The 61,598-nt window shown below is 42.6% G+C and overlaps 8 non-coding genes and 1 pseudogene across 8 annotated transcripts; 6 read left to right on the forward strand and 3 right to left on the reverse strand.

Annotated features, from left to right (window-relative positions):
• The first annotated feature begins 24,073 nt into the window (after positions 1-24,073).
• LOC140283576 (U2 spliceosomal RNA) lies at positions 24,074-24,263 on the forward strand. The gene has a single exon (XR_011910169.1). It is a non-coding gene; the product is annotated as a U2 spliceosomal RNA (small nuclear RNA).
• Positions 24,264-35,694: 11,431 nt separating this feature from the next.
• LOC140283505 (U5 spliceosomal RNA) lies at positions 35,695-35,808 on the forward strand. The gene has a single exon (XR_011910104.1). It is a non-coding gene; the product is annotated as a U5 spliceosomal RNA (small nuclear RNA).
• Positions 35,809-36,124: 316 nt separating this feature from the next.
• On the forward strand, positions 36,125-36,315 carry LOC140283517 (U2 spliceosomal RNA). Its single transcript, XR_011910116.1, has one exon. It is a non-coding gene; the product is annotated as a U2 spliceosomal RNA (small nuclear RNA).
• A 388-nt stretch (positions 36,316-36,703) lies between these two features.
• Positions 36,704-36,817, forward strand: LOC140283508 (U5 spliceosomal RNA). The gene has a single exon (XR_011910106.1). It is a non-coding gene; the product is annotated as a U5 spliceosomal RNA (small nuclear RNA).
• Positions 36,818-37,115: 298 nt separating this feature from the next.
• On the forward strand, positions 37,116-37,303 carry LOC140283348 (U2 spliceosomal RNA). The gene has a single exon (XR_011910052.1). It is a non-coding gene; the product is annotated as a U2 spliceosomal RNA (small nuclear RNA).
• A 10,920-nt stretch (positions 37,304-48,223) lies between these two features.
• LOC140283349 (U2 spliceosomal RNA) lies at positions 48,224-48,411 on the reverse strand. Its single transcript, XR_011910053.1, has one exon. It is a non-coding gene; the product is annotated as a U2 spliceosomal RNA (small nuclear RNA).
• A 298-nt stretch (positions 48,412-48,709) lies between these two features.
• On the reverse strand, positions 48,710-48,823 carry LOC140283528 (U5 spliceosomal RNA). The gene has a single exon (XR_011910126.1). It is a non-coding gene; the product is annotated as a U5 spliceosomal RNA (small nuclear RNA).
• A 411-nt stretch (positions 48,824-49,234) lies between these two features.
• On the reverse strand, positions 49,235-49,425 carry LOC140283566 (U2 spliceosomal RNA). Its single transcript, XR_011910160.1, has one exon. It is a non-coding gene; the product is annotated as a U2 spliceosomal RNA (small nuclear RNA).
• A 10,136-nt stretch (positions 49,426-59,561) lies between these two features.
• Positions 59,562-59,711, forward strand: LOC140283482 (U2 spliceosomal RNA; annotated as a pseudogene).
• Positions 59,712-61,598: the final 1,887 nt, after the last annotated feature.

Below are 61,598 nucleotides of genomic sequence, written 5' to 3' on the forward strand. Positions count from 1 at the left end.
CGTGTGGGAGAGGAGGTCGAAATGGGCCACGCCAGAGCTATGATCCGAATATTTGTTTTTACTGTGGCTGTGTCCACAGCTGAAAAGTGATGAAATTGGGCAAAAGGCTGACTGAGGGTGGGAGGCAGGTTCTGGACGTCACGCGGCAGCGGAGCCTCCACTAATGGGTGATAGCACAAACACACTCACACATTTTTCCTGCTCTGTGTAGTGAAGAAACGCTTGCCGACTGTGATTCACGTAGTAAAGTTTTGCATGCTAGTTCCGTCCTAGAGCAAAGATATTTCTCTCAGAATATAGGAACTTATGTTCATCAGTAGTGATGTCAGGGGAGGTTGATTGTCCTCCAAAGTTAAGTGGAAACCACGTTTACTCTATGTCTGCATCAGGCCAGGTTGTGAAGGAGAAAATGACATCGCCCATTGCGTGTGTCACTCCCGATGGGCTCTCCTTCAAACACTCATTTTTGTTATCAGAGTTGTGTCCCATTAACCTGATGGGCTGTGATCTCATGTGTAAATTAGGCATTATTTTAACTTCTACACCAGAGGGTGTTAACGTTATGTTACAGCCTGACAAAGTTTTTACAGCAGTGCAGTTTGATTCATCTGCACTTACATATGCTTATGAGTGGAAACTTCCCAGCTCTCCTTTTTCACAACAACTAGTGGAAGAAGCAAAAGCGTTAGTTTCACCCCTTTCTGATTTCATGCAACCTGCTGATTTGCACTGAACATCACACATTTCTTTGGGGCCTGACAATGACTATGAGAAGAAGTGAAAAAATATGTGCGCCTACTTTATTGGCTGTGTCGCTCACTCCAGAGCAATTCGATTTTTTTAATGTTTGTGGTACTCGCCCTCACATTTCCTTGGCCAAACCTACACACTGGCATTGACAAGGTGTGGGAGAGTTTGTTGCTACATGTCAGAAAGAAACGGATTGGACCGTTTCACCTGCTGATCCAAATTTGATGTTTTCTGAACGATTGTCAGCATACAAAAAAACATTTTTGAGTACAATGCATTGTCAAAGAACTGTGGAATTAATTCCTACCACAGAATCACATTTTGAAGCATGTTTTTAATCTGAAAAAGATTTGTCTTCGATACCCATGTTGGCTGAAGTGCCCAATGATCTTTGGGCGAAGAGCAAATATGATGTGGGGTTGTTTATTGTTGAAACTAGATTAGAAATAGATAAATATGAAGGACAAAGCAGTTTGAACTTGGTTTGAGAGAAGGAATTAATTTTATTGCAAAATCCGAATTCATGCATAACTCGTCAAATAGATAGTGAAGTGTCGTTCGTGAGCGATTCGTTCGATATGAACAAATTTTTTATATGACTCGGGAGTAACGAGTTGTCTCAGTGAGTGATTCGTTCATTTTCATGCAGTACCCTTCCTCACCACATGGCAGGCGGCAGCTTCATAAGCTCAGTCAGCAGGACAGGAAACAGTATTGATTCGTTCATGACTCAACTCCTCGACTGACGGGTCCTCGCACAGGAAACAGTATTGATTAGTTTACGACTCAACTCCTTGGGTCTTCGTTCATTTGTCACGTTTTAAATTCTACGTTTCATTTGACAGGCTGAAGAGCAGTAGGCACAACAGTTCGTTCACAAACCGCATCGTTAATCTCATAGACTATTCTACCATCAACAACTTGGAAACCACAATCGACTCTCTAGATGCAGAAAAAGCATTTAATGGAGGGAACTGGAAATTTTTATTCGCAGCATAAAACAAATTCGGATTTGGGTCACACTTCATCAACTGGATAAGGATATTATATAGCTCCCCAAATGCAAGTGTCAGGACAAATGATCAAACTTCTCCAAGCTTCAGTCTGCAGAGAGGTACAAGACAGGGTTGCTCACTTTCTCCCTCACTTTTTGCTATTTTCATCAAACCTTTAGCAGCTGCTATCAGACAAGATAGAAATATTAAAGGCATCCAACCCCAAAATATTGAGCATAAAATAAGTCTTTATGCTGATGATGTATTATTTTTCCTTCAGAACTCAGAGACGTCTCTCACTCACACGATCACACTCATAAATAAATTCTCGGCACTTTCTGACTACTCTATCAAATGGTCTAAGACCACAGTTCTGCCCATTAACTGTAGGGTCCAGAATATACCTGCGATCACTTTACAGTCAGGAAATATTAGATATTTAGGCATAAACATTTCCTCCAGGCTCTCAGAGCTAACAAAGCTAAATTATGTGCAATTATTAAAGAGAGTAGAGGACGATCTCTCTCGTTGGAAGTCCTTACCTATATCACTTATGGGGAGAGTTACAACCATTAAAATGATGATACTACCAAAAGTTAACTATTTGTTCTCAATGATCCCCATAAAACCATTTGCTACTTGGTTTAAGTCACTAGATTCATGCATCTCCAAATTTCTGTGGAAAAACAAACCACCACGTATTAGTTTAAAAACCCTACAGAAGACCAAGGACAGTGGTGGATTAGATTTACCTAATTTTCAGCACTATTCCTTAGCCAATAGGTTACAATATATATCAAAATGGTTTAAACCTTGTTGTTGTCACAGTTCCCAGAGACGTTGTAATCGTTGAGGATTCTATATTCACCCCCTCATTAGAGGCACGTGTTGCAGATTGATGACACTGAATCTTCTTCTCTGTTCATTGCTGGCATCATTCCCAGCATCGTAAGTGTTCGTGGCATTGTTAGCCTCTTCTTCTGGATCTTGATATCGAGCATCCTTTTGTATTTCTGGTTTGTAAGTCCTCTCTCTTCGTTCACCGGAGTCTTCGTCTCTTTGTCCTTGAGTTTGGTGATTTTTTCTTCTTTTGATGCCTTGACACAGTGTGACAGGTGATACCACGTGGGAGATCCTTTAACTTGGACTGCTGTCCCTGTGCTGCGAAATGGCTGTGCTGCTCAAATGGTCTCTCCTTCATCATATACACAGTTATTTATACATCACCTTCCACCATGAAGCGTTGTCCCTTTTTGTTTCTCTCTTTGTTCTTAAAATGCTGTTATGCATGTCTAAACCAATCCATTAAACTAGATCATTTTGGCAGTAAAGCGATCTACAATGTGCTTGGTCGCAAAGCTGCTCATCTGTGGTAAACAGCTCTTCAGAAAGGCATTCTTCAATTGATTTCACTAATTTTATGTAATAATTTTGTGATTTCCTACAAAACTACACTTCTTCTCCCATCTGTCTGAGTATTTAATATTGTCTGGGTCCCGTTAAAACATGTATTTTTCCCATCTAATTCCTTGTTTGCTTTAAAACAAGTATTCCCCATTTTCTATCCCTTCAGTAGCCAACCAGTTTGTATGGAGTACACTGGAGCAACTTGACTGATCAGTAAAACACTGCTTTTGTTGTCACCGCAAGGCTTCCCCCGTCGGTTGTTTCACTGAGACACTACTGAGTAACTACAACTCAACACAGTTTATACACATAACATTCATATACATACTAACAAACAAACAAACAATAATTTATCACAATTTTCTCATCTCTGTTTGAACGTACACCCAGGTAAATATTCCTGTAGTCTTCTCATACCGACTATGGACCCATTCATTGTTTAACTTAGCTGTTTTGCAAATCCTAATTGAATATTACACATTGACATTGAACTTTACTGGATAAGCAGGTCTTCATTGCATTCAGCAGCCTATATGTGAGCATCTATGTGTAAGCTGTTCTTCTTTGCATTTATCAGCAGCAAGCAATTCTTCACTGCACATGCATATGTAAATAGTAAAACAATTCCAATGTGTTAGCGAAACCTTCTATATCACAGTGGTTTCTAAGATCTATTTTAAGTTCTTTGCCATCAGTGAGATGACATAGTTTACAAAGTGTGTCAAATTATCACTGAAGATCTTTTCAGGAATTTCAAATCTAGAAATGAGTTATTTTACGCGTGATTTTGCTACTGAGAGTGCATCTGCTTGTGCACATGGAAATATTTCAGACCATTTGGTAAAAACCTCTGTTGTCACTGAGCAGAATCGTTTCCCTTAACATTAATTTAGTTCAATGAAATCTACACAATAATGAAATAATGAAATACAAACAAATATGTTGAAAAAGATAAACTGGCTTAGGGAATTATCTTCGTTTTGGTCTTAGATTGCCCTGTGGAATGTATTTTGCACATATTTGACCTGCTAGACAAAACTTTATTCATTTATTTATTCTAAAAAAAAAATTCAATAATTAGTAAAACCATATGCTGTAAAAACCTTGTTCATTATTGCTTCCATCCCTCCTGTTGAGACATGACATGGTCCGTGGCTCAATACTGCAGCATATTTAAACAAATTCTTTGGCAGTATGGTTTTCCTTCCGGTCATTCATACGAGTCTATTGTAGATGGCAATTGAATAACATCTAATAATGCTAAAATATTTGTAGTTTATACATTTAGCTGTGGATGTCAACATACCTGTTTTTCCAATGCTGTGTTAACACATGTACAGTTGAGAAGGCATACTGACTGTCAGTGTAAACGTTAACAACCTTTTTGTTATTTAATGTACAAGCTTCAGTTAAAGCTACCAATTCGACTGCTTGAACAGAGTAATTTTTTGGTAGTTGGTGTTTTAAGAAAACTTCAGTTTCTGTTACTACTGCAAATCCTGTAGCATTTGTGCCATCAGGGTTTTTTGCTTGACCTGTTGAATAAATATAGTTATTTCTGCATTTTCATAACGTATATCAGTTAAGTCTGGCCTGGGTAAAACACTGATGGTTATTTCTGACATGCAATCATGAGGCTTTCCATCTGTGGGGTAGGTAGCAGTGTGGATGGATTAAGTGTAGCACATCTCTCGACAACAAGGTGTGGCTGTGAAAGAAGAACTGTTATGTAGGAGAGATGTCTGGTAAAGATATTTTGTTAAGTAACCATATCACAGCCACTGCATGAGGTACCTTAAGTGTTAATGGGTGAAATAACACCATTATTGTTGATGCCTGCACTGCCAATGGCTTCTGGCCATTGATTCAAAAGTACGATCTCGTCCCTGTTTCCCCCTTTCAGTGGACACTGGCCCCTAATTACCGCAATTCAGCAGGGGGTCTTTCATTAGGAGTACTGGACTCCCCCGTGCATGGTTTCAGCTCCGACCCTGGAAAGCGGAAAAAACGTTGAGATCTGGTTTGAGGACCCAATTGTTGAGAAAAGTCTCTCAATGAGACTCAGAGTTGCTGGAGTCAGTTAATGCAAATGTTTAATCTTGCAGCAAGTTCAAGAATGTGTGTGTGAATGGGTGTATGTGTGCGAACGTGTGTGAGTTTGTGTATGTGAGAGTTTAATGAACCTGTTATCCACAGGCAGGTCTTAACTAGTATGGCACAGGTCCAGCCTGTCTCATCTTTTTTGGAAGGTCCAGCGCTCGGCCGTAACCCTTCTGTCTGTTTGGACTCTCACATACATTCGGTTAATCATAGAAAAACGAGAACAAAACTTTTTAGCCCCTTAAATTCATAAAACAGACATGGTGCAGTTATTTCCATTCTAGAAAATAAGAGTAATCACCACCATTCCTATAAATTCTGGATATTCTAACAATCTGAATCTTTTTTAAATGTTCGATGAAGCCCTTTGCTGTTCTGTTTAGAGACTCAGCTGATCATAAACCAAGTTTTGCTCTTGAACCAAGCTTCTAAACTCTTCACCTTTTTCATTTCTCAGTTAGTATTCACTTTAAAACTGATTAAAAGAAAAATTAAATGAATGCCTATCAACAAATGTGGGATCTAAACTCTAGTGCTTTCTCTAAAATAATTTCCTTTCTCAATTCAGAAATGTGTGTGTGTAAGTCACAACACCCGTGACACCAAAACGGCTTTCTTTTCTCTCTTTTCTCTACACTCTGCACTGTGAGCACACACACCAAATCAGAAAGGCTTTTTTCTCTCTTTTCTACATTATGGACTGTGGGGACACAAAACCGCTCTCTCTCTTTTTTTTTTTGATTGTGTGCCAGGGCGTTGTCTCACGTATTAGATTATGCTTAAGATACGAATGGGTTTATCAGTCACATCAGAATCCATACATACTGATCCTCCCGTAATAAAATGGTCGGATCTTATCAAACACACTTTGTTTCTTGTGACAAGTCAGCCAAACAGCGTATACACGTCAAGACACTGAATCAAGTTTGCCACAAGAACTCATAAGTTTGGCAGTATTGCTCTGCCGTCAGCAATCATACACCCATTTTATTTTCATGAGACATGTGCAGGCACCTGTTCATCTACTGTTCTATCACTATGAATTAGTTTATCTATTATCAATAAGGATACTTCTACAACTACTATCAAAGTATGTCCGGACTTCTTATGTTGTCAGTTGCTATATATGAATAAGTGGGTTGCTACTGAAAAGCATTAAGCATGTCACACAGCCCAAACATATAACATTTCAGGACACACCACACAGTTAACAACCACAGTGAAGCGTGTCAAAGCCCAAACATGTAACATTCAACAGGACACTTACACAACACATTCAAATCAAACAGTCAGACAACATACAAGAACATATACCCCAGCCGGGTAGGAAGGTCCAGCGCTCGGCCGTAACCCTTCTGTCTGTTTGGACTCTCACATACATTCGGTTAATCATAGAAAAACGAGAACAAAACTTTTTAGCCCCTTAAATTCATAAAACAGACATGATAGTCTGAGACGATAGGACTGCTTTTTAGTTTTTATTTGAATAAAAGAGGGTTTCCCGGTTGTGTCATTAGTGAGACAGAGATTTCATGGGTAAGTGAAACTTTTGAAGCAGTCCGAAGAAGTGTGAAGTACTCCGAAGAAGTGTGAGTACAGATTAAGGTCCTCATTGGAGACGTCCTTTGAGTGAAGGAATATATTTCCCCATTCCAAGTCTGAGAATGGGAAACAGTAGGTCTCAGACTTTTGACCCTACCGGGGGACCTAAGCATGATGAAATGAAAAAGACATATGGTCCAGAGGTTTTCCACCAGAAGGTTCTTTTAGTATGTTAGAAATAAGAAAATTAGAAGAAAAGTTTTGCAAATATGAGAAAGAGATGAAGCAAAAAAAAAGAAAATTAAGTTTAAATAAGAAGTAAGAAAGGTATAGAATTTTGGAAAAAATAAAGTGTATTAAGAGAAAGAAAGGAAAATGTTAAACAAATGCCATGACGGAATGATGATAATAATTTAGTATTAGCTGTGCCGGATCCAGACCTGGACTCCTGCCCTCCACAACGCCTGCAACAACAACAGCCAGCCCTGCCACAAGCCTCTGGCTCTCGGGAAGAAGGGACTTCTTCCATCCTCCCTCGGGAAGAAATTCCATCATTCTCACAACATCAGCTACATAGGTCTGATGATGAGGAAAAGGAAGACGTTTGGTTCTCCAGCGTACCTGCCCAAGAACTTTTAACGCAAGTGACAAAAATCCTTTACCCACAATCTGGACTTCAGAGATCTAAACGTGAGAAAAAACAAAACCAGATTCAAACCATGCCTATGGTTAAAGTTGCAGTTCCCACTGGACCATTACTGGTTTATCGACCCTGGACTGAGACTGACATCATGGAAGCATAACAATGCTTACCAGATCCAGAGATTTCTGGACCCCATTTTGCTGACGAGTTGCGAGATTTCTGCGCACAATTCTGCCCGACTGGGGTTGAATTGCGTCGCATATTGGCAAAAAAGTTCAAACCGTCCGACCTCTGCAAAATAGAGGCCAGTATGCTACAACTGGATTTGCGACCTACCAACAGTGAACGAGGACATAATGATAACGCTCAATATGAAGCAGCCAACCAAAGACTGTGTCAAGCCATCACCACTCAATTTCCAACCAAAATCAATATGTCCCACATTTACACCTGCAAACAGAAACCCGGTGAAGGGACTGATGATTTTGTACACCGCATCCTTGAGGAAGTCAGCAAGCACAGCGGTCATCAGAGACCAAGGGATTTGGGTAATGAATCAGGACCATGGGAGAGTATTGCATGCAATGCAATAATTAAAGGCCTCATGCCAGATGTCGCCACTGAAGTAAAGAACATTTACGTGGGATGGTGTGAGGGTCCTCGTTTGGCTGACGTTCGCCGATATGCTCGCCATGCTCATAACCAAGTTGAGACGCGTAAGACAACCAAAAGGGACAAGTGTGAAAAGGAGCTGCATTTGGCAGCCATGACCATGTATTACGCAGTTGGTGTAAACAGAGGACGAGGCCGAAGTCGAAGACGTGGACGTGTGGGATCAGAGCTATGATCCGAATATTTGTTTTTACTGTGGCCAGACTGGACACTGGAAGAAGGACTGTCCACAGCTGAAAAGTGATGAAATTGGGCAAAAGGCTGACTGAGGGTGGGAGGCAGGTTCTGGACGTCACGCGGCAGCGGAGCCTCCACTAATGGGTGATAGCACAAACACACTCACACATTTTTCCTGCTCTGTGTAGTGAAGAAACGCTTGCCGACTGTGATTCACGTAGTAAAGTTTTGCATGCTATTTCCGTCCTAGAGCAAAGATATTTCTCTCAGAATATGGGAACTTATGTTCATCAGTAGTGACGTCAGGGGAGTTTTATTGTCCTCCAAAGTTAAGTGGAAACCACGTTTACTCTATGTCTGCCTCAGGCCAGGTTGTGAAGGAGAAAATGACAATGCCCATTGCGTGTTGTCACTCCCGATGAGCTCTCCTTCAAACACTCATTTTTGTTATCAGAGTTGTGTCCCATTAACCTGATGGGCTGTGATCTCATGTGTAAATTAGGCATTATTTTAACTTCTACACCAGAGGGTGTTAAGGTTATGTTACAGCCTGACAAAGTTTTCACAGCAGTGCAGTTTGATTCATCGGCACTTACATATGCTTATGAGTGGAAACTTCCCAGCTCTCCTTTTTCACAACAACTAGTGGAAGAAGCAAAAGTGTTAGTTTCACCCCTTTCTGATTTCATGCAACCTACTGATTTGCACTGCACATCACACATTTCTTTGGGGCCTGACAATGACTATGAGAAGAAGTGAAAAAATATGTGCGCCTACTTTATTGGCTGTGTCGCTCACTCCAGAGCACTTCGATTTTTTTAATGTTTGTGGTACTCGCCCTCACATTTCCTTGGCCAAACGTACACACTGGCAGTGACAAGGTGTGGGAGAGTTTGTTGCTACATGTCAGAAAGAAATGGAGTGGACCGTTTCACCTGCTGATCCAAATTTGATGTTTTCTGAACGATTGTCAGCATACAAAAAAACATTTTTGAGTACAATGCATTGTCAAAGAACTGTGGACTTAATTCCTACCACAGAATCACATTTTGAAGCATGTTTTTTATCTGAAACAGATTTGTCTTCGATACCCATGTTGGCTGAAGTGCCCAATGATCTTTGGGCTAAGAGCAAATATGATGTGGGGTTGATAAAAGGCTGTGAACCAGTAATTGTCACCCCTAAATCAGACTTTTGTCCATGTAAAAAACAGTACCCTTTTAAGCCTGAAGCAATTAAAGGGATTAAACCTGTTTTTCAATCTTTTCAGAAAACAGGCGTTATTGTTCCTTTTGAAAATTCACCTGTGCTTACTCCATTGTTTCCTGTTAAAAAGATTAAAGATGCTGGCCAGCCAGATGAATGGCGTTTTGTACAGGACCTCCAAGCGGTGAATGCTGCAGTTCAGCCACATGCTCCTACTGTGCCCAACCCACACACTATTTTGTCTCAAATTACATCAGATGCACAATTTTTCTCAGTGGTTGACTTGTCGCCAGTGCACCCTGATAGCCCATTTTGGTTTGCTTTTTAGTTTGAAGGGAGATCTTGGACTTTTACCCGGTTATGCCAGGGGTACTGTGAAAGTCCCACTATTTACAATGCTGCCCTCAAAGCTAGTCTGGATTAACTTCAATCAACCACAGGCTCTGCTCTTTTGCAGTATGTGGATGACATCCTTTTATGTGGTCCATCTAAACAACAGTGTGAAAAAGACAGTGAATCTGTTGAAACATCTTCCTTCTTATGGCTATAAAGCCAGCCTTTCTAAGTTACAGTTTGTACAGGACGAAGTCACCTTTTTGGGTCATGTGATTTCTAAGGATGGGCGCTCACTTTCTCCTAAACGTGTTGCTGCAGTTCAGATCATTCCTAAACCGGTTACTAAAAAACAGCTTATGTCATTCTTAGGTATAACATCTTACTGCAGGAACTTTATTCCTAACTACTCTTTTCTCGAAGCTCTCTTAGGTGCTCTTATCCATGGTAAAGGCAGCTGCAGTTCTGACATGCAGCTCCAGTCAGCTGATCGTGTTCCATGGACTCCTGAGGCTGAATCAGCCTTTAGTCAGCTTAAGCTGGCTCTTCAAACAGCACCAACACTTGGCATTCCAGATCCTCATAAACCTTTCATACAGGCAGTTGATGAGAAGCATGGTTGTATGACATCTGTTCTTATGCAGGAACATGGGGCAGGCAAAGGCCAGTGGCTCATTTCTCAGCAAAACTGGACTCTGTGGCTGCAGGCCTGCCTGGTTGTCTTCGTGCTGTTGCAGCTGCAGAGAAAGCTGTCCTGGCCTCCCAAGATATTGTGGGCTACGCTAATTTGACTGTTTTGGTTCCTCATACTGTTGCCATTATTCTTCTCGAGCAGAAAACTTCACATCTTTCAACTGCTTGTTGGCTCAGATACACCTCTGTGCTCCGTGATATGCCAAATGTCACTGTTAAACGTTGTACTGTTCTGAATCCTGCTACTTTGCTTCCGACTCCTGAGGATGGGGAGCCTCATGACTGTGAAGCTGTTTTGGAACAAGTTTGTACACCCCGACCTGATCTTTTAGAGACTCCTCTTCCAAACTCTGACATGATTCTTTTTGTAGATGGATCAGCTTTGTGTGATCCAGCCACAGGTACTAACTGTGTTTGGTTTGCAGTATGTTCTTCACATGACACTTTGTTGTCTGGTTCTCTTCCTAAACATTTCTCCGCTCAAACTACTGAGCTTATTGCACTTACTGAAGCTTGTAAGTTGGCAGCTGGTAAGTCTGTCACTATTTACACAGATTCCAGATATGCTTTTGGTGTTGTTCATGACTTTGGTGCGCTGTGGAAACACAGGCATTTCCTTAAATCAGATGGTAAAACTATTCTGAACTCCAAGCAGGTTTCTGATCTTCTTGATGCGATCCTTTTGCCTACAGCAATCTCGGTCTGTAAGTGTGCGGCTCACACTAACTCAGACGATCCTGTTGCTTGTGGCAATGCCAGAGCTGATGCTGCAGCTAAGCAAGCAGCTAATTTTTTTCCTGTTTTCGCTTCCCTCTCTTTGCAGGCAGAAGACTCCCTCACAGATCTCCATGCTTTGCAAACTTTTGCCTCTGCAGATGAAATTTGGTCCTCTGGACGCATTTGGTCCTCTGTGGGTGCAACTCATACGGATGGTGTTTGGATGGGACCTGAGGGTAAACCCTGTCTACCTAAACATTTTTTTCCTCATTTTTCAAAATTGACACATGGGTTGAACCATGTGTCAAAAGGAGGGATGCTGAATGCACTCACTGCTCAGTGGTTCACAAAAGGGTTCAGTTCATATGCGCAAAAATACTGTCAGTCATGTATGGTTTGTGCCACACATAATGTAGGAAAGGCATTACACACATCGCAAGTTGCACACCCTCCACCAGAGAAACCTTTTGAACATTTGATGATGGATTTTGTTGAACTCACACCAGCTGAAGGAAAGAAATATGCACTAGTAATAGTGGACGTGTTTAGTAAATGGGTTGAAGTTTTCCCTGCAAAACATGCAAACAGTAATGCAGTGACTAAAGCACTGCTAAACAGAAATCATTCCTAGATGGGGCATTCCAGAGAAGATCAGCAGTGATAATGGCACACATTTTGTAAACACTGCATTGACTGAGGTTGGTAAATTCCTGGGAATAAGCTTGCGCACACATTGTGCTTATCATCCACAGAGTGGAGGTGCTGTGGAAAGAGAAAATGGTACATTAAAGTCCAAGTTAGCCAAATGTTGTGAAGAAACAGGTCTGCCATGGACAAAAGCATTACCTATTGTGCTTACCTACATGAGAATGAGAATCAGAGCTCAAGTGAATCTCAGCCCATTTGAAATTTTATTTGGCAGACCTCCTAACCTGGGATTGGGACCTGTAACCAGACCCCTCCCTTCCACAACTGTTTGTGATGATGCTATGTTTTCTTACTGTCGAAACCTTTCCACTGTTCTATCTCAAGTTTCACAGGCAGTAAAAGCAGCCCTTCCAGCCACAGAAAACACACCACTCCAACCAGATGACAGGTGGTGAAGGAACTTCGCAGGAAACATTGGAAGTCCAAACGTTGGCAAGGCCCGTTCCAGGTGCTACTGGTCACTCACACAGCTGTTAAAGTTGCAGAGAGAGCAACCTGGATTCATGCCAGTCACTGTAAGAAGGTACCAGAACCAGTAGATGACTTCCACCCTGACATACATCAGCCTAACCAACACGCCCGGAAGGACAAAGATAAGAGTCAGCAGTAAAAGCTGTACTCCACCGGTGTGTTAAGTGCTAGTAACCTCTGACACCGAAGATTGAAACATCCTTACTGAGACCAGCGATGAAGATGATAATACACATGCTGTGAACCATGGAAGAAACTGTTTGTTGTTTGTATTTTCTTATTTGTAACCAGCATGTGCACATTGTATCTTGATTTCACAGGAAGCAATAATACAGGGCTGCTGTATTTCCCCACGACCCGAGAGACCACCAGACGCCCGAAGCCACACAGCCCCCCCCAGCACACACCCAACCGCCCAGAGCGACGGGACAGCAACCCACCACCACCACTATGTGATCAAGCTAATCAGAAGGGACCAGAGAGAATTAAATTCAGCCAATTGATGTTTTGAGGAGGCAGACATTGTTTCCATGCTAATATAATCTAAAAGAAAATTTCTAAACTGGTTAATACACAGATTGTTCTTCGCTTTCCAGTTCATGAGAATAGTTTTCTTTGCTATACATAACACTGTGAGGATCATGTGTGCTAAGCTAAATTCCACATTGATGTTGTCTAAGTCACCCAGTATGCACAGTGTGGGGCATGCAGGAATGCTACACTTTAGTCATGTTGATAGGTCCGCACAGACTTCAAGCCAGAACTTCTGGACAGGCGCACAAAACCACAAAGCGTGTGCATAATCATCAGGTGTGTTATCTGTGCAATGTGAGCAGATGTTTGAGTGTGTTAAACCCATCCTGAACATCCTTTGTCCTGTATAGTGTGTTCTATGAAGAATTTTGTATTGTATGAGCTGTAAATTAGGATTTCGAGTCATTCTGAAGGTGTTCAAACATATATGTGGCCAGAAGCTATGACTAGAACTGATGGATAAATCTGCCTCCCATTTTGAGGACGGTAGAGACATTGTGTCATCTATCTTAGACAATAATTTATATATTTTTGATAGTAGTTTTGGGGTGCAGATGCTTAGAAATTCTACTACCCTAATCGGGAGTTGTAAGTCTGGTTGGTGGAGGATATATTTCTTTTTTATTATAGACTTAAGTTGTTGATATTCTAGGAATTTATTGCTGCCTATCTCATGTTGTGATATGAGCTCATCAAATAAAATAAAATGTCCATTTTGGATTATATGTTCCAGATGTTTGATTCCTTTGATCTTCCAGAGAGTAAAGTTTAGCATTTTTTTGTTTTGCAGGATGTCAGGATTGTTCCAGATGGGTGTAAGCTTACACGGGACAAGTGAAGACTATGTTATTTTAAGAAATTCCCACCAGGCTGTCAGAGAGGTGCTGATGTTAATGCTTTTGAAACATTTGTGATTTTTTACGTTTTGACTAATAAGTGGCAGGTCAGAGATTTCCAGATTATCACACAATGCTTGTTCTATATTTATCCATGGTTCATCTATTGGGCTAGGTTTAAACCATTTTGATATATACTGTAACCTATTGGCTAAGGAATAGTGCTGAAAATTAGGTAAATCTAATCCACCCTGTCCTTGGTCTTCTGTAGGGTTTTTAAACTAATACGTGGTGGTTTGTTTTTCCACAGAAATTTGGAGATGCATGAACCTAGTGACTTAAACCAAGTAGCAGATGGTTTTATGGGGATCATTGAGAACAAATAGTTAACTTTTGGTAGTATCATCATTTTAATGGTTGTAACTCTCCCCATAAGTGATATAGGTAAGGACTTCAAACGAGAGAGATCGTCCTCTACTGTCTTTAATAATTGCACATAATTTAGCTTTGTTAGCCCTGAGAGCCTGGAGGAAATGTTTATTCCTAAATATCTAATATTTCCTGACTGTAAAGTGATCGCAGGTATATTCTGGTCCCTATAGTTAATGGGCAGAACTGTGGTCTTAGACCAATTGATAGAGTAGTCAGAAAGTGCTGAGAATTTATTTATGAGTGTGATCGTGTGAGTGAGAGACGTTTGTGAGTTCTGAAGGAAAAGTAATACATCATCAGCATAAAGACTTATTTTATGCTCAATATTTTGGGGTTGGATGTCTTTAATATTTCTATCTTGTCTGATAGCAGCTGCTAAAGGTTCGATGAAAATAGCAAAAAGTGAGGGCGAAAGTGGGCAACCCTGTCTTGTACCTCTCTGCAGACTGAAGCTTGGAGAAGTTTGATCATTTGTCCTGACACTTGCACTTGGGGAGTCAGTTATTTTCTTTTGAGGAGATAAGAGGCTTTAATAATAATATCTTGCAAGAGAGAACAACACAGTACAGAATACAGAGTTGCTCTGACCACTGAAGCAAAAACACACAGTTATATTGCCCACTCATCACGTCATCTGTTTTTGGGTATAGTTGATTGTTCTTCTAACTTTCCTCCCCAACCATTAGTTGAGGTTACCCAGACACACTCGTAAATACCAGCCTAACCCTGTCCCCCCTAAAGTGTAGCTATCTCATAATAACAAGCCCACCATTGTAAAGAGGAATTTAAGAAAACAGGGCAGGGTGGTACCTTGCAGCTCAGTGTTTTGCAGGTTATACACAGTAACACTCAATGCAATGCATATAAGAATTATTTTCCATTACATTCCTCCCTTTTGATTATAATAATACCATTATATTAATCAACCCAAAAGAAACAAGGAAAATAATAACTTTATCTGTAAAACATCAGCCTGCATTTGCACACAACGTGAGTTTAAAATGCAGGCATCATAGTGATAAAGGGTCCAATGATAAACAATCAAAACATGAACAATTAAATATGATTATCTTCATCCCTCTCTAAGTCAGCGTCACTAGAGGAAAAATTTTGAAAGCAAAAAAGTTCTTTGAGTCATTTGAATCATTTGGTGAGATACATACAATGAGGCCTTTCACACAGGGAAAAATACAGCAGCCCTGTATTATTGCTTCCTGTGAAATCAAGATACAATGTGCACATGCTGGTTACAAATAAGAAAATACAAACAACAAACAGTTTCTTCCATGGTTCACAGCATGTGTATGATCATCTTCATCACAGGTCTCAGTAAGGATGTTTCAATCTTCGGTGTCAGAGGTTACTAGCACTTAACACACCGGTGGAGTACAGCTTTTACTGCTGACTCTTATCTTTGTCCTTCCGGGCGTGTTGGTTAGGCTGATGTATGTCAGGGTGGAAGTCATCTACTGGTTCTGGTACCTTCTTACAGTGACTGGCATGAATCCAGGTTGCTCTCTCTGCAACTTTAACAGCTGTATGAGTGACCAGTAGCACCTGGAACGGGCCTTGCCAACGTTTGGACTTCCAATGTTTCCTGCGAAGTTCCTTCACCACCTGTCATCTGGTTGGAGTGGTGTGTTTTCTGTGGCTGGAAGGGCTGCTTTTACTGTCTGTGAAACTTGAGATAGAACAGTGGAAAGGTTTCGACAGTAAGACAACATAGCATCATCACAAACAGTTGTGGAAGGGAGGGGTCTGGTTACAGGTCCCAATCCCAGGTTAGGAGGTCTGCCAAATAAAATTTCAAATGGGCTGAGATTCACTTGAGCTCTGATTCTCATTCTCATGTAGGTAAGCACAATAGGTAATGTTTTTGTCCATGGCAGACCTGTTTCTTCACAACATTTGGCTAACTTGGACTTTAATGTACCATTTTCTCTTTCCACAGCACCTCCACTCTGTGGATGATAAGCACAATGTGTGCGCAAGGTTATTCCCAGGAATTTACCAACCTCAGTCAATGCAGTGTTTACAAAATGTGTGCCATTATCACTGCTGATCTTCTCTGGAATGCCCCATCTAGGAATGATTTCTGTTTAGCAGTGCTTTAGTCACTGCATTACTGTTTGCATGTTTTGCAGGGAAAACTTCAACCCATTTACTAAACACGTCCACTATTACTAGTGCATATTTCTTTCCTTCAGCTGGTGTGAGTTCAACAAAATCCATCATCAAATGTTCAAAAGGTTTCTCTGATGGAGGGTGTGCAACTTGCGATGTGTGTAATGCCTTTCCTACATTATGTGTGGCACAAACCATACATGACTGACAGTATTTTTGCGCATATGAACTGAACCCTTTTGTGAACCACTGAGCAGTGAGTGCATTCAGCATCCCCCCTTTTGACACATGGTCCAACCCATGTGTCAATTTTGAAAAATGAGGAAAAAAATGTTTAGGTAGACAGGGTTTACCATCAGGTCCCATCCAAACACCATCCATATAAGTTGCACCCACAGAGGACCAAATGCGTCCAGAGGACCAAATTTCATCTGCAGAGGCAAAAGTTTGCAAAGCATGGAGATCTGTGAGGGAGTCTTCTGCCTGCAAAGAGAGGGAAGCGAAAACAGGAAAAGATTTAGCTGCTTGCTTAGCTGCAGCATCAGCTCTGGCATTGCCACAAGCAACAGGATTGTCTGAGTTAGTGTGAGCCGCACACTTACAGACCGAGATTGCTGTAGGCAAAAGGATCGCATCAAGAAGATCAGAAACCTGCTTGGAGTTCAGAATAGTTTTACCATCTGATTTAAGGAAATGCCTGTGTTTCCACAGCGCACCAAAGTCATGAACAACACCAAAAGCATATCTGGAATCTGTGTAAATAGTGACAGACTTACCAGCTGCCAACTTACAAGCTTCAGTAAGTGCAATAAGCTCAGTAGTTTGAGCAGAGAAATGTTTAGGAAGAGAACCAGACAACAAAGTGTCATGTGAAGAACATACTGCAAACCAAACACAGTTAGTACCTGTGGCTGGATCACGCAAAGCTGATCCATCTACAAAAAGAATCATGTCAGAGTTTGGAAGAGGAGTCTCTAAAAGATCAGGTCGGGGTGTACAAACTTGTTCCAAAACAGCTTCACAGTCATGAGGCTCCCCATCCTCAGGAGTCGGAAGCAAAGTAGCAGGATTCAGAACAGTACAACGTTTAACAGTGACATTTGGCATATCACAGAGGTGTATCTGAGCCAACGAGCAGTTGAAAGATGTGAAGTTTTCTGCTCGAGAAGAATAAAGGCAACAGCATGAGGAACCAAAACAGTCAAATTAGCGTAGCCCACAATATCTTGGGAGGCCAGGACAGCTTTCTCTGCAGCTGCAACAGCACGAAGACAACCAGGCAGGCCTACAGCCACAGAGTCCAGTTTTGCTGAGAAATGAGCCACTGGCCTTTGCCTGCCCCATGTTCCTGCATAAGAACAGATGTCATACAACCATGCTTCTCATCAACTGCCTGTATGAAAGGTTTATGAGGATCTGGAATGCCAAGTGTTGGTGCTGTTTGAAGAGCCAGCTTAAGCTGACTAAAGGCTGATTCAGCCTCAGGAGTCCATGGAACACGATCAGCTGACTGGAGCTGCATGTCAGAACTGCAGCTGCCTTTACCATGGATAAGAGCACCTAAGAGAGCTTCGAGAAAAGAGTAGTTAGGAATAAAGTTCCTGCAGTAAGATGTTATACCTAAGAATGACATAAGCTGTTTTTTAGTAACCGGTTTAGGAATGATCTGAACTGCAGCAACACGTTTAGGAGAAAGTGAGCGCCCATCCTTAGAAATCACATGACCCAAAAAGGTGACTTCGTCCTGTACAAACTGTAACTTAGAAAGGCTGGCTTTATGGCCATAAGAAGGAAGATGTTTCAACAGATTCACTGTCTTTTTCACACTGTTGTTTAGATGGACCACATAAAAGGATGTCATCCACATACTGCAAAAGAGCAGAGCCTGTGGTTGATTGAAGTTAATCCAGACTAGCTTTGAGGGCAGCATTGTAAATAGTGGGACTTTCACAGTACCCCTGGCATAACCGGGTAAAAGTCCAAGATCTCCCTTCAAACTAAAAAGCAAACCAAAATGGGCTATCAGGGTGCACTGGCGACAAGTCAACCACTGAGAAAAACTGTGCATCTGATGTAATTTGAGACAAAATAGTGTGTGGGTTGGGCACAGTAGGAGCATGTGGCTGAACTGCAGCATTCACCGCTTGGAGGTCCTGTACAAAACGCCATTCATCTGGCTGGCCAGCATCTTTAATCTTTTTAACAGGAAACAATGGAGTAAGCACAGGTGAATTTTCAAAAGGAACAATAACGCCTGTTTTCTGAAAAGATTGAAAAACAGGTTTAATCCCTTTAATTGCTTCAGGCTTAAAAGGGTATTGTTTTTTACATGGACAAAAGTCTGATTTAGGGGTGACAATTACTGGTTCACAGCCTTTTATCAACCCCACATCATATTTGCTCTTAGCCCAAAGATCATTGGGCACTTCAGCCAACATGGGTATCGAAGACAAATCTGTTTCAGATAAAAAACATGCTTCAAAATGTGATTCTGTGGTAGGAATTAAGTCCACAGTTCTTTGACAATGCATTGTACTCAAAAATGTTTTTTTGTATGCTGACAATCGTTCAGAAAACATCAAATTTGGATCAGCAGGTGAAACGGTCCACTCCATTTCTTTCTGACATGTAGCAACAAACTCTCCCACACCTTGTCACTGCCAGTGTGTACATTTGGCCAAGGAAATGTGAGGGCGAGTACCACAAACATTAAAAAAATCGAAGTGCTCTGGAGTGAGCGACACAGCCAATAAAGTAGGCGCACATATTTTTTCACTTCTTCTCATAGTCATTGTCAGGCCACGAAGAAATGTGTGATGTGCAGTGCAAATCAGTAGGTTGCATGAAATCAGAAAGGGGTGAAACTAACGCTTTTGCTTCTTCCACTAGTTGTTGTGAAAAAGGAGAGCTGGGAAGTTTCCACTCATAAGCATATGTAAGTGCCGATGAATCAAACTGCACTGCTGTGAAAACTTTGTCAGGCTGTAACATAACCTTAACACCCTCTGGTGTAGAAGTTAAAATAATGCCTAATTTACACATGAGATCACAGCCCATCAGGTTAATGGGACACAACTCTGATAACAAAAATGAGTGTTTGAAGGAGAGCTCATCGGGAGTGACAACACGCAATGGGCATTGTCATTTTCTCCTTCACAACCTGGCCTGATGCAGACATACAGTAAACGTGGTTTCCACTTAACTTTGGAGGACAATCAAACTCCCCTGACGTCACTACTGATGAACATAAGTTCCTATATTCTGAGAGAAATATCTTTGCTCTAGGACGGAAATAGCATGCAAAACTTTACTACGTGAATCACAGTCGGCAAGCGTTGCTTCACTACACAGAGCAGGAAAAATGTGTGAGTGTGTTTGTGCTATCACCCATTAGTGGAGGCTCCGCTGCCGCGTGACGTCCAGAACCTGCCTCCCACCCTCAGTCAGCCTTTTGCCCAATTTCATCACTTTTTAGCTGTGGACAGTCCTTCTTCCAGTGTCCAGTCTGGCCACAGTAAAAACAAATATTCGGATCATAGCTCTGGCGTGGCTCCTCTCCCACACGTCCACGTCTTCGACTTCGGCCTCGTCCTCTGTTTACACCAACTGCGTAATACATGGTCATGGTTGCCACATGCAGCTCCTTTTCACACTTGTCCCTTTTGGTTGTCTTACGCGTCTCAACTTGGTTCTGAGCATGGCGAGCATATCGGCGAACGTCAGCCAAACGAGGACCCTCACACCATCCCACGTAAATGTTCTTTACTTCAGTGGCGACATCTATATAATATTGTCTGGGTCCCGTTAAAACATGTATTTTTCCCATCTAATTCCTTGTTTGCTTTAAAACAAGTATTCCCCATTTTCTATCCCTTCAGTAGCCAACCAGTTTGTATGGAGTACACTGGAGCAACTTGACTGATCAGTAAAACACTGCTTTTGTTGTCACCGCAAGGCTTCCCCCGTCGGTTGTTTCACTGAGACACTACTGAGTAACTACAACTCAACACAGTTTATACACATAACATTCATATACATACTAACAAACAAACAAACAATAATTAATCGCAATTTCCTCATCTCTGTTTGAACGTACACCCAGGTAAATATTCCTGTAGTCTTCTCATACCGACTATGGACCCATTCATTGTTTAACTTCACTGTTTTGCAAATCCTAATTGAATATTACACATTGACATTGAACTTTACTGGATAAGCAGGTCTTCATTGCATTCAGCAGCCTATATGTGAGCATCTATGTGTAAGCTGTTCTTCTTTGCATTTATCAGCAGCAAGCAATTCTTCACTGCACATGCATATGTAAATAGTAAAACAATTCCAATGTGTTAGCGAAACCTTCTATATCACAGTGGTTTCTAAGGTCTATTTTAAGTTCTTTGCCATCAGTGAGATGACATTGTTTACAAAGTGTGTCAAATTATCACTGAAGATCTTTTCAGGAATTTCAAATCTAGAAATGAGTTATTTTACGCGTGATTTTGCTACTGAGAGTGCATCTGCTTGTGCACATGGAAATATTTCAGACCATTTGGTAAAAACCTCTGTTGTCACTGAGCAGAATCGTTTCCCTTAACATTAATTTAGTTCAATGAAATCTACACAATAATGAAATAATGAAATACAAACAAATATGTTGAAAAAGATACACTGGCTTAGGGAATTATCTTCGTTTTGGTCTTAGATTGCCCTGTGGAATGTATTTTGCACATATTTGACCTGCTAGACAAAACTTTATTCATTTATTTATTCTAAAAAAAAAATTCAATAATTAGTAAAACCATATGCTGTAAAAACCTTGTTCATTATTGCTTCCATCCCTCCTGTTGAGACATGACATGGTCCGTGGCTCAATACTGCAGCATATTTAAACAAATTCTTTGTCAGTATGGTTTTCCTTCCGGTCATTCATACGAGTCTATTGTAGATGGCAATTGAATAACATCTAATAATGCTAAAATATTTGTAGTTTATACATTTAGCTGTGGATGTCAACATACCTGTTTTTCCAATGCTGTGTTAACACATGTACAGTTGAGAAGGCATACTGACTGTCAGTGTAAACGTTAACAACCTTTTTGTTATTTAATTTACAAGCTTCAGTTAAAGCTACCAATTCGACTGCTTGAACAGAGTAATTTTTTGGTAGTTGGTGTTTTAAGAAAACTTCAGTTTCTGTTACTACTGCAAATCCTGTAGCATTTGTGCCATCAGGGTTTTTTGCTTGACCTGTTGAATAAATATAGTTATTTCTGCATTTTCATAACGTATATCAGTTAAGTCTGGCCTGGGTAAAACACTGATGGTTATTTCTGACATGCAATCATGAGGCTTTCCATCTGTGGGGTAGGTAGCAGTGTGGATGGATTAAGTGTAGCACATCTCTCGACAACAAGGTGTGGCTGTGAAAGAAGAACTGTTATGTAGGAGAGATGTCTGGTAAAGATATTTTGTTAAGTAACCATATCACAGCCACTGCATGAGGTACCTTAAGTGTTAATGGGTGAAATAACACCATTATTGTTGATGCCTGCACTGCCAATGGCTTCTGGCCATTGATTCAAAAGTACGATCTCGTCCCTGTTTCCCCCTTTCAGTGGACACTGGCCCCTAATTACCGCAATTCAGCAGGGGGTCTTTCATTAGGAGTACTGGACTCCCCCGTGCACGGTTTCAGCTCCGACCCTGGAAAGCGGAAAAAACGTTGAGATCTGGTTTGAGGACCCAATTGTTGAGAAAAGTCTCTCAATGAGACTCAGAGTTGCTGGAGTCAGTTAATGCAAATGTTTAATCTTGCAGCAAGTTCAAGAATGTGTGTGTGAATGGGTGTATGTGTGCGAACGTGTGTGAGTTTGTGTATGTGAGAGTTTAATGAACCTGTTATCCACAGGCAGGTCTTAACTAGTATGGCACAGGTCCAGCCTGTCTCATCTTTTTTGGAAGGTCCAGCGCTCGGCCGTAACCCTTCTGTCTGTTTGGACTCTCACATACATTCGGTTAATCATAGAAAAACGAGAACAAAACTTTTTAGCCCCTTAAATTCATAAAACAGACATGGTGCAGTTATTTCCATTCTAGAAAATAAGAGTAATCACCACCATTCCTATAAATTCTGGATATTCTAACAATCTGAATCTTTTTTAAATGTTCGATGAAGCCCTTTGCTGTTCTGTTTAGAGACTCAGCTGATCATAAACCAAGTTTTGCTCTTGAACCAAGCTTCTAAACTCTTCACCTTTTTCATTTCTCAGTTAGTATTCACTTTAAAACTGATTAAAAGAAAAATTAAATGAATGCCTATCAACAAATGTGGGATCTAAACTCTAGTGCTTTCTCTAAAATAATTTCCTTTCTCAATTCAGAAATGTGTGTGTGTAAGTCACAACACCCGTGACACCAAAACGGCTTTCTTTTCTCTCTTTTCTCTACACTCTGCACTGTGAGCACACACACCAAATCAGAAAGGCTTTTTTCTCTCTTTTCTACATTATGGACTGTGGGGACACAAAACCGCTCTCTCTCTTTTTTTTTTTGATTGTGTGCCAGGGCGTTATCTCACGTATTAGATTATGCTTAAGATACGAATGGGTTTATCAGTCACATCAGAATCCATACATACTGATCCTCCCGTAATAAAATGGTCGGATCTTATCAAACACACTTTGTTTCTTGTGACAAGTCAGCGAAACAGCGTATACACGTCAAGACACTGAATCAAGTTTGCCACAAGAACTCATAAGTTTGGCAGTATTGCTCTGCCGTCAGCAATCATACACCCATTTTATTTTCATGAGACATGTGCAGGCACCTGTTCATCTACTGTTCTATCACTATGAATTAGTTTATCTATTATCAATAAGGATACTTCTACAACTACTATCAAAGTATGTCCGGACTTCTTATGTTGTCAGTTGCTATATATGAATAAGTGGGTTGCTACTGACAAGCATTAAGCATGTCACACAGCCCAAACATATAACATTTCAGGACACTTACACAACACATTCAAATCAAACAGTCAGACAACATACAAGAACATATACCCCAGCCGGCATTGCTCCCTGCCTATTTTCCTACAACTCACTATGTGTGCGCACACCTTTATTTACAAACTCTTCAACTTATACTCTTTTACCGAAGCTGCTACAGTTCGATTGGCCAAATACCCTTAGATCCTATTTCGGTGAATTTGACATCTGCCTTGTATGTAACAGATTAGCGGTTTAGCAGTTTTAATTTAGTTTGAGTGAAGGAATTCATTTTATAGCAAAATCCGAAATCGTGAAGAACTCATGAAAGTAAGCTTATTCTCGGATTCCTGAAACTTTAGATTTGCTCTTTCTTTTACTGCAAAGTACAACGTTGAGCAGCACTAATGAGTTGTTTCTATTTTTGGCAGGCTTTACCTTTGCGGATGAAGCCCTTTCTGTCTGTGCAAAAGAAATCTTGTTACTGTGCAGAGTGACTTCTCTGAGTAGAGTCGCCTTACTTGTTGCGACTGTGCCGATGTTCGAAGCTGGAGTGCAAAGTTGTTGCTTGAATGGTGCTCGCTGGAGCGTGTGGTAGTGTAAAGTTATACCATTTAAAAGGGCTGAAGAGTGCTCAGTGCAGCGGGTGGGCGGAGGTGCAAAGTGACACTATGGCCATAAAAAGAACACCGCTACAAGTGCGCATTGTGCCAGGAAGGGCCCTCGGACGTGAACCAGTGGACAGTTATCGCTTCTCGGCCTTTTGGCTAAGATCAAGTGTAGTATCTGTTCTTATCAGTTTAATGTCTGATATGTCCTCTATGCGAGACTACATATTAAATGGATTTTTATCAATAGGAGTTGAAAAAGGAGCTTGCTCCGTTCACTCCAAGCATTGACCCGGTACTGCAGTGCCGCTGGGAATGGTGCGCTCTTCTCTACTCTTGTGAAAAAGCAAACAGCGGTGCAGGATGCAAGTTTCAGGGAGCCCAAGATGAAACTTTCTTTTAGTCTGCTGAGAAAAGAGAGTGAATGCGAAGTAGACTTTAACACGGCTCTGGGAGCGAGCCGAGTGCGGGCTAACCGGGAGAATTGCTTGAAAGAAACGCCATACCAAATGAGCGGTCAGAACAAAGCCTCAATACAGTGTTCCCGTTGTGTTTTTGTTGCTGCCGCTGTTTGCTTTTTCACAAGAGCGCACCTGTTGAGGGGGGTTCTGGGGGGGCCTGGGTGATGGTGGGTCTCAGGCCTGGGCTGCTGCGACTGGTGTGACCGGGTGGTTTGTTTGTTTGTTTTTTGTTGTTGTTTGTTTGTTTTTTGTAGAGGTCCTCCGGAGTGGGGTTGGGTTGAGTGGGGTGGGGCGGGATGGGTACCTTCTGGGGGTACAGTAGCTCCCAGAATATGGTCGCTGCAGGCCCCGAGCCTGGTGGACATCAGGCTTGCCCCTGTGCAATCGACAAGGCAGCAACAAAAACACCACGGGAACACCGTATTGAGGCTTTGTTCTGACCGCTCATTCGGTGTCGCGTTTCTTTCAAGCAATTCTCCCGGTTAGCCCACACTCGGCTCGCTCCCAGAGCCGTGTTAAAGTCTACTTCGCATTCACTCTCTTTTCTCAGCAGACTCTTGGGATTTTATCTATAAAATGAATTCCTTCACTCAAACTATGTTAAAACTGCTTTGTCCTTCATATTTATCATGTCTAGAAAGATTTAAACAAAAAAAAAACAACGTTGTACTTTGCAGTAAAAGAAAGAGCAAATCTAAAGTTTCAGGAATCCGAGAATAAGCTTACTTTCATGAGTTCTTCACGATTTCGGATTTTGCTATAAAATGAATTCCTTCACTCAAACTAAATTAAAACTGCTAAACCGCTAATCTGTTACACGTAAGGCAGATGTCAAATTCACCGAAATAGGATCTAAGGGTATTCGGCCAATCGAGCTGTAGCAGCTTTGGTAAAAGAGTATAAGTTGAAGAGTTTGTGAACAAAGGTGTGCGCACACATAGTGAGCTGTAGGAAAATAGGCAGGGAGCAATGCCGGCTGGGGTATATGTTCTTGTATGTTGTCTGACTGTTTGATTTGAATGTGTTGTGTAAGTGTCCTGTTGAATGTTACATGTTTGGGCTTTGACACTTCACTGTGGTTGTTAACTGTGTGGTGTGTCCTGAAATGTTATATGTTTGGGCTGTGTGACATGCTTAATGCTTGTCAGTAGCTACCCACTTATTCATATATAGCAACTGACAACATAAGAAGTCTGGACATACTTTGATAGTAGTTGTAGAAGTATCCTTATTGATAATAGATAAACTAATTCATAGTGATAGAACAGTAGATGAACAGGTGCCTGCACATGTCTCACGAAAATAAAATGGGTGTATGATTGCTGACGGCAGAGCAATACTGCCAAACTTATGAGTTCTTGTGGCAAACTTGACTCAGTGTCTTGACATGTATACGCTGTTTCGCTGACTTGATTGTCACAAGAAACAAAGTGTGTTTGATAAGATCCGACCATTTTATTACGGGAGGATCAGTATGTATGGATTCTGATGTGACTGATAAACCCATTCGTATCGTAAGCATAATCTAATACGTGAGACAACGCCCTGGCACACAATCAAAAAAAAAAAGAGAGAGCGGTTTTGTGTCCCCACAGTCCATAATGTAGAAAAGAGAGAAAAAAGCCTTTCTGATTTGGTGTGTGTGCTCACAGTGCAGAGTGTAGAGAAAAGAGAGAAAAGAAAGCCGTTTTGGTGTCACGGGTGTTGTGACTTACACACACACATTTCTGAATTGAGAAAGGAAATTATTTTAGAGGAAGCACTAGAGTTTAGATCCCACATTTGTTGATAGGCATTCATTTATTTCTTCACTTCTGATGAAGTTTCAACAATAAACAACAAACTTTGTATTATGAGAAAGAACCAGACTCATTCTTCAGGAATCCGAAAATAAGCTCTATTTTACGAGTTATGCACGAATTCGGATTCTCCTATAAAACGAATTCCTTAACTCTAACCAAGTTAAGACTGCTTTGTCCTTCATATTTATTCATGTCTAATCAAGTTTCAACGATAAACAACGTTGTACTTTGTACTTCTTCAGCAATAAGCATCTCTCGACATATGACGAAATACAGATTTTGCTATAAAATTAATTCCTTCTATCAGCCTGACTTAAAACTGTTTGTCCTCCTTATTTATCCACTTCAAATCAAGTTTCAACAATTAAAAAAATGTTGTAGTTTGAGAAAAAACAACTTCATCTTAAGCAATCAGTAGGGTAAGAAAGGGTAAGAAAAGGTGCAAATGCCAACCATACATCACTAAAAGGTGGAGCGGAAGTATTCGGCTGCAAGTAGGTGCGAATGCCTGACAATGTATGATCAAAAGAGGGAGCGGAGGTTTTCGGCTGCAAGGTCTGAATGTCCAACCATAATTTGTAAAAACCGGGGAAGAAAAGGCTCGAAAGCCCGACTATACACCATCAAAAGCGGGAGCGGAGGTGTTCGGCTGCAAGTAGGTGTGAATGTTCGACCATAATTTGTAAAAAGCGGGTAAGAAAAGGTTCGAATGCCCGACTATATATTAACCAAAGCAGGAGGAGAGGTCTTCGGATAAGAGTGGGTGAGAATTTACAACCATAATCTATAAAATGCGGTGAAAAAAAAGTTGTGAATACCCCATAGAACACTAAAAGGTAGAGCGGAAGTGTTCGGCTGCAAGAAGGTGTGAATGTCTGACCATAGTTTGTAAAAAGCGGGAAAGAAAAGGTTCAAATGCCCGAACATACACCATCAAAGGAGGGAGCGGAGGTGTTCCGCTGTAAGAAGGTGTGAATGTCCGACCATAGTTGGCAAAAAGCAGGTAAGAAAAGGTTAAAATACCCGATTGTACACAATCAATAGCGGGAGCAGAGTTGTTCCGCTACTAAAAGGTGTGAAAGTCCGACCATGGTTTGTAAAAAGCGGGTAAGAAAAGGTGCGAATGCCCGACAATGTATGATCAAAAGAGGGAGCGGAGTTTTTCGGCTGAAACAAGGTCTGAATGTCCATCCATATTTTGTAAAAACCGGGGAAGAAAAGGCTCGAAAGCCCGACTATACACCATCAACAGCTGGAGCGGAGGTGTTCAGCTGCAAGAAGGTCTGAATGTCCATCAATAATTGCTAGAAAACATGGAAGAGAATTTTCGAATATCAAACCGCACATGATCATAAGCGGGAGAGGAGGTGTTCAAATGCAAGAAGGTGTGAATGTCCACCCATAATTACTGCAAAATGGGTAAGAAAAGGTACGAATGCCCAACCCTACATGATCCTAACAGGGAGCGGAGTTGCTTGGCTGCGACAAGGTGTGTATGTCCACCCATAATTAATGAAAAGCGGGCAACAAGTAGGTTTGAATACCCATCATCAAAAGCAGGAGTGGATGTGTTCGGCTACAAGAAGGTTTGAATGTCTGACCATAGTTTGTAAAAAGCGGGTAAGAAAAGGTTCGAATGCCCGAACATACACCATCAAAGGAGGGAGCGGAAGTGTTCCGCTGTAAGAAGGTGTGAATGTCCAACCATAATTGGCAAAAAGCAGGTAAGAAAAGGTTAAAATACCATATTGTACACAATCAATAGCGGGAGCAGAGTTGTTCCACTACTAAAAGGTGTGAAAGTCCGACCATGAATTGTAAAAAGCAGGTAAGAAAAGGTGCGAATGCCCGACAATGTATGATCAAAAGAGGGAGCGGAGGTTTTCGGCTGAAAGAAGGTCTGAATGTCCATCCATAATTTGTAAAAATCGGGGAAGAAAAGGCTCAAAAGCCCGACTATACACCATCAACAGCTGGAGCGGAGGTGTTCAGCTGCAAGAAGGTCTGAATGTCCATCAATAATTGCTAGAAAACATGGAAGAGAATTTTCGAATATCAAACCGCACATGATCATAAGCGGGAGAGGAGGTGTTAAAATGCAAAAAGGTGTGAATGTCCACCCATAATTACTGCAAAATGGGTAAGAAAAGGTACGAATGCCCAACCATACATCATCAAAAGCAGGAGTGGATGTGTTCGGCTACAAGAAGGTTTTAATGTCCGACCATAGTTTGTAAAAAGCGGGTAAGAAAAGGTTCGAATGCCCGAACATACACCATCAAAAGAGGGAGCGGAGGTGTTCCACTGTAAGAAGGTGTGAATGTCTGACCATAGTTGGTAAAAAGCGGGTAAGAAAAGGTGAAAATACCCGACTGTACACAATCAATAGCGGGAGCGGAGTTGTTCGGCTACTAAAAGGTGTGAAAGTCCGACCCTGGTTTGTAAAAAGCGGGTAAGAGAAGGTGCGAATGCCCGACAATGTATGATCAAAAGAGGGAGCGGAGGTTTTCGGCTGCAAGAAGGTCTGAATGTCCAACAATAATTTTGTAAAAACCGGGGAAGAAAAGGCTCGAAAGCCAAACTATACATCATCAAAAGCGGGAGCGGAGGTGTTCAGCTGCAAGAAGGTCTGAATGTCCATCAATAATTGCTAGAAAACATGAAAGAAAATTTTCGAATATCAAACCACACATCATCATAAGCGGGAGAGGAGGTGTTAAAATGCAAAAAGGTGTGAATGTCCACCCATAATTACTGCAAAATGGGTAAGAAAAGGTACGAATGCCCAACCATACATCATCAAAAGCAGGAGTGGATGTGTCCGGCTACAAGAAGGTTTTAATGTCCGACCATAGTTTGTAAAAAGCGGGTAAGATAAGGTTCGAATGTCCGAACATACACCATCAAAAGAGGGAGCGGAGGTGTTCCACTGTAAGAAGGTGTGAATGTCTGACCATAGTTGGTAAAAAGCGGGTAAGAAAAGGTGAAAATACCCGACTGTACACAATCAATAGCGGGAGCGGAGTTGTTCGGCTACTAAAAGGTGTGAAAGTCCGACCCTGGTTTGTAAAAAGCGGGTAAGAGAAGGTGCGAATGCCCGACAATGTATGATCAAAAGAGGGAGCGGAGGTTTTCGGCTGCAAGAAGGTCTGAATGTCCAACAATAATTTTGTAAAAACCGGGGAAGAAAAGGCTCGAAAGCCAAACTATACATCATCAAAAGCGGGAGCGGAGGTGTTCAGCTGCAAGAAGGTCTGAATGTCCATCAATAATTGCTAGAAAACATGAAAGAAAATTTTCGAATATCAAACCACACATCATCATAAGCGGGAGAGGAGGTGTTAAAATGCAAAAAGGTGTGAATGTCCACCCATAATTACTGCAAAATGGGTAAGAAAAGGTACGAATGCCCAACCATACATCATCAAAAGCAGGAGTGGATGTGTCCGGCTACAAGAAGGTTTTAATGTCCGACCATAGTTTGTAAAAAGCGGGTAAGAAAAGGTTCGAATGCCCGAACATACACCATCAAAAGAGGGAGCGGAGGTGTTCCACTGTAAGAAGGTGTGAATGTCTGACCATAGTTGGTAAAAAGCGGGTAAGAAAAGGTGAAAATACCCGACTGTACACAATCAATAGCGGGAGCGGAGTTGTTCGGCCACTAAAAGGTGTGAACGTCCGACCCTGGTTTGTAAAAAGCGGGTAAGAGAAGGTGCGAATGCCCGACAATGTATGATCAAAAGAGGGAGCGGAGGTTTTCGGCTGCAAGAAGGTCTGAATGTCCAACAATATTTTGTAAAAACCGGGGAAGAAAAGGCTCGAAAGCCAAACTATACATCATCAAAAGCGGGAGCGGAGGTGTTCAGCTGCAAGAAGGTCTGAATGTCCATCAATAATTGCTAGAAAACATGAAAGAAAATTTTCGAATATCAAACCACACATCATCATAAGCGGGAGAGGAGGTGTTCAGCTGCAAGAAGGTGTGAATGTCCGACCATATTTGTAAAAAATGGGTAAGAAAAGGTGCGAATGCTCAACCAGACATCATAAAAAGCAGGAGTGGATGTGTTCGGCTAAAAGAAGGTTTGAATGTCCGACCATAGTTCGTAAAATGCGGGTAAGAAAAGGTTAAAATACCCGACTGTACACAATCAATAGCGGGAGCGGAGTTGTTCGGCTACAAGAAGGTGTGAAAGTCCAACCATGGTTTGTAAAAAGCGGGTAAGAAAAGGTTCGAATGCCCGAATATATACCATCAAAAGCGGGAGCAGAGCTGTTCGACTGCAAGTAGGTGTGAATGTCAGATCATAATTTGCAAAAAGCTGATGAGAAATGGTGAGAATGCCCGACTATACACCATCAAATGCGGGAGCGGAAGTGTTCGGCTGTGAGTAGGTGTGAATGTCAAACCATAATTGCTGAAAAATGTGTTAGAAAAGACTAGAATGCCGGACCATACATCATCAAAAGCGGGAAAAGTGGTGTTCGGCTGCAAGTAGGTGTGAATGTCCAGCCATAATTACTCACAAACCGGTAAGAAAAGGTAGTATTGCCAGACCATAAATTATCAAAACAGGGAGCGGAGGTGGTTCAGCTGCAAGGTGTGAATGTCTGACTAAAGTTTATAAAAAGCGGGTAAGACAAGGTGCGAATGACCGACTAAATATCAACAAAAGTGGGGGCGGAGGTCTTCGGATGCAAGTGGGTGTGAATATCCCACCATACAAGTATGGTGGAGAGGAAGCTGTGAATGGCCGACCATAGTAAAAAGCGGGTGAGAAAAGGTGCGAATGTCCAATCATACATGATCAAAAAAGGGAGCGGAGGTGTTTGGCTGCGACAAGGTGTGTATGTCCACCCATAATTAATGAAAAGCGGGCAACAAGTAGGTTTGAATACCCATCATCAAAAGCAGGAGTGGATGTGTTCGGCTACAAGAAGGTTTGAATGTTTGACCATAGTTTGTAAAAAGCGGGTAAGAAAAGGTTCGAGTGCCCGAATATACACCATCAAAAGAGGGAGCGGAGGTGTTCCGCTGTAAGACGGTGTGAATGTCCAACAATAGTTGGTAAAAAGCGGGTAAGAAAAGGTTAAAATACCCGACTGTACACAATCAATAGCGGGAGCGGAGTTGTTCGGCTACAAGAAGGTGTGAAAGTCCGACCTTGGTTTGTAAAAAGCGGGTAAGAAAAGGTGCGAATGCCCGACAATGTATGATCAAAAGAGGGAGTGGAGGTTTTCGGCTGCAAGGTCTGAATGTCCAACCATAATTTGTAAAAACCGGGGAAGAAAAGGCTCGAAAGCCCGACTATACACCATCAAAAGTGGGAGCGGAGGTGTTCAGCTTCAAGACGGTCTGAATGTCCATCAATAATTGCTAGAAAACATGAAAGAAAATTTTCGAATATCAAACTGCACATGATCATAAGCAGGAGAGGAGGTGTTCAGCTGCAAGAAGGTGTGAATGTCTACCCATAATTACTGAAAAATGGGTAAGAAAAGGTGCGAATGCCTAACCATACATCATCAAAAGAGGGAGCGGAGGTGTTCCGCTGTAAGACGGTGTGAATGTCCGACCATAGATGGTAAAAAGCGGGTAAGAAAAGGTTAAATTACCCGACTGTACACAATCAAAAGAGGGAGCGGAGTTGTTCAGCTAAGAGAAGGTGTGAAAGTCCGACCTTGGTTTGTAAAAAGCGGGTAAGAAAAGGTTCGTATGCCCGAATATACACCATCAAAAGCGGAAGCGGAGGTGTTCGGCTGCAAGACGGTGTGAACGTCCAACCAAAGTTTCTAAAAAGCATTAAGAAAATGTTCAAATATCCAACCAAACATAATCAAAAGCGGGAGCAGAGCTGTTCGACTTCAAGTAGGTGTGAATATCAGATCATAATTTGCAAAAAGCTGATGAGAAAGGGTGAGAATGCCCGACTATACACTATCAAATGTGGGAGCGGAGGTGTTGTGAGTAGGTGTGAATGTCCGACCATAATTGCTGAAAAATGTGTTAGAAAAGGTAAGAATGCCGGACCATATATCATCAAAAGCGGGAGAGGTTGTGTTCGGCTGCAAGAAGGTGTGAATGTCCAGCCATAATTACTCACAAACGGGTAAGAAAAGGTACTATTACCAGACCATATATGATCAAAACATGGAGCGGAGGCGGTTCAGCTGCAAGAAGGTTTGAATGTCCGACTAAAGTTTGTAAAAAGCGGGTAAGACAAGGTGTCAATGCCCGACAATGTATGATCAAAAGAGGAGCGGAGGTTTTCGGCTGCAAGAAGGTCTGAATGTCCACCCATAATTACTGAAAAATGGGTAAGAAAAGGTGCGAAAGCCCAACCGCACATGATCATAAGTGGATGAGAAGGTGTTCGACTGCAAGTAGGTGTGAATGTAAGATCATAATTTGTAAAAAGCGGGTAAGAAAAGGTAAGAATGCCCAACCATAAATTATCAAAAGCGGCAGCAGAGTTTCGGCTGGTATTTATCAATGTCTAGATAGATTTCAACAAAAAACATCGTTATACTTTTCAGTAAAAGAAAGTGCAAATTAAAAGTTTTAGGAATCCGAGAATAAGCTTATTTTCATGAGTTCTGCACGATTTCGGATTTTATGTATAAAATGAATTTCTTCACGCAAACTAAGTTAACACTGCTTTGTCCTTCATATGTACCCATTTCTACATATATTTCAAGCATAAACTTCCTCATATTACCCTGAATGAGAAAGAGCCACACTTGTGATTAAGCCATACCTCCCTTTTGAGGAGTTCTGCATGATTTGGGATTTTATCTATAAAATTAATTCCTTCACTCAAACTTTGGTCGGACGTTCACAATATCTTGCAGCCGAACACCTCCGCTTCCGCTTTTGATGGTGTATATTCGGGCATACGAACCTTTTCTTACCCGCTTTTTACAAACCAAGGTCAGACTTTCACACCTTCTCTTAGCTGAACAACTCCGCTCCCTCTTTTGATTGTGTACAGTCGGGTAATTTAACCTTTTCTTACCCGCTTTTTACCATCTATGGTCGGACATTCACACCCACTTGCATCCGAAGACCTCCGCCCCAAATTTTGTTGATATTTAGTCGGACATTCGCACCTTACCCGCTTTTGGCAAACTATGGCCTTCTTGCAGCCAAACACCTCTGCTCTCGCTTTTGATGATGTAAGGTTGGGCATTCAGACCTTGCTTCACCTGCTTTTCACCAAATATAGTCGGACATTCACACCTTCTTGCAGCCGAACACTTCCGCTTTTAGTGTTCTATGAGGCATTCACATATTTTTTTTCACCGTATTTTATAGATTATGGTTGGAAATTCTCACCCACTCTCATCCGAAGACCTCTCCTCCCGCTTTTGTTAATATATAGTCGGGCATTCGAACCTTTTCTTACCCGCTTTTTACAAATTATGGTCGAACATTCACACCTACTTGCAGCTGAATACTTCCGCTCCACCTTTTAGGTATGTATGGTTGGCATTTGCACTTCTTTTTATACTGATTGCTGAAGATTAAGTTGTTCTTTCTCAAACTACAATTTTTTTTTAATTGTTGAAACTTGATTTGAAGTGGATAAATAAGGAGGACAAACAGTTTTAAGTCAGGCTGATAGAAGGAATTAATTTTATAGCAAAATCTGTATTTCGTCATATGTCGAGAGATGCTTATTGCTGAAGAAGTTCTTTCTCATTCTACAAAGTACAACGTTGTTTATCGTTGAAACTTGATTAGACATGAATAAATATGAAGGACAAAGCAGTCTTAACTTGGTTTGAGTTAATGAATTCGTTTTATAGGAGAATCCGAATTCGTGCATAACTCATAAAATAGAGCTTATTTTCGGATTCCTGAAGAAATACAAAGTTTGTTGTTTATTGTTGAAACTTCATCAGAAGTGAAGAAATAAATGAATGCCTATCAACAAATGTGGGATCTAAACTCTACTGCTTCCTCTAAAATAATTTCCTTTCTCAATTTAGAAATGTGTGTGTGTAAGTCACAACACCCGTGACACCAAAACGGCTTTCTTTTCTCTACACTCTGCACTATGAGCACACACACCAAATCAGAAAGGCTTTTTTCTCTCTTTTCTACATTATGGACTGTGGGGACACAAAACCGCTCTCTCTCTTTTTTTTTTTTTATCGTGTGCCAGGGCGTCGTCTCACGTATTAGATTATGCTTAAGATACGAATGGGTTTATCAGTCACATCAGAATCCATACATACTGATCCTCCCGTAATAAAATGGTCGGATCTTATCAAACACACTTTGTTTCTTGTGACAATCAAGTCAGCGAAACAGCGTATACACGTCAAGACACTGAATCAAGTTTGCCACAAGAACTCATAAGTTTGGCAGTATTGCTCTGCCGTCAGCAATCATACACCCATTTTATTTTCGTGAGACATGTGCAAGCACCTGTTCATCTACTGTTCTATCACTATGAATTAGTGATCTATTATCAATAAGGATACTTCTACAACTACTATCAAAGTATGTCCGGACTTCTTATGTTGTCAGTTGCTATATATGAATAAGTGGGTAGCTACTGACAAGCATTAAGCATGTCACACAGCCCAAACATATAACATTTCAGGACACACCACACAGTTAACAACCACAGTGAAGCGTGTCAAAGCCCAAACATGTAACATTCAACAGGACACTTACACAACACATTCAAATCAAACAGTCAGACAACATACAAGAACATATACCCCAGCCGGCATTGCTCCCTGCCTATTTTCGTACAGCACACTATGTGTGCGCACACCTTTATTCACAAACTCTTCAACTTATACTCTTTTACCGAAGCTGCTACAGCTCGATTGGCCGAATACCCTTTGATCCTATTTCGGTGAATTTGACATCTGCCTTACATATAACAGATTAGCGGTTTAGCAGTTTTAATTTAGTTTGAGTGAAGGAATTCATTTTATAGCAAAATCCGAAATCGTGAAGAACTCATGAAAGTAAGCTTATTCTCGGATTCCTGAAACTTTAGATTTGCTCTTTCTTTTACTGCAAAGTACAACGTTGTTTTTTTTGTTTAAATCTTTCTAGACATGGTAAATATTAAGGACAAAGCAGTTTTCACATAGTTTGAGTGAAGGAATTCATTTTATAGATAAAATCCCAAGAGTCTGCTGAGAAAAGAGAGTGAATGCGAAGTAGACTTTAACACGGCTATGGGAGCGAGCCGAGTGTGGGCTAACCAGGAGAATTGCTTGAAAGAAACGCGACCCCGAATGAGCGGTCAGAACAAAGCCTCAATACGGGATTCTCGTGGTGTTTTTGTTGCTGCCTTGTCTTTTGCACAGAGTAAAAGACAAGGCAGCCATCGAATAGGGCCCGATTGTTCCTACTTGGTCAGCCGAGGAGCAAGGGGGGGGAGCAAGCGTCTCAACCAAGCAAAGCTCACCATGGGGAAGGTGGCTATGCCAACAAGCCTGATGCCCTGCTCCCGCAGTGACGGATAATCGTACTCTGGTTTCTCTTCATAACGTACAAGTCTTTCGCCTTTTACTAAAGATTTCTGTGGAGAGCAGCACTAATGAGTTGTTTCTATTTTTGGCAGGCTTTACCTTTGCGGGTGAAGCCCTTTCTGTCTGTGCAAAAGAAATCTTCTTACTGTGCAGAGTGACTTCTCTGAGTAGAGTCGCCTTACTATTTGCGACTGTGCCGATGTTCGAAGCTGGAGTGCAAAGTTGTTGCTTGAATGGTGCTTGCTGGAGCGTGCGGGAGAGCAAAGTTATACCATTTAAAAGGGCTGAAGAGTGCTCAGTGCAGCAGGTGGGCGGAGGTGCAAAGTGACACTCTGGCCACCTATGGCCATAAAAAGAACAGGGGTGTTAGCGGACAAGTGCCCATTGTGCCAGGAAGGGCCCTCGGACGTGAACCAGTGGACAGTTATCGCTTCTCGGCCTTTTGGCTAAGATCAAGTGTAGTATCTGTTCTTATCAGTTTAATGTCTGATATGTCCTCTATGCGAGGACTACATATTAAATGGATTTTTATCAATAGGAGTTGAAAAAGGAGCTTGCTCCGTTCACTCCAAGCATCGACCCGGTACTCCAGTACCGCTGGGAACGGTGCGCTCTCCTCTGCTCTTGTGTAAAAGCAAACAGTGGTGCAGGATGGAACTTTCTTTTAATCTGCTGAGAAAAGAGAGTGAATGCGAAGCAGACTTTAACACGGCTCTGGGAGCGAGCCGAGTGCGGGCTAACCGGGAGAATTGCTTGAAAGAAACGCGACACCGAATGAGCGGTCAGAACAAAGCCTCAATACGGTGTTCCCATGTTGTTTGTGGCTGCCTTGTCTTTTGCACAGAGTAAAAGACAAGGCAGCCATCGAATAGGGCCCGATTGTTCCTACTTGGTCAGCCGAGGAGCAAGGGGGGGGGGCAAGCGTCTCAACCAAGCAAAGCTCACCATGGGGAAGGTGGCTATGCCAACTAGCCTGATGCCCTGCTCCCACAGTGATGGATAATCGTACTCTGGTTTCTCTTCATAATGTACAAGTCTTTCGCCTTTTACTAAAGACTTCCGTGGAGAGCAGCACTAATGAATTGTTTCTATTTTTGGCAGGCTTTACCTTTGCGGGTGAAGCCCTTTCTGTCTGTGCAAAAGAAATCTTGTTACTGTGCAGAGTGACTTCTCTGAGTAGAGTCGCCTTACTTGTTGCGACTGTGCCGATGTTCAAAGCTGGAGTGCAAAGTTGTTGCTTGAATGGTGCTCGCTGGAGCATGCGGTAGTGTAAAGTTATACCATTTAAAAGGGTTGAAGAGTGCTCAGTGCAGCGGGTGGGTGGAGGTGCAAAGTGACACTATGGCCATAAAAAGAACACCGCTACAAGTGCGCATTGTGCCAGGAAGGGCCCTCGGACGTGAACCAGTGGACAGATATCGCTTCTCGGCCTTTTGGCTAAGATCAAGTGTAGTATCTGTTTTTATCAGTTTAATATGTGATATGTCTATGCAAGGACTACATATTAAATGGATTTTTATCAATAGGATTTGAAAAAGGAGCTTGCTCCGTTCACTCCAAGCATCGACCCGGTACTGCAGTGCCGCTGGGAACGGTGCGCTCTCCTCTGCTCTTGTGAAAAAGCAAACAGCGGTGCAGGATGGAAGTTTCTTTTAGTCTGCTGAGAAAAGAGAGTGAATGCGAAGTAGACTTTAACACGGCTCTGGGAGCGAGCCGAGTGCGGGCTAACCAGGAGAATTGCTTGAAAGAAACGCGAACCGAATGAGCGGTCAGAACAAAGCCTCAATACGGTGTTCCTGTGGTGTTTTTATAAAATGCGTTGAAAAAAAAGGTGTGAATGCCCCAGAGAAAACTAAAAGGTGGAGCGGAAGTGTTCGGCTGCAAGAAGGTGTGAATGTCCGACTATATTTGGTGAAAAGCAGGTGAAGCAAGGTCTGAATGCCCAACCTTACATCATCAAAAGCGAGATCAAAGGTTTTTGGCTGCAAGAAGGCGATAGTTTGCCAAAAGCGGGTAAGGTGCGAATGACCGACTAAATATCAACAAAAGTGAGGGCGGAGGTCTTTGGATGCAAGTGGGTGTGAATATCCCACCATACAAGTATGGTGGAGAGGAAGCTGTGAATGGCCGACCATAGTTTGCAAAAAGCGGGTGAGAAAAGGTGCGAATGTCCAACCATACATGATCAAAACAGGGAGCGGAGGTGTTTGGCTGCGACAAGGTGTGAATGTCCACCCATAATTAATGAAAAGCGGGCAACAAGTAGGTTCGAATGCCCAACCATACATCATCAAAAGCAGGAGTGGATGTGTTCGGCTACAAGAAGGTTTGTATGTCCGAGCATAGTTTGTAAAAAGCGGGTAAGAAAAGGTTCGAATGCCCGAACATACACCATCAAAAGAGGGAGCGGAGGTGTTCCGCTGTAAGACTGTGTGAATGTCCGACCATATTTGGTAAAAAGTGGGTATGAAAAGGTTCGAATGCCCAAATTCGGCTGCAAAAAACTGTGTTCGGCTGCAAAAAGGTGTGAATGTTTGACTAAAGTTTGTAAAAAGCGGGTAAGACAAGGTGCGAATGCCTGACAATGTATGATCAAAAGCGGGAGCGGAGGTGTTCAGCTGCAAGAAGGTCTAAATGTCCATCATTAATTGCTAGAAAACATGAAAGAAAATTTTCGAAAATCAATCCGCACATGATCATAAGTGGGAGAGGAGGTGTTCAGCTGCAAGAAGGTGTGAATGTCCTACCATAATTGCTGAAAAATGTGTTAGAAACGGTAAGAATGCCGGACCATACATCATCAAAAGCTAGAGAGGTGGTGTTCGGCTGCAAGTAGGTGTGAATGTCTGACTAAAGTTGAAATATATTAACAAAAGGGGGAGGAGAGGTCTTCGGATGAGTGGTTGAGAATTTCCGACCATAATCTATAAAATGCGGTGAAAAAAAAGGTGTGATAGAAACCTAAAAGGTGGAGCGGAAGTGTTCGGCTGCAAGAAGGTGTGAATGTCCATCTATAGTTGGTGAAAAGCAGGAAAAGCAAGGTCTGAATGCCCAATCTTACATCATCAAAAGTGAGATCAGAGGTGTTTGGCGGCAAGAAAACGGGTAAGGTGTGAATGACCGACTAAATATCAACAAAAGTGGGGGCGGAGATCTTCGGATGCAAGTGGGTGTGAATATCCCACCATACAAGTATGGTGGAGAGGAAGCTGTGAATGACCGACCATAGTTTGCAAAAAGCGGGTGAGAAAAGGTGCGAATGTCCAACCATACATGATCAAAACAGGGAGCGGAGGTGTTTGGCTGCGACAAGCTGTGAATGTCCACCCATAATTAATGAAAAGCGGGCAACAAGTAGGTTCGAATGCCCAACCATACATCAACAAAAGCAGGAGTGGATGTGTTTGGCTACAAGAAGGTTTGAATGTCCGACCATAGTTTGTAAAAAGCGGGTAAGAAAAGGTGCGAATGCCCGAATATATACCATCAAAAGAGGAAGCGGAGGTGTTCGGCTGCAAGAAGGTGTGAACATCCGACCAAAGTTTGTAAAAAGCAGTTAAGAAAAGGTTCGAATATCCAACCAAACATAATCAAAAGTGGGAGCAGAGCTGTTCGACTGCAAGTAGGTGTGAATGTCCACCAATAATTCCTGAAAAATGGGTAACAAAAGGTGCGAATGCCCAACCATACATCATCAAAAGAAGAAGTGGATGTGTTCTGCTACAAGAAGGTTTGAATGTCCGACCATAGTTTGTAAAAAGTGGGTAAGAAAAACTTCGAATGCCCGAACATACACCATCAAAAGAGGGAGCGGAGGTGTTCCGCTGTAAGATGCTGCGAATGTCCGACCATAGTTGGTAAAAAGCGGGTAAGAAAAGGTTAAAAAACCCGACTGTACACAATCAATAGCGGGAGCGGAGTTGTTCGGCTACAAGAAGGTGTGAAAGTCCGACCATGGTTTGTAAAACGCGGGTAAGACAAGGTGCGAATACCCGACAATGTATGATCAAAAGAGGGAGCGGAGTTGTTCGGCTGCAAGGTCTGAATTTCCAACCATAATTTGTAAACACCGTTGAAGAAAAGCCTCGAAAGCCTGACTATACACCATCAAAAGCGGGAGCGGAGGTGTTCAGCTGCAAGAAGGTCTGAATGTCCACCAATAATTACTGAAAAATGGGTAAGAAAAGGTGTGAATGCCCAACTATACATCATCAAAAGCAGAAGTGGAAGTGTTCGGCCACAAGAAGGTTTGAATGTCCGACCATAGTTTGTAAAAGGCGGGTAAGAAAAGGTTCGAATGACCGAACATACACAATCAAAAGAGGGAGCGGAGGTGTTTCGCTGCAAGAAGGTGTGAATGTCCGACCATAGTTGGTAAAAAGCGGGTAAGAAAAGGTTAAAATACCCGACTCTACACAATCAATAGCGGGAGCGGAGTTGTTCGGCTAAAAGAAGGTGTGAAAGTCCGACCATGGTTTGTAAAAAGCGGGTAAGAAAAGGTTCGAATGCCAAAATATACACCATCAAAAGCGGAAGCCGAGGTGTTCAGCTGCAAGTAGGTGTGAATGTTAGATCATAATTTGCAAAAAGCTGATGAGAAAGGTGTGAATGACCGACAATAATTGCTGAAAAATGTGTTAGAAAAGGTAAGAATGCCGGACCATTCATCATCAAAAGCAGGAGAAGAGGTGTTCGGCTGCAAGAAGCTGTGAATGTCCAGCCATAATTACTCAAAAATGGGTAAGAAAAGGTAGTATTGCCAGACCATAAATGATCAAAACAGGGAGCGGAGGTGTTCCGCTGTAAGAAGGTGTGAATGTCCGACCATAATTGGTAAAAAGCGGGTAAGAAAACGTTAAAATACCCGACTGTACACAATCAATAGCGTGAGCGGAGTTGTTTGGCTACTAAAAGGTGTGAAAGTCCGACCATGGTTTGTAAAAAGCGGGTAAGAAAAGGTGCGAATGCCGGACAATGTATGATCAAAAGAGGGAACGGAGGTTTTCGGCTGCAAGAAGGTCTAAATGTCCAACCATAATTTGTAAAAACCGGGGAAGAAAAGGCTCGAAAGCCCGACTATACACCATCAAAAGCGGGAGCAGAGGTGTTCAGCTGCAAGAAGGTCTCAATGTCCATCAATAATTGCTAGAAAACATGAAAGAAAATTTTTTGAATATCAAACCGCACACAATCATATGCGGGAGAGGAGGTGTTCAGCTGCAAGAAGGTGTGAATGTCCACCCATAATTCCTGAAAAATGGATAAAAAAAGGTGCGAATGCCCAACCATACAACATCAAAAGCAGGTGTGAATGTCAGATCATAATTTAAAAACCTGATGAGAAATGGTGAGAATGCCCGACTATACACCATCAAATGCGGGAGCGGAGGTGTTCAGCTGTGAGTAGGTGTGAATGTCCGACCATACTTGCTGAAAAATATGACAAAGCAGTTTTCACTTGGTTTGAGTGAAGGAATTCATTTTATATCAAAATCCGGAATTGTGTAGAACTCGTGAAAAGAAGCTTATTCTCGGATTCATGAAAAAAATTAGTGTTGTTCTTTCCTATCCTGCAAAGTACTACGTTCTTTTTTGTTTAAAGCTATTTAGACATGGGTAAATATGAAGGACAAAGCAGTTTTAACTTGGTTTGAGTGAAGGAATTCATTTTATATCAAAATCCGAAATTGTGTAGAACTGGTGACAAGAAGCTTATTCTCGGATTCCTAAAGGTTTAGTGTTGTTCTTTGCTATACTGCAAAGTAATACTTTCTTTTTTGTTGAAACCTATTCAGACATGGATAAATATGAAGGACAAAGCAGTTTTAACTTGGTTTGAGTGAAGGAATTCATTTTATATCAAAATCCGAAATTGTGTAGAACTCGTCAATCGACGCATATTCTCGGATTCCTGAAAAGGTTTAGAGTTGTTCTTTCCTATCCTGCAAAGCACAACGTTCTTTTTTTGTTTAAAGCTATTTAGACATGGATAAATATGAAGGACAAAGCAGTTTTAACTTGGTTTGAGTGAAGGAATTCATTTTATATCAAAATCCGAAATTGTGTAGAACTCGTGAAAATAAGATTATTCTCGGATTCCTAAAGGTTTAGTGTTGTTATTTCCTATCCTGCAAAGTACAACGTTCTTTTTTTCTTTAAAGCTATTATGACATGGATAAATATGAAGGACAAAGCAGTTTTAACTTGGTTTGAGTGAAGGAATTCATTTTATATCAAAATCCAGAGTTGTGCATTATGGCAGCAGAATTGTAGTCTGCATACCTTTTATGCCAAACAGATTTGCCTTGCCAAGGGAAGTTTTATAAATGTTTATTGTTTATGTCTAAAATATATAAACTAGCAGAATAATTAATTCATCCGCCTGGTCCCTCCCACCCCGGAGAGGGCAGCCAGAGACTGGCTGCAATAGGCATCCCCGCAACCTGGGACCCAACACAGGGCAGGAGGGCCTTATGTCCACCAGGCTCAGGGCCTGCAGTCACCATATTCCGGGAGCTACTGTACCCACAGAAGGAACTGCTTTGTCCTTCATATTTATCCATGTCTAAATAGCTTTAAACAAAAAAAGAACGTTGTACTTTGCAGGATAGGAAAGAACAACTCTAAACCTTTTCAGGAATCCGAGAATAAGCGTCGATTGACAAGTTCTACACAATTTCGGATTTTGATATAAAATGAATTCCTTCACTCAAACCAAGTTAAAACTGCTTTGTCCTTCATATTCATCTATGTCTGAATCGGTTTCAACAAAATAGAAAGTATTACTTTGCAGTATACCAAAGAACAACATTAAACCTTTAGGAATCAAAGAATAAACTTATTTCCACGAGTTCTACACAATTTCGGATTTTGATATAAAATGAATTCCTTCACTAGAACCAAGTGAAAACTGCTTTGTCATATTTTTCAGCAAGTATGGTCGGACATTCACACCTACTCACAGCCGAACACCTCCGCTCCCGCATTTGATGGTGTATAGTCAGGCATTCTCACCATTTCTCATCAGGTTTTTGCAAATTATGATCTGACATTCACACCGGCTTTTGATGATGTATGGTTGGGCATTCGTACCTTTTTTTTACCCATTTTTCAGGAATTATGGGTGGACATTCACACCTTCTTGCAGCTGAACACCTCCTCTCTCGCATATGATCATGTGCGGTTTGATATTCGAAAATTTTCTTTCATGTTTTTTAGCAATTATTGATGGACATTGAGACTTTCTTGCAGCTGAACACCTCTGCTCCCGCTTTTGATGGTGTATAGTCGGGCTTTCGAGCCTTTTCTTCCCCGGTTTTTACAAATTATGGTTGGACATTCAGACCTTCTTGCAGCCGAAAACCTCCGCTCCCTCTTTTGATCATACATTGTCGGGCATTCGCACCTTTTCTTAAACGCTTTTTACAAAACATGGTCGGACTTTCACACCTTCTTGTAGCCGAACACATCCCTTCCCGCTATTGATTGTGTACAGTCGGGTATTTTAACCTTTTCTTACCCGCTTTTTACCAACTACGGTCGGACATTCACACCTTCTTATGGCGGAACACCTCCGCTTCCTCTTTTGATGGTGTATGTTCGGGCATTCGAACCTTTTCTTACCCGCTTTTTACAAACTATGCTCGGACATTCAAACCTTCTTGTAGCCGAACACATCCAGTCCTGCTTTTGATGATGTATGGTTGGGCATTCGCACCATTTTTTTTACCCATTTTTGAGGAATTATGGGTGGACATTCACACCTTCTTGCAGCTGAACACCTCCGCTCCCACTTATGATCATGTGCGGTTTGATATTCGAAAATTTTCTTTCATGTTTTCTAGCAATTATTGATGGACATTCAGACCTTCTTGCAGCTGCACCCCTCTGCACCCGCTTTTGATGGTGTATAGTCGGGCTTTAGAGCCTTTTCTTCCCCGGTTTTTACAAATTATGGTTGGACATTCAGACCTTCTTTTAGCCGAAAACCTCCGCTCCCTCTTTTGATCATACATTGTCGGGCATTCGCACCTTTTCTTACCCGCTATTTACAAAACATGGTCGGACTTTCACACCTTCTTGTAGCCGAACACATTCGCTCCCGCTATTGATTGTGTACAGTCGGGTATTTTAACCTTTTCTTACCCGCTTTTTACCAACTATGGTCGGACATTCACACCTTCTTATGGCGGAACACCTCCGCTCCCTCTTTTGATGGTGTATGTTCGGGCATTCGAACCTTTTCTTACCCGCTTTTTACAAACTATGTTCGGACATTCAAACCTTCTTGTGGCCGAACACTTCCACTTCTGCTTTTGATGATGTATAGTTGGGCATTCACACCTTTTCTTACCCATTTTTCAGTAATTATTGATGGACATTCAGACCTTCTTGCAGCTGAACACCTCTGCTCCCGCTTTTGATGGTGTATAGTCGGGCTTTCGAGGCTTTTCTTCAACAGTGTTTACAAATTATGGTTGGAAATTCAGACCTTGCAGCCGAACACCTCCGCTCCCTCTTTTGATCATACATTGTCGGGCATTCGCACCTTGTCTTACCCGCGTTTTACAAACCATGGTCGGACTTTCACACCTTCTTGTAGCCGATCAACTCCGCTCCCGCTATTGATTGTGTACAGTCGGGTATTTTAACCTTTTCTTACCCGCTTTTTACCAATTATGGTCGGACATTCACACCGTCTTACAGCGGAACACCTCCGCTCCCTCTTTTGATGGTGTATGTTCGGGCATTCAAACTTTTTCTTACCCACTTTTTACAAACTATGGTCGGACATTCAAACCTTCTTGTAGCAGAACACCACCACTTCTTCTTTTGATGATGTATGGTTGGGCATTCGCACCTTTTCTTACCCATTTTTCAGGAATTATGGGTGGACATTCAAACCTACTTGCAGTCGAACAGCTCTGCTCCCACTTTTGATTATGTTTGGTTGGATATTCGAACCTTTTCTTAACTACTTTTTACAAACTTTGTTCGGACTTTCACACCTTCTTGCAGCTGAACACCTCCGCTTCCGCTTTTGATGGTATATATTCGGGCATTCGAACCTTTTCTTACACGCTTTTTACCAACTATGGTCGGACATTCACACCATCTTAAAGCGGAACACCTCCGCTCCCTCTTTTGATGGTGTATGTTCGGGCATTCGCACCTTTTTTTACCTGCTTTTTACAAACTTTGGTCGGACGTTGACACCTTCTTGCAGCCGAACACCTCCGCTTCCGCTTTTGATGGTATATATTCGGGCATTCGAACCTTTTCTTACCTGCTTTTTACCAACTATGGTCGGACATTCACACCATCTTACAGCGGAACACCTCTTCTCCCGCTTTTGATGATGAATGGTACGGCATTCTTACCTTTTCTAACACATTTTTCAGCAATTATTGTCGGTCATTCACGCCTTTCTCATCAGCTTTTTGCAAATTATGATCTGACATTCACACCTACTTGCAGCCGAACACCTCGGATTCCGCTTTTGATGGTGTATATTTTGGCATTCGAACCTTTTCTTACCCGCTTTTTACAAACCATGGTCGGACTTTCACACCTTCTTTTAGCCGAACAACTCCGCTCCCGCTATTGATTGTGTAGAGTCGGGTATTTTAACCTTTTCTTACCCGCTTTTTACCAATTATGCTCGGACATTCACACCGTCTTACAGCGAAACACCTCCGCTCCCTCTTTTGATTGTGTATGTTCGGTCATTCGAACCTTTTCTTACCCGCCTTTTACAAACTATGGTCGGACATTCAAACCTTCTTGTGGCCGAACACTTCCACTTCTGCTTTTGATGATGTATAGTTGGGCATTCACACCTTTTCTTACCCATTTTTCAGTAATTATTGGTGGACATTCAGACCTTCTTGCAGCTGAACACCTCCGCTCCCGCTTTTGATGGTGTATGGTCAGGCTTTCGAGGCTTTTCTTCAACGGTGTTTACAAATTATGGTTGGAAATTCAGACCTTGCAGCCGAACACCTCCGCTCCCTCTTTTGATCATACATTGTCGGGTATTCGCACCTTGTCTTACCCGCGTTTTACAAACCATGGTCGGACTTTCACACCTTCTTGTAGCCGAACAACTCCGCTCCCGCTATTGATTGTGTACAGTCGGGTTTTTTAACCTTTTCTTACCCGCTTTTTACCAACTATGGTCGGACATTCGCAGCATCTTACAGCGGAACACCTCCGCTCCCTCTTTTGATGGTGTATGTTCGGGCATTCGAAGTTTTTCTTACCCACTTTTTACAAACTATGGTCGGACATTCAAACCTTCTTGTAGCAGAACACATCCACTTCTTCTTTTGATGATGTATGGTTGGGCATTCGCACCTTTTGTTACCCATTTTTCAGGAATTATTGGTGGACATTCACACCTACTTGCAGTCGAACAGCTCTGCTCCCACTTTTGATTATGTTTGGTTGGATATTCGAACCTTTTCTTAACTGCTTTTTACAAACTTTGGTCGGATGTTCACACCTTCTTGCAGCCGAACACCTCCGCTTCCTCTTTTGATGGTATATATTCGGGCATTCGCACCTTTTCTTACCCGCTTTTTACAAACTATGGTCGGACATTCAAACCTTCTTGTAGCCGAAAACCTCCACTCCCTCTTTTGATCATACTTTGTCGGGCATTCGCACCTTTTCTTACCCGCTTTTTACAAACTATGCTCGGACATTCAAACCTTCTTGTAGCCAAACACATCCACTCCTGCTTTTGTTGATGTATGGTTGGGCATTCGAACCTACTTGTTGCCCGCTTTTCATTAATTATGGGTGGACATTCACACCTTGTCGCAGCCAAACACCTCCGCTCCCTGTTTTGATCATGTATGGTTGGACATTCGCACCTTTTCTCACCCGTTTTTTGCAAACTATGGTCGGTCATTCACAGCTTCCTCTCCACCATACTTGTATGGTGGGATATTCACACCCACTTGCATCCGAAGATCTCCGCCCCCACTTTTGTTGATATTTAGTCGGTCATTCACACCTTACCCGTTTTCTTGCCGCCAAACACCTCTGATCTCACTTTTGATGATGTAAGATTGGGCATTCAGACCTTGCTTTTCCTGCTTTTCACCAACTATAGATGGACATTCACACCTTCTTGCAGCCGAACACTTCCGCTCCACCTTTTAGGTTTCTATCACACCTTTTTTTTCACCGCATTTTATAGATTATGGTCGGAAATTCTCAACCACTCATCCGAAGACCTCTCCTCCCGCTTTTGTTAATATATTTCAACTTTAGTCAGACATTCACACCTACTTGCAGCCGAACACCACCTCTCTAGCTTTTGATGATGTATGGTCCGGCATTCTTACCGTTTCTAACACATTTTTCAGCAATTATGGTAGGACATTCACACCTTCTTGCAGCTGAACACCTCCTCTCCCACTTATGATCATGTGCGGATTGATTTTCGAAAATTTTCTTTCATGTTTTCTAGCAATTAATGATGGACATTTAGACCTTCTTGCAGCTGAACACCTCCGCTCCCGCTTTTGATCATACATTGTCAGGCATTCGCACCTTGTCTTACCCGCTTTTTACAAACTTTAGTCAAACATTCACACCTTTTTGCAGCCGAACACAGTTTTTTGCAGCCGAATTTGGGCATTCGAACCTTTTCATACCCACTTTTTACCAAATATGGTCGGACATTCACACAGTCTTACAGCGGAACACCTCCGCTCCCTCTTTTGATGGTGTATGTTCGGGCATTCGAACCTTTTCTTACCCGCTTTTGACAAACTATGCTCAGACACACAAACCTTCTTGTAGCCGAACACATCCACTCCTGCTTTTGATGATGTATGGTTGGGCATTCGAACCTACTTGTTGCCCGCTTTTCATTAATTATGGGTGGACATTCACACCTTGTCGCAGCCAAACACCTCCGCTCCCTGTTTTGATCATGTATGGTTGGACATTCGCACCTTTTCTCACCCGCTTTTTGCAAACTATGGTCGGCCATTCACAGCTTCCTCTCCACCATACTTGTATGGTGGGATATTCACACCCACTTGCATCCGAAGACCTCCGCCCTCACTTTTGTTGATATTTAGTCGGTCATTCGTACCTTACCCGCTTTTGGCAAACTATCGCCTTCTTGCAGCCAAAAACCTCTGATCTCGCTTTTGATGATGTAAGGTTGGGCATTCAGACCTTGCTTCACCTGCTTTTCACCAAATATAGTCAGACATTCACACCTTCTTGCAGCCGAACACTTCCGCTCCACCTTTTAGTTTTCTCTGGGGCATTCACACCTTTTTTTTCAACGCATTTTATAAAAACACCACAGGAACACCGTATTGAGGCTTTGTTCTGACCGCTCATTCGGTTCGCGTTTCTTTCAAGCAATTCTCCTGGTTAGCCCGCACTCGGCTCGCTCCCAGAGCCGTGTTAAAGTCTACTTCGCATTCACTCTCTTTTCTCAGCAGACTAAAATAAACTTCCATCCTGCACCGCTGTTTGCTTTTTCACAAGAGCAGAGGAGAGCGCACCGTTCCCAGCGGCACTGCAGTACCGGGTCGATGCTTGGAGTGAACGGAGCAAGCTCCTTTTTCAAATCCTATTGATAAAAATCCATTTAATATGTAGTCCTTGCATAGACATATCACATATTAAACTGATAAAAACAGATACTACACTTGATCTTAGCCAAAAGGCCGAGAAGCGATATCTGTCCACTGGTTCACGTCCGAGGGCCCTTCCTGGCACAATGCGCACTTGTAGCGGTGTTCTTTTTATGGCCATAGTGTCACTTTGCACCTCCACCCACCCGCTGCACTGAGCACTCTTCAACCCTTTTAAATGGTATAACTTTACACTACCGCACGCTCCAGCGAGCACCATTCAAGCAACAACTTTGCACTCCAGCTTTGAACATCGGCACAGTCGCAACAAGTAAGGCGACTCTACTCAGAGAAGTCACTCTGCACAGTAACAAGATTTCTTTTGCACAGACAGAAAGGGCTTCACCCGCAAAGGTAAAGCCTGCCAAAAATAGAAACAATTCATTAGTGCTGCTCTACACGGAAGTCTTTAGTAAAAGGCGAAAGACTTGTACATTATGAAGAGAAACCAGTGTATGATTATCCATCACTGCGGGAGCAGGGCATCAGGCTAGTTGGCATAGCCACCTTCCCCATGGTGAGCTTTGCTTGGTTGAGACGCTTGCCCCCCCCCCTTGCTCCTCGGCTGACCAAGTAGGAACAATCGGGCCCTATTCGATGGCTGCCTTGTCTTTTACTCTGTGCAAAAGACAAGGCAGCCACAAACAACATGGGAACACCGTATTGAGGCTTTGTTCTGACCGCTCATTCGGTGTCGCGTTTCTTTCAAGCAATTCTCCCGGTTAGCCCGCACTCGGCTCGCTCCCAGAGCCGTGTTAAAGTCTGCTTCGCATTCACTCTCTTTTCTCAGCAGATTAAAAGAAAGTTTCATCTTGGGCTCCCTGAAACTTCCATCCTGCACCACTGTTTGCTTTTACACAAGAGCAGAGGAGAGCGCACCGTTCCCAGCGGTACTGGAGTACCGGGTCGATGCTTGGAGTGAACGGAGCAAGCTCCTTTTTCAACTCCTATTGATAAAAATCCATTTAATATGTAGTCCTCGCATAGAGGACATATCAGACATTAAACTGATAAGAACAGATACTACACTTGATCTTAGCCAAAAGGCCGAGAAGCGATAACTGTCCACTGGTTCACGTCCGAGGGCCCTTCCTGGCACAATGGGCACTTGTAGCAGTGTTCTTTTTATGGCCATAGTGTCACTTTGCACCTCCGCCCACCCGCTGCACTGAGCTCTCTTCAGCCCTTTTAAATGGTATAACTTTACACTACCGCATGCTCCAGCGAGCACCATTCAAGCAACAACTTTGCACTCCAGCTTCGAACATCGGCACAGTCGCAACAAGTAAGGCGACTCTACTCAGAGAAGTCACTCTGCACAGTAACAAGATTTCTTTTGCACTGACAGAAAGGGCTTCATCCACAAAGGTAAAGCCTGCCAAAAATAGAAACAACTCATTAGTGCTGCTCAACGTTGTACTTTGCAGTAAAAGAAAGAGCAAATCTAAAGTTTCAGGAATCCGAGAATAAGCTTACTTTCTTCTTTCTTCTTCACGATTTTGGATTTTGCTATAAAATGAATTCCTTCACTCAAACTAAATTAAAACTGCTAAACCGCTAATCTGTTAAATGCAAGGCAGATGTCAAATTCACCGAAATAGGATCTAAGGGTATTTGGCCAATCGAGCTGTAGCAGCTTCGGTAAAAGAGTATAAGTTGAAGAGTTTGTGAATAAAGGTGTGCGCACACATAGTGAGTTGTAGGAAAATAGGCAGGGAGCAATGCCGGCTGGGGTATATGTTCTTGTATGTTGTCTGACTGTTTGATTTGAATATGTTGTGTAAGTGTCCTGTTGAATGTTACATGTTTGGGCTTTGACACGCTTCACTGTGGTTGTTAACTGTGTGGTGTGTCCTGAAATGTTATATGTTTGGGCTGTGTGACATGCTTAATGCTTTTCAGTAGCAACCCACTTATTCATATATAGCAACTGACAACATAAGAAGTCCGGACATCTTTGATAGTAGTTGTAGAAGTATCCTTATTGATAATAGATAAACTAATTCATAGTGATAGAACAGTAGATGAAGAGGTGCCTGCACATGTCTCATGAAAATAAAATGGGTTTATGATTGCTGACGGCAGAGCAATACTGCCAAACTTATGAGTTCTTGTGGCAAACTTGATTCAGTGTCTTGACGTGTATACGCTGTTTCGCTGACTTGTCACAAGAAACAAAGTGTGTTTGATAAGATCCGACCATTTTATTACGGGAGGATCAGTATGTATGGATTCTGATGTGACTGATAAACCCATTCGTATCTTAAGCATAATCTAATACGTGAGACAACGCCCTGGCACACAATCAAAAAAAAAAAAAGAGAGCGGTTTTGTGTCCCCACAGTCCATAATGTAGAAAAGAGAGAAAAAAGCCTTTCTGATTTGGTGTGTGTGCTCACAGTGCAGAGTGTAGAGAAAAGAGAGAAAAGAAAGCCGTTTTGGTGTCACGGGAGTTGTGACTTAAACACACACATTTCTGAATTGAGAAAGGAAATTATTTTAGAGGAAGCACTAGAGTTTAGATCCCACATTTGTTGATAGGCATTCATTTAATTTTTCTTTTAATCAGTTTTAAAGTGAATACTAACTGAGAAATGAAAAAGGTGAAGAGTTTAGAAGCTTGGTTCAAGAGCAAAACTTGGTTTATGATCAGCTGAGTCTCTAAACAGAACAGCAAAGGGCTTCATCGAACATTTAAAAAAGATTCAGATTGTTAGAATATCCAGAATTTATAGAAATGGTGGTGATTACTCTTATTTTCTAGAATGGAAATAACTGCACCATGTCTGTTTTATGAATTTAAGGGGCTAAAAAGTTTTGTTCTCGTTTTTCTATGATTAACCGAATGTATGTGAGAGTCCAAACAGACAGAAGGGTTACGGCCGAGCGCTGGACCTTCCAAAAAAGATGAGACAGGCTGGACCCGTGCCATACTAGTTAAGACCTGCCTGTGGATAACAGGTTCTTTAAACTCTCACAAACTCACACACGTTCGCACACATACACCCATACACACACACATTCTTGAACTTGCTGCAAGATTAAACCTTTGCATTAACTGACTCCAGCAACTCTGAGTCTCATTGAGAGACTTTTCTCAACAATTGGGTCCTCAAACCAGATCTCAACGTTTTTTCCGCTGTCCAGGGTCGGAGCTGAAACCGTGCACGGGGGAGTCCAGTACTCCTAATGAAAGACCCCCTGCTGAATTGCGGTAATTAGGGGCCAGTGTCCACTGAAAGGGGGAAAAAGGGACGAGATCGTACTTTTGAATCAATGGCCAGAAGCCATTGGCAGTGCAGGCATCAACAATAATGGTGTTATTTCACCCATTAACACTTAAGGTACCTCATGCAGTGGCTGTGATATGGTTACTTAACAAAATATCTTTACCAGACATCTCTCCTACATAACAGTTCTTCTTTCACAGCCACACCTTGTTGTCGAGAGATGTGCTACACTTAATCCATCCACACTGCTACCTACCCCACAGATGGAAAGCCTCATGATTGCATGTCAGAAATAACCATCAGTGTTTTACCCAGGCCAGACTTAACTGATATACGTTATGAAAATGCAGAAATAACTATATTTATTCAACAGGTCAAGCAAAAAACCCTGATGGCACAAATGCTACAGGATTTACAGTATTAACAAAAACTGAAGTTTTCTTAAAACAACCACTACCAAAAAATTACTCTGTTCAAGCGGTAGAATTGGTAGCTTTAACTGAAGCTTGTAAATTAAATAACAAAAAGGTTGTTAACGTTTACACTGACAGTCAGTATGCTAAGTGTGACCAAATTTCATCTGCAGAGGCAAAAGTTTGCAAAGCATGGAGATCTGTGAGGGAGTCTTCTGCCTGCAAAGAGAGGGAAGCGAAAACAGGAAAAGATTTAGCTGCTTGCTTAGCTGCAGCATCAGCTCTGGCATTGCCACAAGCAACAGGATCGTCTGAGTTAGTGTGAGCCGCACACTTACAGACCGAGATTGCTGTAGGCAAAAGGATCGCATCAAGAAGATCAGAAACCTGCTTGGAGTTCAGAATAGTTTTACCATCTGATTTAAGGAAATGCCTGTGTTTCCACAGCGCACCAAAGTCATGAACAACACCAAAAGCATATCTGGAATCTGTGTAAATAGTGACTTACCAGCTGCCAACTTACAAGCTTCAGTAAGTGCAATAAGCTCAGTAGTTTGAGCAGAGAAATGTTTAGGAAGAGAACCAGACAACAAAGTGTCATGTGAAGAACATACTGCAAACCAAACACAGTTAGTACCTGTGGCTGGATCACGCAAAGCTGATCCATCTACAAAAAGAATCATGTCAGAGTTTGGAAGAGGAGTCTCTAAAAGATCAGGTCGGGGTGTACAAACTTGTTCCAAAACAGCTTCACAGTCATGAGGCTCCCCATCCTCAGGAGTTGGAAGCAAAGTAGCAGGATTCAGAACAGTACAACGTTTAACAGTGACATTTGGCATATCACAGAGGTGTATCTGAGCCAACGAGCAGTTGAAAGATGTGAAGTTTTCTGCTCGAGAAGAATAATGGCAACAGCATGAGGAACCAAAACAGTCAAATTAGCGTAGCCCACAATATCTTGGGAGGCCAGGACAGCTTTCTCTGCAGCTGCAACAGTACGAAGACAACCAGGCAGGCCTGCAGCCACAGAGTCCAGTTTTGCTGAGAAATGAGCCACTGGCCTTTGCCTGCCCCATGTTCCTGCATAAGAACAGATGTCATACAACCATGCTTCTCATCAACTGCCTGTATGAAAGGTTTATGAGGATCTGGAATGCCAAGTGTGTGCTGTTTGAAGAGCCAGCTTAAGCTGACTAAAGGCTGATTCAGCCTCAGGAGTCCATGGAACACGATCAGCTGACTGGAGGCCTTTACCATGGATAAGAGCACCTAAGAGAGCTTCGAGAAAAGAGTAGTTAGGAATAAAGTTCCTGCAGTAAGATGTTATACCTAAGAATGACATAAGCTGTTTTTTAGTAACCGGTTTAGGAATGATCTGAACTGCAGCAACACGTTTAGGAGAAAGTGAGCGCCCATCCTTAGAAATCACATGACCCAAAAAGGTGACTTCGTCCTGTACAAACTGTAAATTAGAAAGGCTGGCTTTATGGCCATAAGAAGGAAGATGTTTCAACAGATTCACTGTCTTTTTCACACTGTTGTTTAGATGGACTACATAAAAGGATGTCATCCACATACTGCAAAAGAGCAGAGCCTGTGGTTGATTGAAGTTAATCCAGACTAGCTTTGAGGGCAGCATTGTAAATAGTGGGACTTTCACAGTACCCCTGGCATAACCGGGTAAAAGTCCAAGATCTCCCTTCAAACTAAAAAGCAAACCAAAATGGGCTATCAGGGTGCACTGGCGACAAGTCAACCACTGAGAAAAACTGTGCATCTGATGTAATTTGAGACAAAATAGTGTGTGGGTTGGGCACAGTAGGAGCATGTGGCTGAACTGCAGCATTCACCGCTTGGAGGTCCTGTACAAAACGCCATTCATCTGGCTGGCCAGCATCTTTAATCTTTTTAACAGGAAACAATGGAGTAAGCACAGGTGAATTTTCAAAAGGAACAATAACGCCTGTTTTCTGAAAAGATTGAAAAACAGGTTTAATCCCTTTAATTGCTTCAGGCTTAAAAGGGTATTGTTTTTTACATGGACAAAAGTCTGATTTAGGGGTGACAATTACTGGTTCACAGCCTTTTATCAACCCCACATCATATTTGCTCTTAGCCCAAAGATCATTGGGCACTTCAGCCAACATGGGTATCGAAGACAAATCTGTTTCAGATAAAAAACATGCTTCAAAATGTGATTCTGTGGTAGGAATTAAGTCCACAGTTCTTTGACAATGCATTGTACTCAAAAATGTTTTTTTGTACGCTGACAATCGTTCAGAAAACATCAAATTTGGATCAGCAGGTGAAACGGTCCACTCCATTTCTCTCTGACATGTAGCAACAAATTCTCCCACACCTTGTCACTGCCAGTGTGTACGTTTGGCCAAGGAAATGTGAGGGCGAGTACCACAAACATTAAAAAAATCGAAGTGCTCTGGAGTGAGCGACACAGCCAATAAAGTAGGCGCACATATTTTTTCACTTCTTCTCATAGTCATTGTCAGGCCCCAAAGAAATGTGTGATGTGCAGTGCAAATCAGTAGGTTGCATGAAATCAGAAAGGGGTGAAACTAACGCTTTTGCTTCTTCCACTAGTTGTTGTGAAAAAGGAGAGCTGGGAAGTTTCCACTCATAAGCATATGTAAGTGCCGATGAATCAAACTGCACTGCTGTGAAAACTTTGTCAGACTGTAACATAACCTTAACACCCTCTGGTGTAGAAGTTAAAATAATGCCTAATTTACACATGAGATCACAGCCCATCAGGTTAATGGGACACAACTCTGATAACAAAAATGAGTGTTTGAAGGAGAGCTCATCGGGAGTGACAACACGCAATGGGCATTGTCATTTTCTCCTTCACAACCTGGCCTGATGCAGACATACAGTAAACGTGGTTTCCACTTAACTTTGGAGGACAATCAAACTCCCCTGACGTCACTACTGATGAACATAATTTCCTATATTCTGAGAGAAATATCTTTGCTCTAGGACGGAAATAGCATGCAAAACTTTACTACGTGAATCACAGTCGGCAAGCGTTTCTTCACTACACAGAGCAGGAAAAATGTGTGAGTGTGTTTATGCTATCACCCATTAGTGGAGGCTCCGCTGCCGCGTGACGTCCAGAACCTGCCTCCCACCCTCAGTCAGCCTTTTGCCCAATTTCATCACTTTTCAGCTGTGGACAGTCCTTCTTCCAGTGTCCAGTCTGGCCACAGTAAAAACAAATATTCGGATCATAGCTCTGGCGTGGCCCATTTCGACCTCCTCTCCCACACGTCCACGTCTTCGACTTCGGCCTCGTCCTCTGTTTACACACACTGCGTAATACATGGTCATGGCTGCCAAATGCAGCTCCTTTTCACACTTGTCCCTTTTGGTTGTCTTACGCGTCTCAACTTGGTTATGAGCATGGCGAGCATATCGGCGAACGTCAGCCAAACGAGGACCCTCACACCATCCCACGTAAATGTTCTTTACTTCAGTGGCGACATCTGGCATGAGGCCTTTAATTATTGCATCGCAAACTGTGGCCTTCTCTCAGCCAAACACCTCTGATCTCGCTTTTCATGATGTAAGTTCCTGCGTATGCTGCCATTTACCTGGATGACGTCATCATCCATAGCAACAGCTGGGCGGAGCATGTTCAGCAGATGGCGGCAGTGCTGGAGTCACGGGGCTCACGGCCAAACCAAAGAAGTGTGCAGTTGGATGGAGGGAGGTACGGTATCTGGGGTACCACTTGGGCGGCGGACAGGTGCGTCCACAGGTAGACAAGACAGCAGCGATTGCAGCCTGCCCAAAACCTAAGACCAAGAAAGAGGTGAGGCGGTTTTTGGGGCTGGCCGGATATTACCGGCGATTTATTCCCAACTTCGCGGAGCTGACCAGCCCTTTGACCAACCTTACCCGAAAAGGTCCCTCTGATCCGGTCCGGTGGACGAAGCAGTGCCAGGTGTCACTTGAGAGGGTAAAGCAGACCCTCTGTGGGGAGCCTCTTCTCCACACACCTAACTCCTCTCTCCCATTTGTCCTGCAGACTGATGCATCGGGAAGGGGGTTGGGGGCTGTTCTGTCCCAGCAGGTGCGGGGCGTTGACCACCCAGTGCTTTACATCAGCCAGAAACTATCCGAGAGGGAGACCAGATACAACACGGTGGAGAGGGAGTGCCTGGCCATCCGGTGGGTGGTCGGCGCTCTGCGGTATTACTTGCTGGGGCGCCCATTCACCCTTTGCTCGGACCTTGCTCCCCTCCAGTGGCTCCACCGAATGAAAAATGTCAATGCACGGATCACCCGCTGGTATCTGGCACTACAGCCTTTTAAATTCAAAGTGGTCCATAGGCCGGGGGCACAGATGGCTGTGGCCGACTTCCTTTACAGCTCGCATGGCGAGGTGTGTGTGTGTGTGTGTGTGTGTGTGTGGGGGGGGGGGGGGTTAGGCCGGACCGCTCCCCGGCCAAGGTCAGGCGGTGGAGGTATGTGGAGGGGGCGTGGTGCATCAGCTGCAGGAGAGAGCTGTGGAGAGAGCTCTGGGGAGCAGGACTAGGTGAGTGATTAGTACACCGGCAGTCACTTGTCTAATCACTCTCCTCTTTAAAAAACTCAGAGCTGTAAGGAGGATTGAAGTGGAGTCGGCAGCACGAACCGGGAGGGAAGGCCTGCGAACGACTCCACATTCATGAAAAAGGGTTAAATAAACTATACGTTGAACCGTCCTCTGTCTCTGAGTCTCTCTGAAAGAACCCGCAGTGGCAACAGGCCGCCTCAATGTGGAATTATTAAAGACAGTAAAGGACGATCTCTCTCGTTGGAAGTCCTTACCTATATCACTTATGGGGAGAGTTACAACCATTAAAATGATGATACTACCAAAAGTTAACTATCTGTTCTCAATGATCCCCATAAAACCACCTGCTACTTGGTTTAAGTCACTAGATTCATGCATCTCTAAATTTCTGTGGAAAAACAAACCACCACGTATTAGTTTAAAAACCCTACAGAAGACCAAGGACAGGGTGGATTAGATTTACCTAATTTTCAGCACTATTCCTTAGCCAATAGGTTACAGTATATATCAAAATGGTTTAAACCTAGCCCAATAGATGAACATGGATAAGTATAGAACAAGCATTGTGTGATAATCTGGAAATCTCTGACCTGCCACTTATTAGTCAAATAGTGAAAAATCACAAATGTTTCAAAAGCATTAACATCAGCACCTCTCTGACAGCCTGGTGGGAATTTCTTAAAATAACAAAGTCTTCACTTGTCCCGTGTAAGCTTACACCCATCTGGAACAATCCTGACATCCTGCAAAACAAAAAAATGCTAAACTTTACTCTGTGGAAGATCAAAGGAATCAAACATCTGGAACATATAATGGACATTTTATTTCATTTGATGAGCTCATATCACAACATGAGATAGGCAGCAATAAATTCCTAGAATATCAACAACTTAAGTCTATAATAACAAAGAAATATATCCTCCACCAACCAGACTTACAACTCCCGATTAGGGTAGCAGAATTTCTAAGCATCTGCACCCCTAAACTACTATCAAAAATATATAAATTATTGTCTAAGATAGATGACACAATGTCTCTACCGTCCTCAAAATGGGAGGCAGATTTATCCATCAGTTCTAGTCATAGCTTCTGGCCACAAATATGTTTGAACACCTTCACAATGACTCGAAATCCTAATTTACAGCTCATACAATACAAAATTCTTCATAGAACACACTATACAGGACAAAGGATGTTCAGGATGGGTCTAACACACTCAAACATCTGCTCACATTGCACAGATAACACACCTGATGATTATGCACACGCTTTGTGGTTTTGTGCGCCTGTCCAGAAGTTCTGGCTTGAAGTCTGTGCGGACCTATCAACATGGCTAAAGTGTAGCATTCCTGCATGCCCCACACTGTGCATACTGGGTGACTTAGACAACATCAACGTGGAATTTAGCTTAGCACACATGATCCTCACAGTGTTATGTATAGCAAAGAAAACTATTCTCATGAACTGGAAAGCGAAGAACAATCTGTGTATTAACCAGTTTAGAAATTTTCTTTTAGATTATATTAGCATGGAAACAATGTCTGCTTCCTCAAAACATCAATTGGCTGAATTTAATTCTCTCTGGTCCCCTCTGATTAGCTTGATCACATAGTGTTGGTGGTGGGTTGATGTCCCGTCGCTCTGGGCGGTTGGGTGTGTGCTGGGGGGGGGGCTGTGTGGCTTCGGGCGTCTGGTGGTCTCTCGGGTCGTGGGGACCGGGTTGGTCATTGCTGGGGGGGACTGTGTGTCGGGCTTGGAGGGCAGTTTTGGGGGCTTGCGGGTGGGGCTGTCTTGCGGTGTGGGGCGGGGTCCCTTAGGGGCCTTGGGGTGGTGGCTGCTGGCTCTGTACCGGGTGACGGGGCCGCTCTGGCGTGGGTGGTGGAGCTGGGCCTGGACCTGGTGGCTTGCCGCTGCCTTGTGCCCGGGGCGGGGCCCTGCCTGTGCCTGGGGGGTCTGGGTTGCCCTGGACATGCCACAGTATGCGTGGGTTGGTGCAGGTCCTGGTGCCGGCCTTGTTGCTCTGGGAACTCCAAGGTGTCCGCAGGTGGTTGTTTTTTTTAGGGTGTTGGGGCGTGCGGTGAGGAGGAGGGGGTCTGTATGGGGGTGTGCTTTTCCCCTGTTGGGGGGGGCCTGGGGGGGCCTGGGTGATGGTGGGTCTCAGGCCCGGGCTGCTGCGACTGGTGTAACCGGGTGATTTGTTTGTTTGTTTGTTTGATTTTTGTTGTTGTTTGTTTGTTTTTGTAGAGGTCCTCTGGGGTGGGGTTGGGTTGAGTGGGGTGGGGCGGGATGGGTTCCTTCTGGGGGTACAGTAGCTCCCGGAATATGGTGACTGCAGGCCCCGAGCCTGGTGGACATCAGGCCCTCCTGCCCTGTGTTGGGTCCCAGGTAGCGGGGATGCCTATTGCAGCCAGTCTCTGGCTGCCCTCTCCGGGGTGGGAGGGACCAGGAGGATGAATTATTTATTCTGCTAGTTTATATATTGTAAACATAAACAATAAACAATTATAAAACTTCCCTTGGCAAAGCAAATCTGTTTGGCATAAAGGTATTCAGACTACAATTCTGCTGCCATAATGCACAATTCCGGATTTTGATATAAAATGAATTCCTTCACTCAAACCAAGTTAAAACTGCATTTTCCTTCATATTTATCCATGTCTAAATAGCTTTGAACAAAAAAGAACGTTGTACTTTGCAGGATAGGAAACAACAACACTAAACCTTTAGGAATCCGAGAATAAGCTTATTTTTACGAGTTCTACACAATTTCGGATTTTGATATAAAATGAATTCCTTCACTCAAACTAAGTTAAAACTTCTTTGTCCTTCATATTTATCCATGTCCAAATAGCTTTAAACAAAAAAGAACGTTGTACTTTGCAGGATAGGAGAGAACAACACTAAACCTTTTCAGGAATCCGAGAATAAGCGTCGTTTCACGAGTTCTACACAATTCCGGATTTTGATATAAAATTAATTCCTTCACTCAAACCAAGTTGTGATATGTCTATGCAAGGACCACATATTAAATGGATTTGTATCAATAGGAGTTGAAAAAGGAGCTTGCTCCGTTCACTCCAAGCATCGACCCGGTACTGCAGTGCCGCTGGGAACGGTGCGCTCTCCTCTGCTCTTGTGAAAAAGCAAACAGCGGTGCAGGATGGAAGTTTCAGGGACCCCAAGATGAAACTTTCTTTTAGTCTGCTGAGAAAAGAGAGTGAATGCGAAGTAGACTTTAACACGGCTCTGGGAGCGAGCCGAGTGCGGGCTAACCAGGAGAATTGCTTGAAAGAAATGCGACACCGAATGAGCGGTCAGAACAAAGCCTCAATACGGTGTTCCTGTGGTGTTTTTATAAAATGCTGTGAAAATAAAGGTGTGAATGCCCCATAGAAAACTAAAAGGTGGAGCGGAAGTGTTCGGCTGCAAGAAGGTGTGAATGTCCGACTATATTTGGTGAAAAGCAGGTGAAGCAAGGTCTGAATGCCCAACCTTACATCATCAAAAGCGAGATCAGAGGTTTTTGGCTACAAGAAGGCCATAGTTTGCCAAAAGCGGGTAAGGTGCGAATGACCGACTAAATATCAAGTAAAAGTGAAGTAAAATATAAATAAAAGTGGGGGCGGAGGTCTTCGGATGCAAGTGGGTGTGAATATCCCACCATACAAGTATGGTGGAGAGGAAGCTGTGAATGGCCGACCATAGTTTGCAAAAAGCGGGTGAGAAAAGGTGCGAATGTCCAACCATACATGATCAAAACAGGGAGCGGAGGTGTTTGGGTGCGACAAGGTGTGAATGTCCACCCATAATTAATGAAAAGCGGGCAACAAGTAGGTTCGAATGCCATACCATACATCATCAAAAGCAGGAGTGGATGTGTTCGGCTACAAGAAGCTGTGAATGTCCAGCCATAATTACTCAAAAACGGGTAAGAAAAGGTAGTATTGCCAGACCATAAATGATCAAAACAGGGAGCGGAGGTGTTCCGCTGTAAGAAGGTGTGAATGTCCGACCATAATTGGTAAAAAGCGGGTAAGAAAAGGTTAAAATACCCGACTGTACACAATATATAGCGGGAGCGGAGTTGTTTGGCTACTAAAAGGTGTGAAAGTCCGACCATGGTTTGTAAAAAGCGGGTAAGAAAAGGTGCGAATGCCGGACAATGTATGATCAAAAGAGGGAACGGAGGTTTTCGGCTGCAAGAAGGTCTAAATGTCCAACCATAATTTGTAAAAACCGGGGAAGAAAAGGCTCGGAAGCCCGACTATACACCATCAAAAGCGGGAGCGGAGGTGTTCAGCTGCAAGAAGGTCTGAATGTCCATCAATAATTGCTAGAAAACATGAAAAAAAATGTTCGAATATCCAACCGCACATGATCATAAGTGGGAGAGGAGGTGTTCAGCTTCAAGAAGGTGTGAATGTCCACCCATAATTCTTCAAAAATGGGTAAAAAAAAAGGTGCGAATGCCCAACCATACATCATCAAAAGCAGGACTGGATGTGTTCGGTTACAAGAAGGTTTGAATGTCCGAGCATAGTTTGTAAAAAAAATTTCCAGTTCACTCCATTAAATGCTTTTTCTGCATCTAGAGAGTCGATTGTGGTTTCCAAGTTGTTGATGGTAGAATAGTCTATGAGATTAATGATCCGGTTTGTGAACGAACTGTTGTGCCTACTGCTCTTCAGCCTGTCAAATGAAACGTAGAATTTAAAACGTGACAAATGAACGAAGACCCAAGGAGTTGAGTCGTAAACTAATCAATACTGTTTCCTGTGCGAGGACCTGTCAGTCGAGGAGTTGAGTCATGAACGAATCAATACTGTTTCCTGTCCTGCTGACTGAGCTTATGAAGCTGCCGCCTGCCATGTGGTGAGGAAGGGTACTGCATGAAAATGAACGAATCACTCACTGAGACAACTCGTTACTCCCGAGTCATATAAAAAATTTGTTCATGTCGAACGAATTGCTCACGAACGACACATCACTATCTATTTGACGAGTTATGCATGA

The sequence above is a fragment of the Leuresthes tenuis genome, unplaced genomic scaffold (assembly GCF_036924035.1).
Source record: "Leuresthes tenuis unplaced genomic scaffold, fLeuTen1.0.hap1 SCAF_23, whole genome shotgun sequence".
Lineage (NCBI taxonomy): Eukaryota > Metazoa > Chordata > Actinopteri > Atheriniformes > Atherinopsidae > Leuresthes > Leuresthes tenuis.